The 72089-nt window shown below is 40.5% G+C and overlaps 1 protein-coding gene across 1 annotated transcript; it reads left to right on the top strand.

The window, feature by feature from the left end:
* The first annotated feature begins 32390 nt into the window (after positions 1–32390).
* On the top strand, positions 32391–65111 carry MTAP (methylthioadenosine phosphorylase). The gene is made up of 8 exons (XM_086771239.1): positions 32391–32459; positions 36945–37031; positions 42148–42206; positions 44505–44672; positions 52279–52381; positions 55952–56191; positions 56725–56847; positions 64140–65111. The coding sequence occupies exons 1-8, from the start codon at positions 32439–32441 to the stop codon at positions 64176–64178; spliced, it is 840 nt and encodes a 279-aa protein (XP_086627365.1). The 5' UTR covers positions 32391–32438; the 3' UTR covers positions 64179–65111.
* Positions 65112–72089: the final 6978 nt, after the last annotated feature.

Raw genomic sequence — 72089 nt, 5'->3', positions numbered from 1 at the left:
CTTCTGGCTGGCACCTGAGCACGATGAGTAATCCTCCAGCGGGGGATGCATTCCAGCTGAAGGGAGCCATCTCTTGTTCCTCGGGCCCCAAGCAAAACCCAAAATGAGCAGCTGTTTCCTCAGGAAGAGTTAGGGGCTCACCAGGCACGTGGGGCTCTCAAGATAAGTTCTTCTGGAGGTTTTTGAGGAGCAGTGGTATAACATATGCTTAGGTACGATGGAAGGAATTCTTCTCTGGTGAAAGAGCCAGGACTGCAGATCTTCTGGCCTCTCTTGGCTTGCAATCAACCCCTCTGAGCTGATTTCAAGTCCCAGCTGGGTGTAAAAGGCATGTTCACATTTCTCCTCAGCATCAGGTCAACAACATAGAAGTGTGTAGACAGCTATGCTAAGTCCAAGACAGTCAGAAAACCAGCTTTCCGGTGCTCGCCAGCAATGTCACCCTGGTGGTCCATGGGCGAGGTGGATGGCCAAAGTCAGGGCCAGCAGTGGTGATGGTGCCTGCTTATCACCCACAGCCATGCCCAATGCCTGAGAGGCACGTGGGGCAAACCACTGGGCCGTGGGTGTATCAGGCACAAAAGGCGAGCAGGCAGTTCAGCCATGCCATCACTCATCCTTACGCCTGCAAGCAAAACTCATTTTCCATGTATTCTCTATTCCACTGCCAGTCCTCTGAATCACTGTGTCCTTCCCTGCTTCCCCCTCACTCATATGCACACCTAGCTTGCATCCCGTTTTGTAAAAGATTTTTTTTAAATCAAAGTTTGCTACCTACAGATTTTTTGGGATATTTCTTGTATAACTCTGCCTTTGCCTTCCTCATTGGGCAAGACATACAATACAGTAGAAACAAAAATGCGTGATGTTTTTCTTGATCTTTTTGCTAATAGCTTCATACTAACCAGCAGGAATCATTTCAAAATGCCATAAAAGTAATTAAAGAAAAAAAACCAAACTTGACATGTAATAAATAATTTAACACCTCACCCTAACGCAACCTGCAATGTCTTTCAGTCATATTACGGATGTATACTCATCAGTTTCTGTGGTGTTTTGCATAGATTTCATTAGTAGGAACAGAGTAATATTAAAATACACACATATACACAATTTGCTGGCTTTTCAGTTCATTATGAAATACTTCACCTCTGGGCAGATGACTAATATGCTATTAAACTTCTCTATCTTTGGGTTGTGTCATAGCCAAAAAAGGGGTGCAGTCACTCACGATCTTTATTAAATAAGCTGAATACACCCACTCAGGGAAAATGCTGTTGTATGACTTTAATGTGTCCTACGGCAGCATTAACATGCTTTTGAGTCATTTAGCTCCATGTTGTGGATCTACAATAATGACTCCATAGTGAATACTGGGGGAAATTTCTATTATAATCCTGTGCTGAGCAGTTTCAGAGGCATTACTCAGAAATTTTAAATTTACAATTAGCGGAAGGAGAACTTTGACTGCATGTTGGATTGTGGCAGCTTGTGTTTGGACCTGGAGCTGCCCTACAGTCCAGCACTGATGACAGTTGTTCACTGTCATAAAAATGTAGTTGCTTTTATTCAGTAATAAAAGGCAGGTGTGGACAGTTGTATCCCAATGCTAGCCAAATTTGCGTCATCCCAGTTCAGATCCTCTCTCTGCCAAAGACCTCTCATATAATTTTCCTTATTTTCCTGGGTATTTGGTTTCTTATATGTAAACCAGGATAATTAAACTGCTTTTTTTGCCATTCTGACTTGCAGTGGGTAGCGTGACCCTGATCTGTGGAGGGGATGTGGTGCCCCCTCCAACGTACCGGGACTGTGCATGGAAGTGGGGACTTTGCTACTGAGGTGTTGAGGCACTGCAACACTGCAGCTCATTCCTCTTACATTGCTGCTTAATCGAGGGATAAAACCAGTGCTGAGTGTTTGGTGTCGCAGGTCACTGCTCCAAACTATGGAGTTCGTGTACCAGGGAACACAGTGAGTTGTAGTAAATGATTTGTGTGGGGCAATATAATCCTGAAGAAATTTTTAGTGTCAATTTTTCTGTTACAAAATTGTAATCTTCTTATGGATTAATCTTTAATAGAATAGATACTAAACTTGAATAATTTCCTATTGATTTTATTATTAATTCTGTCTAGAACTAGACATAAACTCCTTTTCTTTTTCTTTTAAACCAAAATATTCATGAAGAGGTGGAAACGTGCAACTGCTGTGGATGGTAAATAGCAAATCCAAATGGCTTATGTAATACACAACATGTCAGGAAACCTTCCGTGAATATAATTTAGACCAGAACCAGCCTATTTTCAAGGGAGAATAGAAGACACTTTTCACCTTTCCACCCGTTAAAATATCTCTGTAAAATACTAGATTAATAAATCTAATAATTTCAACAGAAAGCAATTTTCTCTGGTAACATGGCTTTAACAAATTGTTTCTTTGTCACCGTAACTTCTTTGTCTACCCTTAAAGCTGCCCCTATTAAACGTTGCATGAGAGTGATTCAAAGCCATTTAAAAGAACACAACTCTAATTACTCATACAGGACCAAACTTGACAGAAAATTTGGTATATTGTTCTGGCAGTAGCTAACAGTGACGACACTGTAAATAAACTCATCTTATGAACAAAGTCATTCAGTGTGTTGTTATGAATGAAGAATCATCTGATTTGCTTGTGTATAGGACATATTTTTGTTTGGAAAATAATTTTTAAATTAAAGAAGTGATATTCAGGAAGTTTTTTCTAATATTCATAGCTTTTTTCCAAGCTTGCGCTCCTTGAAACAAACTTGGAATACTGTAGGCTTTTTATTTTGTAAATGAAGAGGTTCCTTGTCCACTCACTGGAACATATTGTAGTGATAATGCTGTAAATTCTAAGAATTCTAGTAAATCTTAGTTACTTCAGTAACACTAACAACACAATGGTGTAAATTCTAGTAATTTTAAGAAATGTCTGTTGCAGTAAGGGACCAATACGGAAGCTAAATTTAAAATCTTTCTAGGAGAGAAAAAGCAAAACCCATTTATTTCTCTGAAGAACTTAATCAGTAAGAACTCTTTCCTTTACTCTTACTTATTTTATATATTGCATTACCATGGAAGTACCTAAATTGAAAGCAGTTTGATAAACTGTTACTCAGCATGAATAAAGGAAAAACTATCAGAATGATAAAGAATCAAGGGCCTTTAAAAAATTGCTTTTCAATGCACATATTTACGGTGAATGCCTCAGCTTTAGGAATCTAATGCCTAGCCTTATAGTGCTATGCGGTAGCTTCTGAAATTTCTGTGTGGCAACATTTCTCATTTAATTTCTGATAAATAAATTGCCTAATGTTGATCTTTAAAGAACTTTTAAAGTTTCTAAACTCTTAATGGAAAAAATGAAGTAATATGACTGAGATCAGAATTACACTAAGACAAAGGTGCTTAGATTGCCATGGCTACTCTGCTAATGAAAGGCAATACTCAACTTTATCTCATTATGATTGTCACCACATAAAGGTTCTTACTGTGTAACTATTTAAATTGTTTTTCCGTTTTTCTATAACTCCCAGCTTTAATCAAAACAGACACAATCAGAAAAAAAAAAAACCACCATGTGGACTGAAACAAAGAAAATATTTTAAACCCTTTTTTGTGAACCCTTTGTGTCTTAAGGGTTGTTAGTACATCTAAGGGATTGCAAATTAGGGTCCTATATATTAACTGTTATTTCATAAAGTCAGGCTAAAGATAAAGACAACATTAGTGCAGCCATACGATGGTATGATTATTATTAAAATAAAAAAATCAACAACTCACAAGCACGTTAGCAAAAATATGAATAATTTAGACGTCAAGCTGACACATACTGGACTAACTTCCTTCCCCCTTAACATTCATAAGTCTATACAGGTCTTATATTGTGATTCAGATCTCATAATTTAGCGAAACAAACTTAATCAGAGGTGTTCATTAAATAACAATTCCGATACGGAGATAATTTAGAATGACTAATTAAAGACCTACTTTCTTTTCCTCTATGATTCTCTGAAAAGTTCTACAAAGATGTAATTTGCTAATTAAATCACGAGATCCAAATCAATGTTTCAGGCATTTAATTGCTTAGTGTTGTGCTCTTCTCTAAGAAATCATGGAAATTTCCATGAGAATTGAGGATGTACCTTCTTATTACCTTTTAAAACTATCTTTTCATTTAAGATGTTGATAACATCTTTTTCTTTACAGCCTTAGAAAGAAATGGACTAAAACCAAGAAAGGGTTTGAATTTGGAATATATTGAAATTGGGTGTGCTTGAAATTATGCAGTTGAAAGCATTTCTCAGGGGCAAGCTGGTCTTTAGGTAAAGCATATCAAAGCAATTAAGTGCACCCTTATTTCTGTCCCTGTTCACTGGAGGACAGAAGCACATATTCCAATGGAAGAATGTATTTTTGTAATTTTGCACAAGTAATTTTTAATTTGTTTTCCTCTCTTTCCCTCCTTATTTCTAGGTGCAAAATTAATGCTTCAAAAATTTGCGAAAACTCAGTGTAGGCTTTTTCCTTGTTCCTTCCTGGGAATTTCCACAACCCTGTCAAGAAAGAAATATGATTTCATATTTGGTGCTGGTGTGAATGACGGTGCCTACTCCCTATCTTTGAGAAGCTCCATCATCAAAATGTTAGATGATAAGTTGATACATTTTAAAATGCTGAATAGATTAAACATTTTTTCAGTGACAAATACAGAATTTGTCTTTAGAAAATGTTAGATTTTAAATCAGCTTCCAGCACTATCCTGAATTTCCAGGTAGTATACTGATTTCCTTGTGGGAGATAACTGTATGGTAAGAACCAATACCAAAACTCTTTTTAAAGCATTCAAGGCTGCAAATCAGGTTGCGTGCAGCACATACTTCTTAGTAATAAGGAAAAGGATAAACTGGAAATATGCGTTCTTGTGAAGAAAAAAAAACCCACGTAATTCTATTTTTAGAACAGTATTTAAGGGGTTTCCCTCAGGCTTTCTAGTTTACTTAAGAACAGAGCTGGCTTTCTTGCTTAAGCAGTATAAATTTCCTGGATTTAATTCACTCTTCTTCTTTTTGAATGTTGCAAATTTTTTGCAGGTTTCTAGCATTACTGTCATTATAGAAATAAATAATTCTGACAGATCTGACCTGACGTACCTTTTATGACACCAGTGGGGTATTAATGAAAAGAGAAAAAAAAATCAGTGGAGCTCACATTTGAAATAAAATTCAATTTCTACTACAGAAATATTTTTATATGTCCAAATGCAAACCAATTTGCTGTCTGCTTGTTCCTACCATCCTGCTTGGCAGTTAACAAATGGAAAAGCTAAGAATAAGTGGCACAGAGACTATACAGTTTCTGTACTTTCCCAGAAACTTTCACTTTACTTTAGTGCTTTGTCTTCATAATTCCTTCGTCTGATTTGTGATTAACTCCTTGTACACTCTAGGTTTTCAGAAATTGCCTAAGTAGCCATAGTTTGAGTTTAACGCATCCTTAGAAATGTGACTAGCAATTCTGTTGTATTTATTTAGCTTCCAGTTGGTGGCATGCTCCTTGATGAGTCCCTGAACATTGGCTAAGCAGTCTTTATTTTTATAAATACTTATGAAAAAATGTTGGCTTGTTTTTTTATGGGGTATTATGTAATCTGAATTAGCAAACAAACAGGGTCTAGAGGAATTGCTTTAAATGCTCAAGAGCCCATCTTCTCCATGGGGACTTCAGGGAGTTAACTTTTTCCCAGCAGTGGGATTTCAATTCTATGTGAGGGGTGTTCTGGAGATTTTTCAGAGACATTTTTCAGAGGCAATACTGCCATGGGCTGCAGGAGTTGAAGGCTGACAGATCCTCAGCCTTGCAGCTCTTTGAGTGCTATTTTTATTTTCACATCCTGCCCCACAGCTTAAGAGGCATTTAGCACCTACCCATCACAACTATGTTAGGCCACGGCTATCAACCCTATTTCTCTAGTCTAGAAAGAAGTTAAAGTCAGCATTTTCATACCAGTGTTTCTGTGTTGTATTGGGGCTTCTCTTATGTGGCTGCTCTAACACAGTCTCAGGGGCATCGACCACCTGAAGCTTGGGATTAATGGGTTAGCAGTGCCTGGATATGCCTCTCCTTCACGCTTGTTCTCCTGGCAGTCTAAACCTGTGCCAAGCCGAATTAAGCATAGTGCGGGGACATTAGACTAGAAATTCATGAAACTGGGAAATCTTCCAATAGCCATTCTGACAGAACTATGGCTTTGCATTCTCTTTATGCTTCTTAGATAGAGGTAAAGGATGTGGACAAAAATTGGAACACTGACTTCATGCTCAATGTCTCCATTACCTTTACAAGAGAGGTGACAAGAAGACACACTAAGAAGAAGTCGTTAAGATATTGCCATTATGGAAAACCACAAGAACCTTGAATCATGACAGAAAGATGAGTAGACAAGGCTCTGCATAAGATAAACCCCTTCAGCATCCATTCGCAAAATTATCTTGTCTGAAAATGTTTAAGCATGGTACTGTGCCCTTAAAAATCTCTCACAACTATCTCCGGAATTGGTAGGCTTAATAGGAAGATGCAGGATTAACTATATCAAACCATCTCCTCTTTTGAATGAACAGTGATAAACTTCTAAGTACTACTGGAGAACCACCTTTATGAGACATGACCTGACCAGACTCGTTCTTCTATTGTAGCTCAAGATTAAAGCATTTCTTACCACCACATTTTTTAAACTAATCCTCTCTCTGGCTGACTCATAACAGCTGTTAAATAACTAGATATTTAGCTAAAGATGAACCAAACCTATAAATTTAATCATGTGACACAATAACCAACTCCTTTATGCATAGCAAACTGCTTCTGTCATCATTTGAATGCTTTATGCTGACCTCACTGCCTGCATCTGATTGAACTGATCTAATGTTATAGTTTACAAAAGATGATAACAATGGTGATTAGATATTTTTGATGCATTATGGAGGAGGACAGAGACCACATAGGAGTGCGAGGGCATTGCGTAGGGGGAGATGGAAAGGTTGACATAATGCTTTTGAAACATTTGAAAGGTTGGTTGGAGTTTGTTCCTGAGAGTTTCAACAGCAGCATGTGCAAAAGTTCACATGCCTTGTTTTTCTTATTTTCTTTACCACTTTGCCAATTACCTGATATTCTCTCTTTCTGCTCACATGACTGTGCAAAGAAGTCACAGACTTGCTATGGATGTAACAGTACGTTCACCATTTTCCTCTGCCTTCTTAGAGGTTCTGACTTGTCAGAAACTTGGTAACAGTAATACTAACTGGTGCTTCTGCAGCATTTTATTTTCTCTAGACCACAGTGACTTGCAAATATTAAGATTTTCTGGTGGGAGAGGCTGAGACCTAGAGAAGTAAAATGACTTGCCCAAATTCCTGTAGGACAGATTTAGTCTTTTTACTCACAGCTTCCTCCTTCCTTCCATCACATGGAGCCCCCATGCCTTTTTTTTCACAATGAAGACACAACATGGGCATATAAAGGCTTTCATTAAAACAAATCTGTGTAAAAACTCAGCCAGAATAAAAAAAAAAAATCCCTTTTATTCCTCTTGTTGGCAAGAGTAACGTGCTTCTTTTTTACATGTTCTCTTCATTCAATCTGCACCGAAAGTCTCCTTTAAAAAAAAAAACCTTTGTAGTGATGTTTTAAAAGAAATCATCTGTTGTTGGAATTAAGTCTAGGAAATGTGAATTTGTTCCATGTGAACAAGTTTCATATAAACTAAAGTACAGTGGCAATTTTAAAGATTACAGGCACATTCCTGAAACTTTTTAAAAACAGACTCAGCTTTAAGCTTGTGAAAAGTGCCTTAGGACTTAAGGTTAATGATGTGAGTAATGTGTCGTCTCAGCACACATCTGAATTCATAAGATAGTAATTCATACTCAGAAGTGAAAATGCTTGGTTTCGTTCTTCCCGCAGTAAACACAGGAGCACCAGTGATTGTGAGCACCAGTGGCTAAAACTTCAGGACATCAGAGGTCCTTCTCTTCGGAGTTACATTTGTATTGTCAGGGAGCCTAAGAGAGCTGAGTTGCACTGTACTCTGTGCAAACATGGAATGAAATTACAATCTTTTTTATGAGTGGATAAAGCACAACAAGGCTGTTACACAGAAGCAGCTATCATGCTACTAGTGTGAGACAGACGATAGTACATCTCACTGATGTGTTTGGTCGTGTTGATCTCTTCTGAGAGACGACAATCTAAGGGGCAATGAGAGAGAAAGTCTGAAGATGAACCTGAAAATGAAGTGGAGCAAACTCTGGCACTGTGAACTACTCTGCAGTAGCCATCACCTTATCAATACAAAAAGAGAGAGAAAAAGTACACTGGAACACGGAAAACCTTGACAGTGACAAGAAGTCACCTGTACTTGGTGAGAAAGAAGAGTGAAGCAGTGTCATGGTACAAAGAGTGAGGTTGTCTAAGTTGTTCTCTAAGCAAGTGATCTTTTGCAGCAGCAAAAAGGAATGGAAAGGATTGATCTAAGATCCCCCCTGCTTGCCAAAGTCAGGGATGATAATGTTGTGATGAAGATGTGGGATTTGAAGAGTGGAAGAAATTAAATGTCATGTGGAACGGCCATATCTTTGAGAAAGAGAAAACATTGCACAGCACAAGTGCCCAAGGTTTAAAAGATCAGACACTGAGACTGTCAATCCCACACTACAGGCTGAGAGTCTGCGCGGCAGCTAAATGCAAATAAAGGAAAGTGGGGAAAGCCTGCCAAATCAGAGGAATGGTTCAAAACCTTGTTGAACTTAAGCCAACAGCCAGGCTTACAGAAAGAGATGTGAGAAAGACAGGATAAGACTTCATTTTTGAGAACTAAACTGGCCTGGAGTAGTCTGTGGTTGCCTTGTCTCTCTCATGTTATCTTTCGGACGAGAGGAAATTGCCTCAAGTTGCACCAAGGGAGGTTTAGATTTGGCATTAGGAAACATTTCTTTAATGAAAGAGTGGCCAGGCACTGGAACAAGCTTCTCAAGGAAGTGGTGGAGTCACCATCGCTGGAGGTGATCAAAGAACGTGTAGACGTGTCCCTTCAGGACATGGTTTAGTAGGCATGGTGGTGTTAAGTTGATGGTTGGACTTGATCTTAGAGGTCTTTTCCAACCTTAAAAATTCTATGATTCTATGTAGCCTTTTCTTTGTGTAACCTTGAGGATTAAATAGGAAAATATAACACTAAAAAAAATTATTAAATTTACAGACTACTATCAGCTCAAGTGCTCCTGATAAGACATAGCATCTTTTTACTCATTTGAGGACATATGTGTGAATTAACCCAATACAGGAACACAGTGATGAGTGGAAGGTGCTCAGTGATGTTTTGACCTGGGAAAGATTAACCTGAATGCTACCGGAAGCAAAACTGCTTAGCACAAGACGTGGCCAAAGAGGTAGTGGGGACAGAGAAGCGCACCCTCTCCTCCTTCACAAGAGGCCCTGGGGAGGCTCGCAGGAACACTGCAGCTCTCTGACCTCTTTTCGCTCCCCAGCCTCACTTGTTTTAGCTATGCAGGCACTGCTTCTGTATATATAGCCTGGTTTCCCTCAGGAAACAGAGCTGAAGCCACCTTGCTTAACAATAACTGTATTAATTCCTACTTTTGCCCATTCTTTAATAACCTGTTGACTAGGTCTGAGCCAATGCGTGAAGGTTCAGAGATGTGTTCGACAAAGGCAGTGGAGGGAGACTGATGGTGACGTTACAGAGAGAGGATTGCAGACACCAGCCATCACTTGCAGTTGTACAAGTAATGCTCTAGGGTCCTCCTGGCCATGCACTATCCTCTGCCCAGGGAGGGAGTGGGAGTGGGGGTCCCATCAGGAGCTGTGCTGCTCACAGGGCAACAACTCCAAAGCAGCAGTTTTACAGCAAGGGTGAGGATCCGCAGGGAACTTCGGCTCTGCTTCAGGGCTGATATGAATGGTGCAGTGGCCATGTGTGGTGTCTTCAAGTAGCCATCAGGAGAAATAAACAACCCATATAGTATGGTGTCCAAGAGCTTCTGGAAGAAAAGGAACAGAAACATCTTTTGCCCTCTCCCTCTCCACCCCTTCATGTACTGCCAAGTATTCCCTCTTTAAACAGATCCACATCTCTGTCCCAGACTCAAATCCTGTCATCAGCTTCACTTATCTGCAATCATCATGCTATTGAAATCACACTCTCAGAGGCACCTAGTAAAACGTACAAACAAATTCTGTCCAAAATAAGTTTTACAGACATGCATCCAGATGGCTTACAAACACAGGCTTGAAAAGAGGAATTTTTCAGCCCATTAGTGCCTGGTGTTTTTGCTGTACACAGCAGCTGTGCCGAGACCACGGACGCTTGTGGCTTTGGAAGATCTGATGTAGCTAGGTGATTGACATAAGAAACACAGCAGTGACTGCCTCAGAGAGCTGAACCAAGCTCCACAGTCCCTGTTTGCCACTCACCTCGTTCACGATGTGGTGTTCACCTCCAGCTCCTGCTCTCCCCTCCAGCCTTCATTTGGAGAATTCTGTACCCTTCCCATAAAGCCATGGAAAAACAAATACCATTTTTAAATTTTAAACATCATGTTCACACAGAATTCACAGTCTCCGTCCTCAAAGCCAACCCCCTTTGCATACTCACCAAACTGCATTTTGTGGCTGTTTTCTGGCAGACACGCGTTATGCACGATGAGTATACACCGGTGATGAGAGCGCCAGGGAAGCAAACAGAGGCAGGAGCAACCTGAGCACGTGCATGAACTTGTTGTGAAGGTGAAGTGCTGTAATTGTTCTTCAGAATAGAAAATTTAATACTCATCTTCCTGCTCCCTGGAGGACTTTCTCCCAAGACAGCCAGCAAATACCAGCAGGAAGCAAGGCAGGGAGGGAATATGTCAAGGGGCTGAAGAAGCAAGAGGACATTGGTGGCTGTGGAGCTTTCAGTAGGCAACAAACCACAGCATGAGCTGCACCCCTGTAGTGCGTACAGCTCCCAGAATTGTTTCTAGCCCCTTCTCTCTGTTAAGCTAATGTCAAGGAGATCCAGTACCACAGAATAAGAAAAGGAAAGAAATACACTTCAATTCCTGGCTCATGCCCTAGGCTCTGCCGGTGGCTGAGGGAGATGGTTACTGGGGAATGGGTGGTTTAGAGGAAGAAACTAGCTGTGGATGTGCCACATACGACACTGCACACCAATTGGTCATGACACGATTTTTGAACCCATGCATACAAAGATAACCCCTCAGTCACAGATGATTGTTTCAAGGCATTGACACGGACACACATATATGCTGATGTCCATACACATGGCCATCAGGTACGCTCAAGAGGGCTATAGAGCAGACTTCCTAAACAAGCAAAGGTGTATCTTTTGCGCCTTGCTCTGTTACCCACCCTACTTATCCATAGTCATCATGCTATTGGTATCACTCACTCCAAAGTAGCCCAACACTTCCTCTAAACTTGAAATACATGTATCTTCAGGATAAGCAGGATATATAATTTAAATTGATTCTAGTTACTAAATCTAATCCAGCTGATAAATGCAATTGCTGATATACAATGGTGGTGAACTGCTGCATACATAAAGGTCACAGAAATTTAGATGTACATGGAACAAGACAGTTGGCAAATGTGCAGTCATGTATTCAGTTTGATGTGATGAATGTTTTGTAAAGGACGAGGAGACTGTCTACTGCTTTCAATATTCAAGAGGGAAACTTGATATCACCATTTCATAGATCTTCAGCCATTTCTATTTGAAAACATCCTTTTTACAAATAAAAAGCTGCTTTTAAATTCTTTGCCTTAACTTCTCTCTACAGCATGCCCTAGCCATTTTTGCTACCCTGGCAGTGTCAAGCATCCTGAAGTTGATGGTTTGCTGGGAGGAAGAGGATACGGCCACGGTATTGCTGTGGCTGTGCTTGGCTGGGTGACTGGGACATCCCTTGGAAAGACGGATACAGAGTCATGAAGCCACTCTCTGTTTGCAGCTGCTGATTGTAATGCCAAGCCTCCTTTCCCTCACTGCAGCAGACACAGCTTGGATACAGGTGAGGAGCTGGGCCTTTTCTTAAGGGTGCTCGTGTTCATGATAAAGACTAAATGAGCTCTGAGGATGCAAACATATTTGCAAAATGAAACAGTAATTACACCTAAAGTTTTTGTGGCTTGATTCACTTTTTTAATCTATCTGGCAGGAATAGACATAATATCCATCTCCAGATGGCTAAGAATCTTTCTATCTTTTTTTTCCTTCCTTCCTTTTTTTTTTTTCCAGAGCAACAGAGTGCTGTTCTGGTTTATATTTTCTAGACTCCTTGGTATTTGTTTTCAGCTTTCTTTATCTCTGTGTGAGAAATCTTCAGGCGGAAATTTCTACAATTGCAGCATCTGATGCATTTTTGTCTTATTTTTTGTATTGTTTACAAGAAGAGTAAAAGCCATAAGCATGCACAGATTCCTGAATGAATCTTAACTGAGTCCTTCAGTGTGTTCTGAGGAACTGCAGAGACTACTTAACTGTTAATAGGACACCTTATGTATCCAGGAGAAATACAAAGGAACACTGGCTAAGTCAAGGGTTTTCCATGTTTGCCATGAGATAGACTTCTCTCAAGCACTCAAAACTGTCAGGAAATTTTGCTTCCTTCTTTTACTATTTAAGGGAAGAGTGGAGCATCCCCACATGTCAAATTATCTCTTCTCTATGAAAGGCAGAGAATGAGGGGTTACTCCTATTTTTAGACCTCACTACTCCATTATTATGTTGAAGACGGAGCCAAAATTTCATGCCAAATGTCAGAGATTTGGTTGTGGAACAATTCAAATTTTGACATTACTCTATGAAACAGTCTGTGGTTAGATTTACTCATCACTTCCCTTCTGATCTGTGTCAATACTGGAATGAAAATTGTTTCATCCAGATGTCCTCGGGTTTTAATGTCTCTCAGGCAAGTGGAAAACTCAGCAAAAACAATTTTGTTGCTGGAGTCACAAGTGTACATTGGTGTAAAAAAGTCTCAGTCTGCTACTCAGTAAGCTATGCTACAAGGCTAATGTATTAGCCACCAAATAGCTATCCCAGGAAAGAGCTGGGTTACGGATCATTTAGTCAAGCCACTGTTAAAATTTCTATCTGGCACAGAGAAAATTTTCCATATTATTGCAATTTTTTAAGTTATCTTTATGTATCAAGAGGCTACCTTCAGAGATTAGAGCAAATCGCACACCTGTCTAGAGAAGACGCATTTGATTTGATCGCTGTGTTCATGTCAGTATTTGCAACTCCTCCATCAAAACAAGGTTCTATAGTTACTTATAATTAGTTAGCAAATTTAACATGCCATGAAAAAAACCAGTATGTCCATCCCTCGTATTTATAGCGCACCTTCTTTCATTAGACTTTTTGCTTCATAATTTTTTGTTTGTTTGTTTGACAGGTTTACATGTCCCTTTTTAGACCACTTGGGGCATTTTGGAAAGGCAGACCTTGTTTACAAAATATTTGTCTACTCTGGTATGTTGAAATGTCACTGCACATGCTGACATAGTAAAGGGGATATAACATACGTGACTCTAAGGGTGGGTGGAGGAGGCATAGGCAGAAATTTTAACACAGCTTGTCCTGGAAATTTACTGTGTTGTAGGGGTAGCAAGAGGAGCTCTGGAGGCAGTAAGGCAGGAGCATGTGGAGATATTACCCAGCAAGAAGGAAGATTGTGACTATGTCAAGTCTATGTAAAGATGTTTAACAGCATGTGCAGTGTGATAGTTTATACAACTGTAATACATAAATATAATAATGCAAGCACAACAGTAGTGGTTACAGTTATGGTTTAGCAGTATTCAACTGCAAGATAACTATGAGATGACTGTGATGACGTCAGTGGATAGCTACAGCAAGCTTAGCAGCATGCAGTCATGGAAGAGTTAGCAGTACACTGCTATTGTTATGATGGCTGCTCCCAAAATCCTGGAGTCTCCAGGTCCTACAAGGTCTGCAAGACCCTGCTTTTGTCCCTGAACATTCACATTAATGGCATGGGGCCTCAGGGTGTCACATGTGGTAGGTGTGACCTGGAAAAGAGGACGGCCACCACAGCAGCTGATGCTTATGACCCTGTGTCATCAATGATGGCTCTCTTCTGCTGACCCCACCCCTGTCATCTTTGGGTTGTCCGTTCAGCTGCTTAGGACACCACGACCTATGGCCCTCTGGGCTTCATTTCCTCAGTTTTCTGGAAAGATTCTTCATTACTGAGTCACTTGCTGAGCTGACCCAAAAATGACCAGTCACAGCATCCTCCAATTATCGTTGTCTTCATCCTGCAGCTCTTCCCCAGGGCAATCCATTCCCCAAAAACAGCTCAGAGGTGTTTTCCTCATTGCCCTAGGTATCCTACCCATGCAGTTATTTCACTTTTTGTCCTAAGTTCTACAAACCATGTGAAATGAGCAGGATGCTAAATCTCTTCATGACAATGCATGTCAGCAATGTCATTGTGGTCTTACAAAGAGTAGTTGTGCTAGGCCAATGGTACATTAGTATATTAGTCTTTCACCACAGACAATGCTAAACCTATTTGTTATGTTTCTTATGTAATATAAGTGAAGTTATCTCAAGCCTTATCATGGCTTAGTGGTCCCTTCTTCCTTGCTTCGGACTGAGACCCCTACAGCCATTGGGTTTCCCCTTACAAACTCATACAAGAATTGTTCTCTTGGATCTTTTAAAGTGGGTTGAGTTTCTTTTTTCCTAAGTATTGATAATGAATCAAAGATAGATGTGATCCTCCCTAAATGATATCCACAGAATTTTATAGTCCGTACTAGTTTCTTCATCACAATGTGATTTTGTCCCATAAAATGCTGAGATTGTTTTTGAGGTGTGAAGTAAAAAGAGGGCTTGTCTTGTGACTTTTCAGGAAAATACACGTTGAATGAATTTTGTTACAGAGTATTATCCCAGTGATCTGATTTATAAAACACTCAAAACAAAGCTTTGAGAGGTTTTCAAATTGGCCATAATATTTGCATGTGCAAATTCACCAGGTACGATTGGAAGCATGAAGAGATGACTAAGTAGGTTGCCTCTGCCCTAATGTATGCACTATACACATGTCCAAGCCGCTCATTTGTTCCTGTTGTTCTTATGCAGGCAAATTGTGCATTGCCATTGGTTGGGATTTGCTGAGCTGTGGCCCAGCAGGGCAAATGTCTCCACAGTCATGACTCACCAGCTTGGTTTTGTTATGACAGGAGAGGGTTATTATTCAAGGTTGCAGGAAGAAGGGCTCGGGATGCAGGATCCCCATCCCCATCACCCCCTAGGACACAGACTGATTGAATTCACTGGTGTCTATCTTCCCACTCACTCTGCCTGAACCCAGCGAGGCCTGTGGGATTTCAAGCTTGATTTCATCTACTTTTATATGTTGTTTTGTATGCACTACTTATTGATGTTCTTTAACCAAAAAAAAAAAAAAAAGAACTAATCTGAATGGAAAATGCCTCCCAGATGGTGTTACTCGGAGACAACACTTGATCAACTATTTTACTGTACATGATCTTCCAGTATTTCCGTATCACTTTTTTTGTTCTTCCCAGGTCCTAGAAATGAATATCTTTCCAAGTTGTAATTAGTAATGATCCCTGTGTGAAGCTAAATACAATTTCTAGGAGTCTAGCTGCATATTTTCTACCTCTTAAAATATATACAATATTGTATCTAATATATAATTTCCCAGATCTATGTGTGTACACGTTTGGTCTTTTTTTCTCACTAGTATTTTTAATGAAACTGTAAAATAAAGAACCATAAGTTTTCCCCAGAATTAATTGCCTTTTTCCTACCCATTTCTCCAGAAACTGGAAATTGCATGTTTGGTTCGTGCAGAAGCTGTAATTTAGCTGCCCCTCAGCTCCCATCCCCTCTGAGCCATGTTCCCAGGGGGCACTACAGCTTGCATGACTGTCTCCCTCTGTTGCCTAGCTGATTTGTAAGTAAGATTCTCTCTCCTACTCCTTATGAAAAACACTTTTTTCTTCCCCATGGAAGTTGACTCTTTAAAGAAAATTTAGTTAAAAAGAGTCATCCATTAAAAAAAAGAAAATCTGTAGGAAAATGCAAGCCATCTTAACATACAGGAAAGTAGAAAGGTAAGCTTATCCAGAAATATTTTCTTTATTAAATTTTGAGCTGCATACACACTTCAAACATTTGTTGGTTTAAAATGGTGCACTTGATGGAAGTAGCAATTTTTTTACAAAATAAGGAATTTGAGATGTTTTTTTCCCCCAGTTATAAAGTATCACAACATAACTATCTTTTATTTACACATTTCACTTCTCCTGGATAACAGCCTTTTTCTTTTGGTGTCTTAGAGATGAGATTAACATTTTAGTGTGTTGGCTCTTAAATCTGAATTGATTGGGGGTTTTTAAAAAACTCTATCCAGTCATTTACCAGACTCAATAACCTGACCTCCAAGCCGTCAATAAATGGGATAAAATGAACAACATACCATCATTGTACCCCTTTTACAAATTTGTAAATAGGTCTCCACCAATAATTTCAACACTTCAGTCATGGGAGTCCTGCTAACAAATCTCAGTATTAACAACCATGGAGCTGTGTCATATATCAAGACTTCTAGTGCCTCCACATTTTCTTGAGCTTTATGCATTAATACACAGGTAACTTCTATTAATTGCACATTTTGCTTGTATTAGCTTTGCAGTTCAATTATTATTATATTCTTATTTTTCCTCCACAGATCTCAGGCTCCAATGTTACAATTAAACATTTGCTGCCTGGAAAAGCCCTTCCAGATTTGAACACAAAAGTGATCAGAGTACCAATTGGTCCTTATTAGACGAATGTTTTCAGTAATACTTTTCAGATACATAAGATCATACATTAACTGATGTGAAGTGTTAAATAATAGTTCTTTCTCATGGTGGGTAGTTGATCCATGGGTAATAATTCATATTTAAAAGTAATGTGACATGTTTTTTATGTCCATAAAACAATTATGTTCTTCTTGTGTGTAAGCAGGATTTCAAGAGGTGATCCTGCATAATAATTGCTGGTTTTTTTCTGCACATGCCTGTATGATACAATACTCGTTCTTTAGGGCTGTTGAAAGAATGTGAGTATATTCTGTAAAAAAATCAAAAAGGTATGGGTCAGACTACCTTGAGGAAAAGTCAGGGTAGGGCAGCAAATGAGGCCATACTATACCACCAGCACTATACTAGTTCCTTGAAGACATTTTTCAATTGTAAAGCACACTGCCAGTTACCAGTTCCCCGCCAGTGTACAACAGTAGCAACTACATGTGCAGTACATGTCAAACTTCCTGCTCTGCATCAGCCAAACCCATTTAATCAGGACTTTCCCAGTGAAATCCTAAGAAAGAATCTGTAATTTATGCACTCAATAGTATTTTTTTCTAATCAGCCTGAAAGGAGAGAAAACAAGCACATGCTGTTAGACCTGAGCAGTTGGCATTTTTCAGCATGTGCTTTGGTAATCAAAGAGCAATAAAAGATCATGTAACGGATGAGTACTACCAAGCTCTATCATTCCCTATTCAGAAGAATGTTTTCAAGCTATTTAGGAAGTTAATTATTTCAAAGCACAAGAACAGTTATAACTGACTCATTTAGCAGATTTTATTTTAGAGAATTTTTTTTTTCCCCCATGAATAGCAGCTCATCAATGGGCCTAAGACATCTAAAGTCCTATTAACATACATGCCAAGCCTAACAGAGTCAGCAGCCTACTGCTATGGCAATATATTATGATTTGAAAGAGCATATACTGGGATGAAAAATTATTGACCTCATTGCTAGAAGACGCAGTTGACAAAGGAGAGGTGACTTTGCAGTGGGTTCTCTGTCTGCTTGACAACGAACCACCAAATGCCAAACCATTTTATGTGTGCATCACCATATTTTTCCACTAGCCCAGCAGGAGTCAAACTACCAACAGAAAGAGGTGAAAGGGTCTTTATGCCACTTTCTCAAGTACTGTATATCAGTAAGGAACACCCTTACTTTTGTGAAGTGAGAAAGGATTTTTCAAATGTCTTCATCCTTGACCCACTTCTGCCTCCATGGGTATCAGCCTAATACAAAAAGAAGCTGATTTCATGGCAAAGAAGCTAAAGGAACAGGAGTAGGAACCTCCCCGTTTCCTGAGGCAGACACAGTCAAAGTTTGGCCGCGCATGGCCACCCATGGTGCCTCCCTCCCATTCATTTTGTTTGCTATCACACTTCAGTGTGGATACCAAATTCTTAATCTGCTTGACAAAAGGGCATTGAATGCTTGGTTCTCAAATAGCTGTGAATGGTATTCATCAAAGACACCAGAGTTTATTTTAAGTTCAAGCATTTTATATTGTTTGGAGGAGTGGAGGTGCTGGTTATATAGGGTTTTTTTTTTCCAATTTTGCATGAATATATATTGCTTGAATGGGGGCTGCTTGATTCAGCCCACAATGTCAAGTGCTGAAGCTAACACAACTACTTCCATGCTTAAAGATAAATGTGGATTTAATACTCATGCTGACTCAGTCATATAAAACAATCATCTGGATAAGCAAGCAAAAAATACTTTGATTCCCATGCTTGTTACCAGTCTTATTTCAAAATCCTTGACAAGTGCCAAATATTTCAGAAAAAAATCTAACAACATCTAATCTGAATCTTGTAGGCGTTCATGATTTCAGAGATTTCATTAAAAAAATTATTTTGCAGTGACTAGGCTTGAAGAAAAGTAATGTAAGGCATATTTGTGCTGTTTAAGCTGCACAGGAGGTCAATGAATAAATGATTCAGCTTCTAATTTGAAGTAATAACATTTTCATCCACTGCTTGTGATATGAAATAAAAGGAACTCACAAATAGTGCTGATTGCTTTCAGTAATACAGCATTACAAAATTAATATTACTAACGGATGCTTAGCAATGTGATGGTTTGAGCTCAGTGCCAAAAGATTGGGAAGGTGAAATATTTGGGGATTTTTCTTTTTCTTTTTCTTTTTCTTTTTTTTTTTTTTTTTTTTTTTGTGGAATAAAATTTAAGGCTACTCTGTCTTTGTTTTCTGCTTTGAATGTGGCAGATTCTTTGGACCTAAGTACTACCAGTTTACATAAAACATTGAGATTTGAAGCAGATCCTGAATGATTTTGCTAATTTCTTCTTGTAGTAAGTTTTTCTTGAATGTTAGATATCTTCAGTTCAAAGGCAAAAGAGCGTGGTTCTTCTTTACAGCAGCTTTCCCTTCTACAAGCAGTTGATGGACTGTGTTCAAAAAGCTTCACATAATATTGTTGCTCTTTGCACAAACAAGTCTAGTCTGTTAATAAAAATGTCCTCGCTATCTCCATTAAATGTGCATAAGACCAGATCATGTCCTAAAGAAATAGCTTAAAGCCTCCTTGCCACAACTCTTTACCATGGCATTTGTACTGTATTTATGTGGACAGAAGCCTGCTTTAATTTCTTTACACCACCTGTTTCCTTAACACATCATTTGATTCTTTGCATATGTGAATGGAGCTGCAGATGCTAACAATCTACTTATGCTTCAGAAATGAATGGCAGTTTTTTGTTTGAATACATGACAAATTATTTATATTTATTGTGAAGGTGTCCTGGTTTCAGCAGGGATGGAGTTAATTTTCCTCTCTTCAGATTTCGTATTTGAAGAATGCTGATAAACACCCTGATGATAGGAGTTGTTGCTAATGAGACCGAGGACACTGTCCAGCTTCCCAGGTTTTGCTAATCTGTAGTGCAGGAAGCTGGGAGAAAGACAGACAGAAGAATTGACCCAAACTGGCCAAAGAGAGTACTCCATGCCATAAAACGTCACACTCAGTATATAAGTGGGGGCTGCCCGCAAGGAGGGCATCGCTAACTGGCATCGTTCCTCCACCTTGCCGGCTCCCTTTTCGCTCCCTTGCTTGTTGCTCGGTTTCGTTTCCATGATCGCTGCTCAGGACAGGCTGTATCGGTCATTGGGACATTGGGTGGTGAGAAAACGTATGTTGTTCATTTTGGATATTTTAGTATCCTTATATTTTGTTATTATTGTCATTTTCCTTTGCTATTTTAGTAAACTGTCTTGATCTCAACCCAGGAGTTTTCTTTTCTTCCCAATTCTCTCCCCCAACCTGCTGGGAAGGGGAGGGGGAGCAAGACACTGTGTGGTGACCACAGCTAAACCACCACAGAGGGTCTGGGTTTTGTATCTGTTTGATAAACTATCATGCTAGCATAAGGAATACAGTCACATTGGCATTACTAAGCAGTGTTTAAGTCAACTGCGAAATTCATTTAAGGTCTACTAATACTGGATGGTTGTATGTTTTATTTTGCAAAAACCCAAACATGTCCAACTTCCCTACAACTATCCACTAGCTAGATATGAGTGTTAGGCAACCACTTACCTTTAAAAATCTTAGATTTCACCAATGGGTAAGTTGTGAGCTGATAAACTGCTTAGGTTAATATCATTCTATGTTATAACCAGCCATTTTGTCCCACAATTGCCTTCAAACTTGCCTGGAATTTCGTCATCTTCCATGTTTAACATGAGCCCTCCTCCAGAAGAGTTGCTCTAATATAGCAAAATAAAAATGGTTGAGTTTATTGGTCATATAAGAATAAGAAAGGCATTTGACACTTTTTAAACTAACTCTATAACAAACATCTTGACCAGAGAAAGCCTCATTTTTAACTGTCAAGCAAAGACCTTATCCCTTGGACTTCTTTTTCCTTTTAAAAATTCTGAGAAGTGTTTTCCTGGGTCTTGGGTGAAAGAAAAATATACAAGCAAATTTATTTTTAAGGAACAGTTTTCCTTAAAAAAGTTTTTCTTAAAAAGTTTTCCTTAAGAAGAGTTTTTCTATTCATGCACAAAGTAACATGTTGTTATACACATGTATGAATAATATTCTTAAGTTTTACAAAATTCTACCTGCAAATACTGATTAATCTGCCAAACAGCAGCTACACATTCTGTTTAGCATGATGCTGTGATATTGCAATACAGCTGACAACTGACTGGAGAGATAGACAGTGTATTTAAATGAGATGTCAACTCAATTTCTTCAGCCAGAAAGGTGTTGTGTAACAACAAGAAGCTTTTCCCAGGCTGGAAGGGCCAGTCAAATGATGCCAGGTAAGTTTGCTGAAAGCTTGTCAGACAGTGAGTTGTTCATTTAGACTCAGTATGACCAAATAACAACACAGTGTTAACACAAAACGGCAAAGTTACAGGAAATTGTTCCAGGGAACAATCCATACTAAAAATTATTCCACTACATATTTTCTTTGAGAAAGCTTGTTGCACATTCGGGTTTACCACCTCACTGGGACTAGAGCAAGGTGGCAAAATGACATCAAATAGTTATAAGAAGACTTGTGTTTCTCTGAGTTTCTTGGGCTTTTACTGTCTTTTTTTTTCTTTTTTTTTTCCAGAAACCTCAAAATAAAGGTGGAAGAATTCATCAGGCAAATTGGGAAGACAGAATGAGATGGCAAAACAGAAGCCAAGAAATAAAGGAGAATTAGAAGAATATAAGAACATATGATCTAAGCTTTACAATGAAAGAGAAGGAAAAAAGTACAGAAAGGAATAAAACATGCTATTAAAAAAAAAAAAGTAATGTGGTAAATCTGCACTCTTAGTACCCAAGGATACAATTTTTTTTCTCCAAGTGCCTCTTAGCTTGTGGTTTAAATCAATAAGAAATGCAATTTGCAGACTTTCTGTTTCCTTTCATGTTGTCCAGTCATTACACCCTGCAGAGATGAAAAAGATTACCACGGTTGAGAAAGTACAAAGAGAATTTGGACTGGAAGCATGTCTCTAAAACCTAACTTGACCCAACAGGTCCATCCTCTTAAAGCAGTTATCCCTGTTCTTAATGATGAGCATGCATGTACCGCTGCTGACTTCAGCTTAATGTGTTTTAACTCAGTTGCACACTTATAGGTGAATTTTTAAAATATATCTTGGTACCCAGTTGCTTCTTTGCCCAGAATGTAATTAACTAAAAAATAAAAGTAACCATCTGAATAGCAGAAACGCTGAAGCTTGGTTTCCAGTACATTTCAGAAGAATTTTCTGTTTGACAATGAAAGGATAGGTTTTTAGCCTTTTCCTTTGGAAAAAAAAAAAGAGGTAGGTAAGAGGGGATTATTAACTGGCTCTCCCTCTTCTGCTCAGCCACATATCTTAAAGGAACCAGTATCTTTGAGATGTCTCTCCCTCTTGGATTGGATTAACATTGGACAGTAACGTCAAAAGTTAATTGGAGGGGGTGAGAAAAGAGGATGCAGACACACACTGAGGCAGAATGGTTAAAAATGTCCAATTCTTCCCAGGAAAACCCTCTAAAATAACTCTGTGAAGCTTAAGTGTTACTTAAAATTTTTCCAGCCTCATCTCCCTCCTTGCTCTTCTTTGTAGAGGAATGTAAAGGCCAAAAGCTATTGAATGGCTATATTTGCCTACAAGGATCACAAATTTATTTCTTTTCCCCCTCTGTGCACGATGAAAGATCCTTTTACAGAGAACCAGCATGCACTCTGTTTCCATAAGCCTTGTCATCTTCTGTTGAGGTCCAGGACACCAGAGCACATACAATGCAGTGCATTGACTCATGGCAAGAACACTCTGCTTGCTTTCTTTTCAGTTCTTTACTGGCTTAAAGAGATAACTGAATAGAAATATCCTCTAACAAGAATATCAGCTGAAAAATAGATAAGATAATCAGGCCAAAGTAACTAGATATATTAGCTGTATATTCTAGTTTGTTACTTGGGTTTTTTCCTTCCATAGCTGTCATTTTCTGCGTCTGATACAAAAAGCTATTATCATGAAGCTAACTTCACTCAAAAGTATATGACATGGCTGTTAATAATACCGGAGATAAAGGAGCACTTACTGCTGGCTCTCAGACAGGTTTAAAGTTACTCTGCTCCCACTGAGGCAGTAGCTCTCAGCCAAGCTTTTGAAACCTCCCACTTCTCTCCTGCCATTTTTTCAAACTAGCACCTTTTTCACAACAACAGTAAGCAGCACATTCAGACCATCAGTATGTACACCCACACAGGATAGCGCTGTGTCCTGCCTGCTCACACACCAATTTATGTTTATTTTGTTATTCTGCCAATCTGTCTTTATTCTCCCAGTCACCCTTCCTTTCCGCAATTCAAATGAGTCACGGCATCATGCAATCAGTTGTCGTGTAAGCACTTTTCCTACACGTTTGTTGAAAATTGTTTCCTTAGAGTCCCCCCAAAGGCAGTATCTTTAAGTACTTCCTAAAGAGGGCATTGAGAATTACATCTTTAGATGTCTTTTCATTTACCAGCTGAAGTACCCCGGCTTCATAAAGCACTCTCCAGCAACACTTTCATCTTTTAGCTCCTACCTAATTCCATCAACTGTGGTATATCCTGTTTCAGGACTGCGAAGAGATGCTCTTCAACCATGTGATCTCTCAGACTGCTCTTAATTTTGCACAATTCCCAATCACAGGCCCACTGCAAACATCCCTACAGGGGCCCTCAGTGTGTCTATCCAGAGCATTGTTTCCTCTAGCCCTCTGCTTTTTCTTCACGGCAGGATTATCAACACATGAAGCTTCTTTATGGCTGCAGGGTTTTACACTGCTAACAGCTTTTGACAGTTTGCTAAAGCTTGTTAAACTCAAATTATTTTGATAATGCATTATAGTAACAAGACAAATCAGTTACCCCAGCATAACCCTTACCCTTTCTTCATTCAAAAATTTATATTAATTGCTTAGAAAAAGAAGATGATCTTGTTAAATAAATCTACTCTTATTAAATCAGAAAACATGAAAAAAAAAAAAAGACATTTTTAGAAGCACAGTGGTGATTCCACAGGGCTCACAAACCTGTTAAACAGTTCATTCTACCCATGTGTATTTTCAGGCTCCTAAAACTATTTCCATTTCATTTAATTCAGGCTGATTAACTCTGGAGACAATTATGGTCTTCTGCTGCTTTCGTTCTGCTTTCCACAGCTTCAGAGAATTCTCTGAAGTAATTAAAATTTAGATCTGTTCTTACGCATCATCCCGAGGAAAGTTGGGGAAGCTTTGGCAAAGACCTTTTCTTAAGCAGGGAAGGGTGCGGATGGTTGAGCTGTTAGGAGGTTGGAGGGACAATGAGTGCACAGCAGCATCAGGATGAATTCCTAAAGTAAATAACCTCAAAACTAGGGTCTGGACCACTACAACTTGTCATGGCTTGAGGAAGCTCACTGGCTGAAACTTAGTCTTAGAACAGTGAGCTCTTTGAAGCAGAGACCATCTCAATACACACTGTGCAGCTGCAAAGCACTGCCTTCACAACTAACAGCATTTTCACTTGTCTACCCTAAAGATTTTTCCTCACAAAGGTACATTCATGGCTACAGCAAGGTGCAGCTTCAGAAGAGAGACATTCTGCACAGTAACACTCTTGCTAATCATGTCCTACTTATTACAGCAGCTAAAAACAGCAGCAAAGGATGTTGATCCCACGAACTGGGATTTTTACTTTACAGCTTTACCTTAAATCTTACTCAAAGGCAAATAGTGGAAATTAGATAGACTTTTCTTCATAGACAAAATTTCAGCTTCTGAAAACTCCTTCTGTCGCACGAGCACCTGATGGAGATTTCCTGTCACAATCAAGGAGCTGTTTTCCTTGTGCTTAGGTCTGAGTGAGACTCAGATGCCTGAGCAGTGATGCCTCAGGACGCACCTTTGTGTTTGCTTGAGACTTAGAGAATTCTCCTGGAAAAGGCTTTTTGGGAAACTCTTTCCCTTCTCTTTGCAGACGTGACCATGGAAGAACTAGTCACTGTGATTGCACTGCCTTCCTGTTTGAGTTTGCCAAAAGACTCAGCCTGTAGCAGGAACAACACAGAAGTTACCCAACGAGCTCTGGGGTGATGTTTCTCTTGGCATCTGGGACACTTTGATCTCATTACGAGGTGTGCAGTTCTCCCCATTAACTGATCACCTACGTAGACACCTGAGCACCAGCTGAGGACTTCAGTATTTCAACATCCTGACCTCTTTCTTTATCAAGCCTTTAGCCTGTAATCTGTAAGTAATTTACCCACCTCGTTGGGGTGTTTTTAGGAGAAACAGTTTTTAAATATTGAATGTTTCTCAACTACAATAAGATGAACACCATACATATAATGGATACCAGCAGACAGAAATCTACGTCCCTTTATTAAGCTGGAAAGCAATATGTCCTTGGACTTAGGGGTTTTATTTTACTCCTCTTACTATATTGCGTTAGTCATCCTATAATGAGACTAAAATATTAGGTATAAACTTTTAAATACCTGTTCAGCTTCATCCCAAATATTTTACAATAGTTACTGAATTAAACTCTTTTTTAAGTTGCCACTTTCTTAGCTCAAGCCTCTTTTATTATCTTGGAAGGAGGCAATATAAAGAAGACACATAAAACTCCTCTTTTTCAGGTAATATGCATGGACTTCATTTTTAATTGTCATTTAAAGCTGGATGATGAGCTAGAAGATGACATATACATTAAGGCTTAAACAGTGTTGCCACAAAGGCTACATCAGCAAAAACCCACTCACAAAAGGAAAAGGAGCTATTCCACTGCAGGAGTTGAAGTACATTGCTGGAGGACATGAGCTGTACCTACAATGGCCTTACGTGAAAGACTGACGTGGGTTTTATTTGGCACAGCATAGCCAGATATTGGCTAGAAGCACCAGTAAACCTCAGAACAAAGTGTTAAATGCCCACGTACCTATTCACCTCTACAGAGGATCTGCTGGACCAGAGGTCTAACCGTAGAAAAACAGGACTGCGAGCCCACTTAACGGGAGCAGGCAGAGGCACGAATGAGGTGAAGATCTGGCCCCACTCCCGCTACTCACCATCCACAGCAAGGCTGTGTGGGATGGGCAGGTAATAACTGAAGGATGTATTAGGCCAGCAGTGAGTACTTGCACGCCCGCGGCCAGGAGGAAGCTGGGAGGCAGTCTGCGTCAGACATCTCTGAGTCACCATGCCTCCCAGGCCTGTCCCCCGGGGTGCAGTTTACGATCACCGGGACCAAACTTTTAGTCATCAAAGTCATACAGAAGCCATGCCTGAGCAGAGCCAAAGAAGTCAAGATGCAAAGTGGAGTTACCGGTAAACAAAATCCAGCTGGGGTTTGAATAACTATACCTCAACATAAACCAATTGAAAATTTATGCCAGTCTTTTTCATTCTACCTGTGTTAATATTTGTGTGATAGATGTAGAGCTAAACTGATGCGTATGTTAAAAAAAAAAGTAGAAGCATGCAGTTGATAAGCAAGTTCCAGCAGAGCCATGGGGAGGTAGCTCATACTGTAGCTACCTAGATTAACTTTTTTAACTTCTGTGCACACGTGATATGGATGCACTCACATACTTCATGCACAGAAATTAATTAACTGGTATGGAGGCAGGATTAGGTAGAAGCACACATCTCTAACTCTAGCAGATCAGCGCAGCTATTGATGGAAATAATGCTCATCTGTAATCATTTTCTACATGATCTGGGGCTCCCTTTTCTCTATGGTACCATTGAAGACAACAGGGACTTTGAAGCTGTACACTACAATTGAGAAGAAAACCACGACTGCTTAATTGCAGTATGGATTTTATTTTCTGAAGTAACTTCTGTGAGTAATATCAAATGCCAAGGTTCTGAACCTTACTATCTTATTTTGTAGTAGATTTTACATACCCCATCTCATACAGTGTGGATTTCTCTGCATGGAAGCTTTCCAAAATACTCCATCTGTAAATTACCTGTAAGCTGAAAAATTATCCACTTTTCACTTGCAATTGGCAGAGTTGCTGTGTCTGTGGGCTGTGCAATCTTCACCTCATTAAGGTTATTTAGTGCTCAAGGAGCACAGCTTTGAAGCTAATGAGGTCAGCGTTCTTGATGGTTCCTCCTTGACAAAAAATCATGCTAGGGAAGAGATCCAGTGCTTCTGTGTCGCTAAAATGGTCCCTTGAAGATACTTCCGTTAGCTGCAAATTAGGGAGAAGCCAACTGATCATTTGGCAAATAGATGGACCAACGTGAAGTGTTACAGTCCCACAGCAGAGTCAGTGTAAAGACAGCCATCTTCACTTCAGCTACCGATAAGGACTGCTTGAACTTCCTCGGTTAGCCTTTTGCTGGCATGCTTTTCAGAGTTCACAGACCTTTCTGCTCCACAAGAGAGCTGTAGAAACAATAACCTCTAGGTAATGGATCATTGTAAACAGCTGGAAACTTCAGTTTTCAAATATTCCTGAACGTGATGCTTGGATGCTTCCATACAATAGCCTTTAAGCTTATTAATGCTTAAAAATTATTTGTCCTAACACCACAGACCTTTTTTTCTTTTAAGTCAGTTGAAACCTTAAATTATTACTTCGGGGACAGGGTGCAGCAAATTGTTTCCAGCATACAGGAGAAAACATAAAATCTACAGGGAATGTGCAAGAGACAGCTAGTTTCACAGTAAGAGAATGTGATAAATACGTGCTTCCTCTTCAAGTCCAGTCTTGGCTGATAGAGAAGGACACAGAGGATGCTCTTCTTTTAACATGTGTGCAATACTCCATCACTATTTAAATAGATTTTGTGAATTTTTAGGACAGAAACAATAAAGTCTACAAGCAGTACAGCATCATGGGAACTCTTGACACAGAGATCTGCATGAATGACTGCAGAAGGTAAACTTGACTTGACTGAGCCTTTATTTTCCCCTCTCTTCAATGTGAACATTGTTTCTTTGAAGTAACGTTAGCAAAAGCAATTCAAAGCTCAGCTATGTGTACACAGCACCATTATTTCTTTACAGCAACTTTTGCTATAATAAAAAAAATAATAAGACCTTTTACCTTGATACAGCGCTTTTCATCTTGAAAGCATTTTCACAAATACACTCTAGCTAATCTGAGAACCCCTTTAACGTATTTAAGGTTGATTATCATCATGATTATGACTTTACAGAAGCGACAGAGTTTAAGTTACTTAAACGCACAAAAGTATTTGATGTCAGAAAAGGGATTAAAATTCAAAGGTAACTATGTCCTAATTATCTGCCCACAACATTATAACATTAGACCCTCTTCTCCAAACCTTGGTTTGCTCTGCAGAGAATTATTTTCTTATACATAGACTGTTTTCTGTATTTAAAAAAAAATAACATATTAATTGCGCAATTAGAAGTGCTTCTTACACGAACAAGAATGTTTCAGTTCATTTGGCCAAGATTTCACAACTCTGTCAGGCATACGGCCAAAACTGTTTGACAGTTGTGGGGGACCTTTAATTGCCAGATCTTCCCATCAGTACTTCCAAGAAGGACAAGGTTTTCAGCTCTTTAGTACACAGGGACTTTCACCATGATTCTCTCAAGGCATTAAAAATGGCATTTTATATTTAAGTTCGAAGGGCCTTAATCTTGTGTATAAATTACTTACTTTCATCTAAAGGTTTGGAGTGGCGTAAAGTGTAAATGAGACTTAGTTCTTACACATTATTTTAACTTACGCCAAGGAAACACTGCCCATGAGACACAGCCACCTGAAATACTGAAAAATAAAAGCAAAGAGACTCCAAGTCATTGTGCATTTATTTTACTTTTGAACACGTAAAACGGAACTCCACTAAATGACTCATTTTTATGCATAGAAATGGATTTACATCCCATAATTTAGAATACGAATTACAACATGCCTCCTCTGGGAAAAAAAACAAAGCTATCATTTTATTTCAGGGTTTGCTGTAACGTCATAAATGGAACTGTGAAATGAAATTGCAACCTGCCTAGTACTCCTGTAACTGGTGCCTTTTAAATAGTGTATGTTCATCCTGAACATTCACATTCACGACGTTTTCCTGAATGTCATAGCAGTGGTTTTGGTGGAGTGGTGTTGATTACCTGCTTCCAGGTTCAAATGGCTGCTATAGACAGCTGACTACTCACAATGATAAATGCTGCATTAAGAATTTATAGATTATAGTTTACTGATGAACAGTCACTGAACTGGATTCCATGTCTGGATTCCATCTCAGTCCTATACCAGGATTTCCATTTCAAGCTATTCAAAACTGAGTTACCAAAAGCATATTGTCTACAGAAATGAAAGCACTTTAAAATGTTTCTTTCAGAAAGCACTATTTCTTACCTGTTACTGAACAGTTAAATAATTTTGAAGGCTTAAAGGCATGTATTACTTGACCTAGGTTATAAGCTAGTGTACGTAATGGGAATTTACTAGCTGTCGATATTGAAAACATGCAAAATTTCACATTGATACAGGTTTTCTTTACTAGTTAGCTGCCGAATTGAAATTAGTGTGGTATTAAATTTGAAAAGCTACTTTGTCTGTCTGCAAGAATACAGTATTTCAGCTCCTTTTTCTGATTTTGAATATAAGCTGTCCACCCATTGTCTGGAATGTGCCAAAACAGTGGCTCAGGCTAGACATCTTCGGAAACCTCATCTAATGAAGTTTCTTTTGAGCTTCCAGCTTCAAGTACCTATGTCATTAACAATTCACTATGAGCAGCCTTTTCTGCTTGCTGTTCTGTTCAAGTTTACTCTGGATATATAGAGAGCTTTAAATAGAGTAAAACTCATCCAAAACACACAGAGTACACAGAGTACATAAGCATGAAGCTGGAAAGCTGGTACCTCTCTGGACAGCTACAGTTCCCAAACTTCCATGGGAACAGCCTGTTCAGGAACAGCTAGGACAAGTTTTAAATAAAAGTAAGAAAGGACTCTTCTAAATTATGGTCCCCAAGAATTCAAATAATGAATACTTTCACACTACTTAAACAAAATGAGCTCTCATATTCAAAAAGAAGCAAAAAACAGAACCGGAAAAGCAAACGGATTGCAGATACTTGTGGTTAAATCTTAACACTACTGACACAGCTTTTTATAAGCAATTCAACAGAGGAAAATTGTAGTAGAATTAAACAGAAGGAATTGCCAAAAAAATTATTCAATAGAAGATTCTGTGCACTTAAAGTAGAACGCATACCTTCAACAGAAAGGCCAACCTAGAATGAGAAAAATAGGATAAATTTCAGTCTTAATATGGCATTATGGCTATACTGCACTGCACTGAAAAAGTTAACATGGAACCTCACCCTCATCCTTCCCTCTGCCTTTATTAAACTAAAATTTTCCAGAGTCCATTTCTCCTCAGTATAGTCTCACATTCTAAACTCCAGTAAAAAGTCTTCAGCCCCTGTGACAAACATCCCAGCTGTGTATGAAGATCTCAAACACACGCTAGAGACATGAGGGTAAAGTTTTTAAAGCTGCACAGAGAGCAAATTCCAGCAGCAACACAAGCTCAGCACCAGCTGCTACTGTCTTAGTTATCAGGAATATCCTTTCTCTGGTATACAGTAAGCTGCCTCCCAGATCTCAGCGCATTTCTCAGCGGCAATAAAATGTAGGACATACGTTCAGTGATGAATCTGAGTCTGCATTTACTAGCAGATACGTGACATTTTTTAACAGACAGGTAGCACTGAGTGGCACGTGAGAATGGCATGTCTGAATGCCCGAGGCCTGATAAAGTTGCTTTAAAGAAAACCTATGACAAACACTTTTAAAAATAATTCCTTCCAATTAACAAGACACTGGCTATATTTTTATAGCTCTACATTTGATATTTCTATCTATCTGTATTAATAAAATATAGAAATATATCAAAACTATTGATGGTTCTCAAAATGTAAGACCTTGTTATGGTAAAACGAACGTTCTGCTTAAATGTATGGACTTGTGGCAACAAGGAAAATACCACAAATAGGAAAACTGTAATTACTAACATATAGAGATGTATCACTTAACGCTATATTTAGCTTTGAGAGCTAAATACATGTAAATATATGTACTTTCTATGTATGCATACTTCAGAAAGAAAATAAAACTTTTTTTTTTTCCCAAACATGCACCAGTTTGCATATTGAAAAGACCACTCTTAATTTAAACCTTTAAACAAACTGTTTAATTGAAAACAAATATCTTCCACTTAGTTACAAATACTATAAATTAGGAATTTTCACATAGGTTAGAGCTGGAATTTTGTCTCATTTTGCAATTTCTAGCAATCCAGGACTAATCAGCATTTTTGCTTCATGTCACTGTTTTAAAGGATGCTCCAGGGACTTCACAGTGCTGTTTAGTTTCACCCTCTGTTGACAAACTGAGGAATTTTGGAGAGAAGTCAAATAAACCACAGTGTCTCCAGGAATATGGTAGGTGGTCCGGCTGAAATGTGGACCACCTGAAAATTAGTTTTTAGGGAGACTGAGCCAATGCTTACCATTTTTAGCACATGCTTACACATTTAAGTAGATAAATTATTTCTATTATACCATGACACTTGTGGAATACCGTGTTCTGGAACTGCAGTATAACTTAGACAAGTATTTATATACCACCAGTTGCAGCATGGCTTTGTGTATGTGCAGTCAGGGAAGACTCCTGCAGAGACACATGTAAAACTGCAGAGAAGCATTAAAAAGAAAGCAGAATGGGTACCCTACCTGTGATTCAAGAGGCATTTAAACACAGCAGCAATTCTGACTGACTTAATAAAGTACTTCCAAGACAAAAGCTTTTTAAAAAGTATTCAAACCTTCACTAAGGATACATTTCAAGGACGCAATAAGATTTCAGGGCTTAGAGAGCAGATGATGGCAATGTCTCAAAAGCAGGCTGGAGATGTTCTGATGAGGCCACTGGTGAAGTGTAGGAGCAGTGTATCAACAGAAATACTCAGAAATAATGGGATGGTAATATCCACTTCTGGAGAGGAGATATCCTGGGGGGGAAAAAAAAAAAAAAAAAAAGGAGGGGGTAAAAAAAGCAGTTATGTCATCTGCTGTGACACAAAATCACGACAAACCAGATTTTACTCCACGGAGCTGCTCAGCATCGTATGTTCCTCATCGTTTCCCGGAGAATTCCATCTGTGTGACCAGCACTAGGCAACACAGCCAGCACCGGTCTCACAGGCGGAGGCCGGTCCCTCAGGCCTGGGGAAGGGGCGCCCCTGTCTCTCCCACTCGGGCCTGCCGGGCCTGCCCCGCGTCTCCTGGGGCCGGAGGAGGGGGGCCCTCAGCGCAGGCTGCCGCTGCCACCTAGCGAAGACCGCGCGGCCCAGGCGGCGGCGGCGGCGGCGATCTCCCCCCGCTTCGCGATGCGAGGAGAGCGGGGAGGACCGGGGGGCGGGCCAGAACGCGGGGCAGCACCGCCCCGCCCCACCCCATCCCCGCCGACATGGCCGCCGCGGCCGTGAAGGTAAGCGCCGGTCTGCGTCGACACGGATCGCGGCGCAGGTTTTGGTGGTGGCGGCGGCAGCGGCCACGTCAGGCCACAGCCCTCCTGGCGATGCCTCTCGCCCGCCGTGCCCTTCACTCGTGGCTCCCTTCCCGCCCCCGCTTCGCCCCGCCCGGCGGCCCTCAGCAGTGCCACGCGGGAGCGGAGCCGGCATGGCGCCCGGCGCCCGGCCCGGTGCCGGCCCCCCCCCCGCCCATCCCCTCGGCCGCGGGGCGGGCAGCCCCCCACGGCGCTGCCCCACCGGCGGCCCCTGCCGGCCTCTCCCCGCTGGGGGCCCGCGCCGGCCTCGCCGCCTCTGCCGCGGCCTTCCGGGAAGAGACGCAGCTTTGTTTTATTTACTTGGTTGGTTTTTGGGGGTTTGTTTTTTTTTTTTTTTTTTTTTTTGGTTGACAGCCAGAGGCCCCTGCCTCTCAGAGTTTCCGAGCCGGCTCTGGTGTGTCGGATTTGGCAGTGAGAGGGACCGGGGCCGGCTCGGAACTGCTGCAGGCTGCCGTATCCCCAGGCTGCAGCAGAAGGGAGCGGATGCAAAAGTTTCGCCTAAGACTTTTGCGTCACGTTTTTGGTCTTTTTTTTTTTTTTTTTTTTTTTTAAATAGCTTCCGAAGGTGATGATGTGTGTCGGGGAGGAGCAGGCCCGTTAGGCTGAAACTCTGGGTTTGTGTTTTGACCAAAATATGAATTAGTTTTCTGAGGTGAAGTAACCCAGATGTTGTAGTGCATAGAAATCATTTATAAGCTGTTTTTATCTTCCAGAGACAGCAGGTTTATTTTCTTAACTGTGATTTGTGTGCAGCTTGGTGTTTATCTCCTTTTAAGTAAAAGTCTTTTTAATGCCATCCTCTTCCTCATTATCTCCAGAATAGGAGAGGAATACAGACGTATTCATTGGTTTTTAGTTCTCACAAAGACTCTTAGCTGGTCGTAACAGTGCTTAACATGTACTAGTGTTTAAGACCTTCGGATGGGCAAGCATAGACTGTTACTGCACTGATACCTCTATCTTGTGCTTGAAGGTATTTGAGGAATTTCACCAAACAGCGGGTGAAGAAAGGCATACACTTAAGTATGATCGTTATTTGGACTCCCATGGAGAAATGCTTTTGATTTTGTAGTTACTGGTGTGGTAACTTCTTGTTAGGTTTCACTTTTGTTGCTCTTCATCACAATGTTTGAGATGGGCTATACCGCAGTAAAATAGCTCATGTTTCAATCCATTGCAGTGCCCTTTTACTTTAGATTTAATTGCAGATAACCTTAGCTACAGCCTCCATTAATTTTTACAGGTTCTTCATGTCCCTTTACACGATGCGAAGTCTGGAATAGACCATAAAGTCTTGAGTCTTTCCATTCTTGAGGTCACTCCTGGATGTGACTGTCTCTGCCTTTTGAGGAAAGGTGAGGCTTTTCCCCCTGGGTCAAGTCCTCTCTGCCGTTCCTTGCCTTCAGTGCCTGGGCTGCTGGGTGGAAAAAGACCTCAGCTCTCTTGGCAGGGTTATCTCCCCACTGAGCCTAGAGCAGCTGCGTTCCTTCTGATAATTCACTAGAAGGTCTGTAAAGCAGGATTTAATATAGAATCAGATGTCTGCGTCTTCAGCCCCCAGACACAGCTGATATTCCTGGAGATTACATAAACTGGAGGAAAAATAATTCTCTTGCAGAGAAGTAAAATTAATTTTAGGGCTGGAGCTGCTAGCTCCAAGTTTGCACAAGCATGTATTGATGCCACCGCAGCAGCTGTAGAGAGCCCAAGAGCAAATCTGAAAGCAACCTCACCAGGCCTATGCTGCCGTGAACAGACCAAGCTTTGTGCTGCCACAGATCAGGTACGCTGCTTTCTAGAACAGCAACCGTCTGTTATAGCGCTGGATCTCTGGTTCATAAAAACCTTAAAGCATTGCAGTTCCAAAATAACCTTTATGTCGTGTTGCTGTAGCTGGTATCTCCAGCTACATTGCACTGTCTTCCTTGGTCCCAACAGCTTTCACTTTGCCAGATACAAAAATTCATATTTTATTAATTTTTATGAATTCATAAAAATTTCATATTTTATGAATTTTTATTTTATGAATTGAATGCTTATTCAGATAAGCATTCCCTTTTGAATATTCTCAGTCTTAAAGATATAGGGCACTAATAAAACAAGCATTATACCAAACTAAAACTAGTTAAGTTACTGAAGGAACCTTTTTTTTTCTGGATTAAAAAAAAAAAAAGTCATCATTTTAATCCTGGCTTCTGTTAACGTAGTAATCTTTTGTGTTTACTGAACACGTGCATAAGCAATGTGAAAGGTGGTCTTTCTTTTGTTGATTTTTACTTTTATGATTGCTCATGTTGCGCACTTCTTACACAATTTTTAAGGCAAAGAATTGCTCATCCTTAAATTTATGTAGTTTTCAGGATTTTCATGAGCAATCTAACAATCTGAACATTTGAGATAAATAAGCAACGTGAGGAACATGGGAACAGAACCATCAATACTACTGCAAACAATTATTTAGGTTATCCGTAACGCTTGAGTGTATTCAGGGTTGGAGTTTGTGGATTTTTGGTAGTATTTTCATTTGCACTACTCGTTGTGCTCCACAGGGGGGCAGCAAAAGGAAATAGGAGATCCGTTAAAACTACAGCATATCAGTGTTTACACCGCCTGGTGTGGAAAGCTTTCTCAGAGAAGTATTTGATGCGTAACACAGAGCCTCTGCTTGTTGAAACAAAGTGCTTAATATAGTGGTTGAACAAGTGAGGTCCCTATGAATGTTAAGAAAAAGCTAGAATAAGAGACAGTTGCGTGTGTGTTGTGGAAGGGAGATGTATGTTGAAGTCTGGAGGTTTTACTTGAGAAATTTTCTGTCTTTAAAATAATAAAAAATGGTAGAACCATGCAGTAATAAGTCATGCCAGAATGGTTCAATTTTTTTTTTCTTTTTCCATTATAAGCAACTCAGCTGTTACATGAATTCTTCAACTTAAAAGGAAGAAAAACTTTGCCAAACTGGTCGCATAGGAAGAAAAAAAGAAAAAAGCATTTTCTCTGTGTGTGATAAATGGTGACATTATTTTAAAATACCATTACTAAGCTTGAAGTTGTGAAGAGCCTGACATTACCTTTTCCATCCAAAGAGCTAGAAATGTTCTGAACTCCAGAGAAAACTTGACTTGATTGAAAATGGACTTGTCCCTAGAAAGGCAAAAACAATATACTTTCCAATGATGAACTAGAAACATGAAAATTGACATGTATTTTTCTTTTGCTGGAGTATGAAAACACAGGCGAGTTTAGTGTCAATGAGAATACTTCAAATTACCTTTTTTTTTTCTTTCCCCTTTTTTACAAAAGAACTAGAACAGATGAACAATGAGCAAGAACAAGAAATCAGTGATTACTAAAGCATGACAGATAGGTGGTAATTGTGAGTCACTTCATGCTTCTTCACTACAAGTTGTATCAAAACACAACGTAGGACTTTTAGCCTGATTTCCTAAGGAAATAAAATACATATTTTTAAGTGGCACTTTGCTTTTCCCTGTCTTTTTCCTTTCCATTATGCTTTGACTGTTAGTCAATTTCATAAAAATGTGTGGGAAAAGTATTTGAAAATACTTCATTAAAAAAGTAGGAGGAGCAAGAATCTGTTAAGTTTCAGCTTAGGGAAAGGTTGTGAGTTGAATAAAACCTGATACTCGTGTGCCTACACAGGAGACAATTAGTGACTCAGCTGCAGGCAAGTTGGAATGAGCATTTGCACCTTCTTAGGTACCAGGAGACCTAACTGTACATATGTGAAGAAATGCAGCAGTGCTTACAGCAGGTGAAATTGTCAGCAGATTCTTTTCTTATCACTTGTGAAGATGCTATTGAGCTGTCCCCCTTTTTCAGAAGCTGTACAGAGACTACTTACAGAAATGGCGAAGTTCTTAGATCTTGGCAAGTCAACACAGAAGCCTTCTAATTTTTTAATGAAAGATTGTCATTATTTTGTATGTATAATGCTATATAGTAATGCCTGGTGTTCAGTGCAGCAGTTATGTATAGGACTGTTTTTTCCCATGTAAACAAGAAGCCTTTGTTATAATATGCTTTATACAGGTATTTCTCACTCATTAGAGACATTCCCAAATAACACCCTTCATTTCTGTACTGGGAATAAATTATGAATTGGCACATGTCTGTTCATTTTTCATAGCTTTTCTAATTTGGTATCTTTAAAGAGGAGAATCTCATAGTGTCAGAAATTGGCAAGTTAAATACAGTTGTTTAAAAACAATAATTTGAGATTTCCTTTCTGGGAAACTGTGCTGGGCATATTTTGTTTCATTGATCTGTAGTCTAGCCCCATCTCAAGGAGAAAATAGAATTTTTTTTTAGCTGCCTAGTTAGTTTTTCAGACATGCTGTTAAGTGGAGTGTAATCTCAAGAAGACTAATATGTACTTTTCTTTGTAAGATCGGAATTATTGGTGGAACTGGCCTGGATGATCCAGATATCTTAGAAGGAAGAACAGAAAAATATGTTGATACTCCTTATGGCAAGGTCTGTATAACCTATGCTTTTTTTTTATTACTGATACTTTTTGCTGTTTTTAAAGATGTTTGTATGCTTTAAGAGTTTTGAGACTGTTAAATGAATGCATAAAGGAGGTAGTGTCACGTGACTCTTTCCTTTTAGTTGCTATGTATTATGCGATCCTTAGTTTGCAGAACTAACGTGTTACAAAGATGATGTGCGAAGGAGACTGTGCCTCTTCTTGTTTGTAGATTGGGTGAATTTACAAACTCAAACCTGAATTTGCAGTCAAGAGGGATAAACCCTCTCTTTCAAATTTGTACTGTTGTGTGACCTGTAGTATATGTCAGATCACATCAGAAACCTTTCTGAATTACAGAAAACTGTCCTTTGAGGTTTGTGGGCCACCATTTTCCCTGTAACCACTGAATTATGCTTTACATACCAGTGGTCTCCTTACAGTCATGCCTGTAACTGCCTCATTTGAAACTAATTTGAAAATGAAGCTCTGAAACAGCTTTTGTGACACAGGTATTCTTGACCAACTCACCACTCGCATTGCTTCAGCCCTTCACCTCAGCAAAAGGGAGTGGAAGCTAGGGGTGTAAGGTGGAAGTAAGAGTGTAGAGAGCAAGCTGAGTTTGTGTGAGCACCATTCAAGAACGGGAGAGAGATAAAGATTAAGGTAGGAGAAAGCGTAATTGGAAAAATGGATTTGACTTTTCCATCATCCTTCAAAATCTGTTAACAATCTGCAAGAGAATGAAGGGAACTTGCCTCCATTTTCTGTACCCAAACAGTAGATAGCGTTTGTTTTAGTGTTACTGAGAAAAGTAGGAGTAGCTGCAGGACGGCTTCTGCACAAGGGAATGGACAAAGCTTCCTCAATCCTGCACCTTTGGTGCTTTTAAAATTTCTTCTAGGAAGCAGCTTAGCTACTGTCTTTTTTTTTTTCTGTATTCTTCACAGAATGCAACATGAACAGGGGAAAATACATCTTGGTTGCCTGTTGTGGTTTGTGAGAAACCTTGATCAATGGACCTGCTGTGTCTGAGCTTGTGTATTACGCATTTAGCAATGGCTGCAATGGCTCAGCTTAAAGAAAAAGCTTGTGAATACTCTGTCTCTGTGTAAGGGAGGACACTGGGTGTATAACTTGGATATCATGGTAGGAGCTGAACTGGGACTGTTAAGCTGACCTGAGTGTAAAACTGCAACTTCTTGGGGCCCTGTATTTATGAAAGGGAGCACAGCCAGTGACCTTTTGTCCCAGTTCGGATTTTTCTGCCGTAAAGATGCTTTTTCGTGGAGCTATGACATCAATGAAGAGAGAACCTGTCTAAAATTTTAAGAAGTAAAAAGCTTAATCTAAATAAACTGTTCAGAACTTTGTGGTCTTTTAGGTGCTGAGAGAATTAGAGGTGCAACATCAAGCCTATTTAGTTCGAGCAAAACTAGGAAGAATGAACATGACTGTCTGAATGCCAAAAGGAAAATGCAAGGCATAGTTTAAAAATGTGTGTCCATTTAATTCTTTCCTGTAAAAATGTGAAGCATACAATTCTAATTTCCTTTAGTTTTGGTTTTTAATTCTTAAGTTTGTTGGCAAGGACATAGCCAAAGACTTTTAGCTGAAAACCTTTCTGGTGGTGATGTTCCTTGGCACCTTGGACATTTTACAATAGCAAAACAGGCATTTCTTTTATGCTGTTACTTTACTTTTAAAAGCAGAATAATAGCTTACATTTTGTTCATATAGAGTCCCTGAATTGTCTTCTGTTTTGGCCTTCTCGAATCGTAAGAATCATTTAATAACAAAGCTTACTTTGTTAGGGAATGTCGGGTTATTTTTTTCAGGTGAAAGATGGAAAAGTTTAAAGGAAACCAGTATGAGAATTTTTGCAATTCTCTATACTGGCATTGATCCTCCCATAATATTTCAAGTTACATTAGTAATACTAGTGAAAATGTTGAAAAATTTTAGGTTTCTTTAAAAATAAATATGCTTAAAACTGTTAATATTCCAGCGTTCTTTTCTGCCTTTTCCACTTCCGCCATTTTCGTTGCATCAAAAATTTCTATGGAACGGTATCCTATGGAAGATGCCCTAAAACCTTTCAGCATTCGATCTCCATATATGAAAAATATTGTTCTTTTATAGGATAAGAAAATTTCTTGCAACAGTGTTTATCTTCATCATTGAATTTTGAAGCTACTAATAAAACTTTGTAGTGAATATACTGTCGGTTAAATTATTTTACTTTCTGGTTGACAGAACTTGGTTCTCAATCACCTTTCCCCAGATCAGCAAAATATCCTCGTTTTCTAGAAAATTATTTTAGGGTTAACTGCCCAGGGTTCTTTGCTTCCTTTTCTGTTTTGCAACACTGAGTAATACATATCTGACTTGGATTTTGTGTAAGGGGGAAGTAGTTAAATATGTGTATGAATTATTAATGTTTGAGAACTTTTTATTTGGCCTTTTATTAAATCTTGCTGTAAAAATACTGTATTAGAGCTTTAAATTCAGATTGTTCCATTGGAAGGTTTTATTATTTTATCAGCATTTCAAAGCTCCTGACCACAGCTGAGGTAATAGTAGCGAGGTACAGCACTGGAAAGAACTCGTGGGAGAAGGAGCAGAACGGAAGCATACCCTCGCTGGGTTACATGGTTAACACATAGCTTGAAATTTCTGTATCTTTCACTTCCTTGTAACTTTACACACGCTGATTGCACTTTGTTTCTTCCCTTTGAATGACCGATGATGCAGTATCTGCAAATTCTGTTCTTAAACTGTCATTTCGTAGCACATTCTTTGTTTCCAATCTTATTCACTGACATCTTTCTACCACTCGTGCAAGAAAGGTATTCAGGCAGTCACTTGGAAGATGGCCTGAATGTGTTCTGTGAAAATCTGTGTGAAAATGACAAGCGGTCCTGTTACACAGCCGTGTTGAAGCCCTTTGAAGTGACTAGCATGACAGCAGGTAGAAAAGGAAACCCTGACTGCTGCAATATCAAATAGCAGTTAATTTGTGCCTTTCTACCCTAAATAGTTTGGAAATTCATATCACTTGCAATAAACTGAAATGTGTCACTTGTAAAGCAAAGAGTCCAGTCTTCAACTTGTTGATCTTTACTTTTCATTTTGATAGGAGGCAAGGAATTTTGACTGAAGTCCTTTTTAGTTTTTAAAGAGTATTTTTGTATTCTGCTATGAGCTAAGTTGCATGCTTATTCACACAGTAAATGTGTACTCTCTAAATACAACAAAACAAACCCAAAAAACAAAACCCCAAATGCTAGTTATTGTGAACCTTCATTGTTATGGAATGTTGCGACATCAAAATGCCTTGGCAACTAGACAGCAAGGCTAAATTTTCACACACCCTGTGTGAAATTTCACTCTTTAAAGCCATGTCTGGCTCAGAAGAGTATACATAAAGAAAAGTAAATAGATTAAATGTTTAAATGTCAGTAGGTTAATATTAAATGGAGACATTTAAAAAGAAGTCAGAATACAATGCAGTTCTAAAAAAAATTTTCTGGAACATTCCCTGTATTTAAAAAAAAAAAAAAGCGGTAAATCTGTGTTTGTCAGAACTTAAACCTAGATGATTGAGTAAATTACAGTGCTTTGAAGAGATTTCACATTAAAAATGACCAAAAAGAGCTGTGCAATGGGGAGAAGAAAATGGTGTTTTTGTTAAAAATTAGTATCTCTAAAATGAAACTATGTGGGACTCGCATATTACTGTATTCTAGATCTCTGCAAATTTTCAAGTGTGTGATAGAAGTAACAGCTGTAAAACTACATTATAGTTGAAATCTTGCAGCTAGCATTAAAATACAAATAAAATTATATCAAGTAACAGGCAACAGAACATTTCTAAATGCAAGTGTGTATGTCCTTCCAGACACTTGCAAACTGTGATTGGTTAATAAATCGTAATTTTGTTAATAGCCATTTCAGCTTTAAATCCCAGGGCATAGAAGGAAAAACTGGGACAACGTGGCTTCCAGCTTATTTGTGGTTTCTTCTTCACTGCAGTAAAAAGAGTGAAATGTGTGCCGTTCTGAACGGGGCAAGAGAAGCAGCACATCCAGCTGTACTGCTGTTCAGTATAAATGTATCTAATTAAACAGAGGCATTACATTTTTTAACAAAAGGGAAGCTAGGAGCGTTGTGTACCTCCGATTCCTGATGCATGTAGCCCAGGAGCAGAACACAGCCCACAGAGCAGTTGATTCCATGTAGTGGTGGTTGATGACTTGGAGGCTGCCCCGCATGGGCAGGATGACCATCTCCAAGACAGGGCACGTGTCCCAGCAGGGCAGCTAAAACCAAAATACTCTAGCTTCCTGGTTGGTTGGTTGGTGAGCCAGGAGGAATGCATGTTCTTGTTTTGTAGCTGTGAGTGGAGAGCACGTGCTGTCTCCTGGTCCCTGGGCTGACCGAATACAACACTGCTTCTGCCACTGGTGTACCAAAGTTCTCTGTTGTATCACAGTTCACTTCCCAAAAGCGGGACTCACAGCAGCAGGGAAGAGAGTGTTTATCAGGAAGCTGAAGAGGAGTGAAGACTGGGTTGGAGGAGTATAGAACTCCTCGCACCCTTAGTGTGAGCTAGGGAGCCATAGTAGAAAGGGGATAGAGAAGGAGAATGGAGAGTGCTATGGAAAGGGTCAGATTAAACATGATTTCTGTTGGGAAGGCTTTTAGTAGGGATTGGTGACTGTTGCAAAAAGCAACCAAAGTTTACAGGAGAGAATGAGACGTGCTAACCAATTTAAAGGCAACATGTACACTATTTTTTTTCATGTTTGTGTAGCACTGTTTGAAATAGTGTTCTGAAGTATTACAGTTTTAAACCCTAAAGTAAGGACTTGCAATATTCATGTTAGAATGAACACAGAAAAAATGTGTAATCCTTCGGGTGTCAAGTTTGGTATTCCTGTTCCAGACTGTTTTACTAGTGAATCTACAATATCTAATTACAGACCTGAGCTGAAGAGAATGTGAGAGTACGCTGGTAACCAGTATTTCTTTTTATAACTATCCTGCTTATTTTTAAGTAGCAGTTATGGTTTCTAATGTGATAGTCAGGCTATAACTCATTCTTATTTGCTTGTTTTGCAGCCATCGGATGCTTTGATATTGGGAAAGATAAAAAATGTGGACTGTGTGCTGTTGGCAAGGTAAATGAGCATTTTAAGGGGTTTTATATTATGTGTCTTAGTCTTCTCAAAAGTTTTTTCTTTTTACATTAGGTGAACTGAATTTTTACTCCTCACTTCATGTTATCCTGTGTGGTTGCTAGCGAAGTCCAGCAGAAGTCAGGGTTTTTTCCTGACCAAATTTGATGCTGCAGGGACTGAGAGTATTAAAAACACCATCTAGATTAGGAAAGAGGAATCCAGTGGTGGGTGCTGCCCTAATAAGAACAGCAACCTTGCAAGGCTGCCTGATAACCTCAGTAATCCTCTGCTCCCTGTGTTTGCAAATTTCCTGGGTGAAACTGGAAAATTGCCTTTCTGCTATATCTCTAATGCCCTTGTGGACTTTTACAAATAATTATCTTTGGTTATTGAGTCCTCTGGCTGTTACCTTCATTACTTGGGAGGCTGCATCCCCTGTAGTTCTCCCTCCCTGGGTCATTTTTATTCAGACATCTCTTACTATCCTCAGAAGGGACTCTGGAAGCAGGATCTGCAGAAGAGTGCGTGGAAATTTCACACTCATTTAACTGTAGATGTCTAGGACCAATGTGCTACTACGTTAAACCTAAGAATGCTAAGACAGTTACCAGCTTCTGGATAGTATGGGCAGAGCCAGGTGCTGGTAACAGGGTTCATCAGCAGTCCCAGACTAATCAAGGTGATGAAGCAAGGCCAGCATCCATCCAGGGAGTCCAGACAGGAGTGGCAGATGTGGCCAGAGACAGGATTGGAGACAAGGCTGCAGCACATGTCCAAAGTCTGTCCAGAAAATAAGTCTGGAGACAAACTACAGCATGGCCTGAAGACCATCCAGGAGACAGGGCTGTGGACAGGCATGCCTATGACATAGCTGGGGCTAGGAGTGAAGGCTGGGGCCTGAACTTGGAGGTGGGAGCAACTAGGCTCTCGGGCACCATGTGTTTGGGTGGAGGCCCAGGTTGAAGCTGACCAGGGCAGTTATGACTCAGTGATGCACTCAGGACCTCGATTCTTTTCACACCAGTGTTTTTCTGCTGCTGCTACCACCATTAACTGTTACCATCTCTGCAACTACACTTCTGTCTGTGGTTTTACTTTTCTTACGCTGCATCGACTTTGCTAATGTATTTTATTAAACCTGGACATCATTTTTCTCATTTTCTCAAATGAAATACTAAGCGTTGTATCAAAGTCGTCCTTGGGCTACAGTTGGCTGAATAACTCGGCTGTAGTTTACATCCCCACTGGGATTTATGGCTATTCACATACGACCCTCGTGAGTTTACTTTGGGGTCTAAGGTACCTACAACTTCACTTTGTGTTTTGGGAAAAATAACAAAGTTGCTCATGGATGGTAGATTAAAAAAAAAAAAAAGTCATATATATTCTGGAAGAGGATTGTGACAACAACTGCAGCATTAAACAATAAATCTGCATGCTTAGTAGCTTATCAGAAATGGTAATGACAACATGGGAATCCTGCCTGGCAGTGCTTGGTCGTGTTGTGTGCAACTCCCTGTTCCCAGTTGATCGAGCTGTTAAGACCTTTTGGTCTCTGTGAAAGAATCAGTTGGGAAATTAAGTTCCTCCTGTCCTGTTACATGGTCGAAAATAATTTTGAAATGTGTTTAATCATTATGTGAGCGGTGTACCTCTCTAGCAATGACAGAGATAACACGAAAACTTGTGCTTATAAGACTGTCTTGGTGAAAAAATATACTGCAACAGTACAAAGTCATTCTTCTAATTTATGAAAGCTGTCAGATCATTTTAAGAGCAGAAAAATGGTATGTTTCTATTGTTTTCTTTGGGAAGGTGACAGATTAAAACAGCGTGTTCTTTCAGTTTTTAATTTCCTGTGATGTGCCACTCTTTTCTGGGTGGGAGAATACAAACAGCACTTCTGAGCGGAAAATTTGTAGAGGTGTGTATATAAATCTTACAAATTTGTTGTAGTGTATGGAAGAGTTAATTTGCTACACCTGTGTTTTCAGAATCTGTGGAACTGACTTAGAAAATTTAGAGAAAAATGCTTTTTGTATTCTTAAAGCTACTAAGGTGTGTTTAAATTGTATTTTCAATATCCTTTTCATTAGTCTTGAACTTAAAATTTTATATTTAAAAAGAAAATGATACCACTGCTTCTTAAGTCTAATAGTGAGAGAACCTTAATACAGTTAGGAAAACAAGCTACACTGGAAGTAGCTGAAATTATCAGTTCCACTTCCAATGTTGTTAGGGAAATTACATTTCCTGGAATTCTCTTTATTTTACACTCTTGCACTTGTATCTTTGCAGACATGGAAGGCATCATACAATTATGCCATCGAATGTCAATTACCGTGCCAATATCTGGGCATTAAAAGAAGAAAATTGTTCGCATGTTTTAGTGACTACTGCCTGTGGTTCATTACGAGAGGAAATACAACCTGGTGATCTTGTCATAATTGACCAGTTCATTGACAGGTGAGGAACATTTGTTTTAAATTGTGTTCTTAAGTTTTGAGGTAGAAAAATGGGGACAAGTGGAGTTAAACCATATAATAACATGTTAATGTTAAATTAAGTTTTTGTGGAATTAGGTGATAGCCTCAGTTCTTACAGCAAAAAAAAAAAAGTAAGATTAATACAAGAAGATGTGATAGGAAACAGGAATGAGATCACAAGAAGTTCAGCTCTAACAGACACAGAAGAAATACTAGACTTTGAAGAATGGTCTTAAGTGGATTAAAGCATAGCTCCTTGGGAAGAGTCTTCTGAAGAGATCAAATGTCCTATGCTCAGATGCAGGGGAGGAACATGGATAAAATCACAGGCTGTTCTAAATTTTAAGAAGACTCTGAAATGAGATGGAGAGGTGCAAGAAAGCATACAGAAGCCAGGTAAGAAGATATATGCAGTAATAATGAGGCTCTACAGAAGAGAGATCAAATGGAACACAGTAGGAAGAGAGGAGCTTGTTTTAAAACAAGGCTAGATGCTAACGTTTTTTATTTGCTAAGAATCATAAGGAAGTAAATTTTTTCCAAAGTCTATGTACTCCAGTCAGTCCTCCCCTCCTTGATCATGTGATATTTAGAAAAATTCAATCAAACAAGGCGGGAGAAAAAAGCTACATTTAAAGGTCACCCACTACACTAATTATTTTTAAAATATAGTTGCACATTTTAAGAGGTACATTTATTAGTAGTACTTACAGGTATACTATATCTGAAGGTCTTATTTGGGTATTCCACCCAATTTTAAGTGGTTTCTTTGTACTTCTGTCGGGCTGCTGGCCATATTTCATTGCCAAATGAACATATATACCTAGGTTTGTTCTCTGCGGTGCAGTGCTATTCAGATTTTGATTTACTGAAATTTGTGTGTGTGTGTGTAACTGAAATGCTTTTTCTTGTCAGAGGGTACATTTTAAGCACAGCGTATCTAAATGACTAAGTACCCTGCAGGAGCAAGCCTCATATAACCTGCTTCCTGTTACACTAGACTTGATTTATGGGTGGAGAGCAACTGTTTTGCTGACAATAGTCTTTTTTTCCTTTTTTTTCAAGTCTAAAAGTATTTAAGCTGATCACTTTGTTTATACAGATTAAATCATAATGATCCTTATTCTGCCAGTAGTACTTGGAAATGAGTAATTTTAGTATCGATATTGATTTATGTAGAAAAGAGATTAATTAGACATACTTGGGTACACAAGTTTGGATGATTACCAGTAAAGCACCAGTTATTTTGACAGCATTATCATCTAGCAGACTTCTGGGTAGGTGAGGGGAGCCTAACTGTGCTAAGTTGTGAATTGCATGCGTGGTAAGAAATAGCCTCTGGCCCTGAGAGCCTGCAGTTTTAAACAAGAAACAGTTGGAATCGATGCAGAGTTGTTATCTGCTACGGATGAGGGGTGGAAGTATGGGGGAACTAGCTCTTGCAGAGGTCAGGCAGAAAGACATTAACAGAGCCAGGAAGTGAACCCAGATGAGAAATCTGAGCCCATCCTTCATCCAAAATGTCATTATCAAAATTAATGATTCATTTTGAAGCTACCTAATCTCTTCTCACAGCTTCAAATTTCCTAGCACTTGCCAGTCTGCATCATAACTTCTGAGATAAAAAGGAAATAATCAGCTTGGTTAAGTTTGGGTTTTAACAACGTGTCCTTTTCAAGAATAATTAAAAAAAAAAAAGATTCTAGAATAAATCAAGATATTTATCAGATGTGAAGATGAGTGAAAGGACAGGGATCATTTACATTGCAGCAGAGAAGGCAAATAGTATAATATCTTGGGCTGCACTAGTAGGAGTGTTGCCGGTGCATCAAGGGAGGTGATCCTTCTTCCCCTCTACTCAGCACTGGTGAGGCCACACCTGGAATACTGTCTAGTGCTGCGCTCCCCAGTGCAAGAGGGACATGGACATACTGGAGAGAGTTCAGCAAAGGATCATAAAGATGCTGAAGGAACTGGAGCACCTCTCTTATGAGGACAGGCTGAGAGAGCTGGGACTGTTCAGCCTGGAGAAGAGAGGACTCAAAGGAGATCTCATCAATGTATATAAGTACCTGGACGGAAGCTGCAAAAAGGACGGAGCCAGGCTCTTTCCAGTGGTGCCCAGGGACAGGACAAGAGACAGTGGGCACAAACCGAAACACAGGAGCTCCCTCTGAACACCAGGAAACACTTGTTCACTGTGAGGGTGACCAAGCACTGGCACAGCTTGGCCAGAGACCTGGTGGAATCTCCCTGCTTGGAGATATTCAAAAGCCACTGGGACATAGTCCTGGGCAACCAAAAAGTTCCAGGTGGCCCTGTTTGAGCAGAGGAGTTTGACCAGATGGCCTCCAGAGGTCCCTTCTAACTTCAACTATTCTGTGATTCTGTGATCAGTGTCTTCATTTAGAGTTTATTCAGAAGGTAACCAGTAGTAATGGCATAGCCCATATATGAGCAGTGTTTCAGTCGAGCAAGTAAGTTTTCATTTCAATATAGAAGAGTGGGAACTTGTGGGAACTTTTTTTCATGGCTTCAGAAAACCAAGAAGCTTCTTGGAAAAGCATGTTGCAGTGCGGAAAACAATATGTAATCTGAATTTAAAAATCGTTATTGGCTTGCCCTTTAATTCAGAAAACTGGCAAGTCTGTTTCATTTGACAATTTGATTTCTGTGATAAGTCTTTTTCCTATATTATCTTTGCCTCTGCTGGTTCTTTGGACGTAGGGTCTGCATTTTAACCTTTCACAGAGGTGTATCATCTGTAAAAGTGATTGCATGATGTATCATAAATCATTATGAAAACAACGCTGCTGACAGGAGGATATTTTAATGGGACAAAATAAATTAATCGTGAAAAGATGCCAATTTTCTGGAATACCTTCTAATGAAAGATCAGGGTCCTGCGAACAAACTGTATCAGCAATCTTGGAAAGAAGGTATTGATTAAAGCTGCAAAAACAGTAGGTTATTTTTTCTTGAAAGGTACCCTGGCTTCTATGTAGTGATTAACCCATGCCAGGCACTACGTGGGAAAGAGGCTTTGGTCTAGGTGGGAAGGATTTACTCAGTCTGACATTAAAATCAATGCCTTCGAAGTGTTCGGGTACCTTTCGGTATATGGGCTCTAGTTCTCAATAGGGATCACATCGTTATCTTCCTTCCAGGTATGAGGCAAGAAGAAGGAATAGTGAACGGCAGAAGCGCTGGGTTAAGTAGAAAGCTGTAGGCAGCAATTGCAGTTTGCTTCACTTCAGCTTGGACATTGTGGCATTAACGACAGAATCTCAGGATATGAAGTTGTGTAGGACTTCTGCCTAGTTTAGGACGTAGGTTTAACTTATTGTGGGGAACAATTAATAGATGAGATTAGAACTATATAGCATTTCTGAACTTTTGAGAGCTTAATTCTGCAGATCATTAGCACTCCTAGTAAGTGTTTGATTTTGTATATAAAGTCTCTGCTTTCTTCACACTTGTCTATTAGTGTATATATTTAAACAATAAAAGATACATGTCATTAAATAAGTACCAAAATATTTACATGGTATTCTCCCTACTTCCAAATCTAAAAGTAACCACAGGTACTATTAGGGGCTACATTAGTTGTTCTCCTCTTTGAAACAAGTGCCTAAAAAAAAATCTGGAATAATTTTTTTTAATGCATTTGTCTCCTGTTAATTTATTACAGTGCTGTTAGTCATCTGGCTAGATAGGACTTAAAAGGGGCTTTTTAATACTTTCTGTTTAGTTTGTGCTGATGTTTGCTAGGAAAAGAAGAGCAAGAAAGTAACTACTTAAGTTTAAATGACTCAGTCAGGAAGATGCAGAAAATAGCTTCATAAAATAAATCCTGTAACAGCTGCCAACTTTATTGTTTGAATTCTTTGTGTCACATGCATGACTACATTTATTATAGTATTGTAACACTGTAAATTTTTTTGTTGGAGAATTTTCTTTCAGTGTTAGAGGCAGAGCAAGCTGAGACTGCTTTTCACACAGCAGATACCAGTGTGAATTTTTATTTTGTTCTTTAGCACTACTGGAAGAAAGGGGAGGGTGATGATGCGAGAGATAGAGGACCGTTTGTCACAGATGGAAATGATTGGTTTGTTCACTTAGTTGAGTTGGATTATGCTTCCTAGCATCAGTTGTAGTCAGCATTACCAGAAAATATTGTGTTACTGTGATAAAATGAAGGAGCAAGAGCCACCCTACTGTCTGATTAAAAGTGTAGTTCTTGTTGCAGGGTGGGGAATGCAAACTCTGGGGACACCTTCAAAATTGAGGTACGTGCAAAAGCAGTAAGGGCAAGGCAGGCATGGCAAAACTATGCAGCAGTGCGAAAGTTTGCTTGTGCTATGAGTACTACTGTCTCCTTGAGCTTGATACACAAGCAGTTATGCGTAAAAACATACATGTCCCTTTTCTCCTGTGCTGCCATCCACTGTTTGGCGGAGAGGCAGCATGGGGTTCTGGTAGGGGTCCTCTTTAGAGTCCTACGGAGGTCAGATGGCCAGCAGGAGCTATGCAGCCCTGGCTCTTAGCTGCTTGCCTGTAGTTATTAGTCCAGTGCTTTCAGGTGCTGCTTCTGATCTCCCCTCCGGAAGCATCTTTGTACTTTCCCTTTATGCTATGTCTGATCCTCCTGGATTGTGCGCTTCTACTACGGGTAGTGTGGCTAGTTTCCAGGCAGGCACTTGGTGACTTCTTCCTGTTTTGATGTAAACAATCAGGCAGTTGTAGAACATCCAGCGGAGAGTAAGGCAGGGAGAGCATCTGTGATTCTGTGATCTTCATTCTCTTTACGAGGGATACAGAGAAATGGTATTGCAGCGGTGAAAATTATGTGCTGCTGCTCTGTACCCTGCAGGCAGGCAAGTGTGGCAGATCAGGATGGACAACTTCTGACTTAAGTAGAAGGAGGAGAGGCTAAAATGTCTGGCATGGGCATTCTTCTGTGCCAGCTGCTAGCTCATAGATAGCAAGAATCAGAGGTTGGTTCAGATCTGCCTTTATTCTTACCCTAAGCCTAGCAGCTTAAGGACACATCAGCTGGCCCTGTATAGAATAGCTGTGGCCTTTGCAAGGTTGCAGCCTTCCATGCAGAAGAGAAATTGTTGCACTCGGAGTGCAAACGTGTGGTCCATTTCTCAGTGTAGTCGTTAGTCTTACCATTGTTACTTAATCCCATACAGTTTGTATGTATGGCGCTGAACATAGTGGGATTTATTAGACCATGTAATGATGTGCCCGTTCTCTCCAAATAGAGTATCTGAAAGTCAGAGATTAATATTTGTACATATGTGGTCTTTCCTCAGGGCTTTTCTGAGTGAAAGGGCCTGAAATACTATAATGCAGGAAATGGATTATGACTTTTCCCATTTCCTCCAATTCTAAATAACTCATTAGCAGATGCTGAAAAAAAGTGTGAAAAATCAGATAAATTCTATTTGCAGCTCTTCAGTATCCTGTAAAGGAAAAATTGATATTAGTGTTTCAGCCGATTTTAACAGCTGAATCCCATTTTGCATATGTTTTTAATTTGCTGATCTCTTTTCTTATTTTATAGTCTCATCCTTAAGACTGTTCTGTTGTTTGGTTTTTTTTTTCCCCCAAATCTACTCTAACATGTAACTTGTATTAAAAGCCTTCTTTTGAATATTTGGTGGTGACTTGTGTGGGGATCTGTTATGAGCAGTATTACCTGCAGAAATTTTGTGTTTCAACTGTGGATTGAATTTGGCTGTTCCCTTACTTTTCTTCTGTAAAGTACTGGTCTGGTTTTGTTTGGTGAGGGGGGGCCTAAGGTGGCAGCTTCTGTAGGAAACTGCTAGAAGTCGCTCCCCTTTGTTCAGTGGACTCGGCTGGGCCTAGGGTGGACCCGCTGCTGGCCAGGGCCGAGCCAGTTGGTAGCAGAATGTCCTGTGATAACATATTTAAGAAGGGGAAAACAGGAAAAAAAAAAAAAAAAAAAAAAAGAAGACGTGAAGCAACTGAGTGGGGGCAGAGAGGGGGAGGCGTGAGCCTTGTGGGCCTTGCAGGCCTCAACCTCTGGCCTCCTGCCAGGCAGCCAACTGGGCCCAGCCCAGCTGCAAGAAGTGGAGAGGAGATGAAAAGTGAATGAGATGTAAAAAGGATCCTGAGAGGCGTCTGCCAGCCTGTTGTGAGGAACGGCTGCAGACACCAAGGTCAGTGAAGAAGGAGGGGGAGGAGTAATGCGGCTCCTGGCCAAGATTCCCCTGCAGCCTGTGGTGACAACCATGGTGGAGCAGGTTGTCCCCCTGCAGCCCATGGAGGCCCGCGGAGGAGCAGAGATCCACCTGCAGCCCGTGGAGGACCCCACGCCGGAGCAGGTGGATGCCTGAAGGAGGCTGTGGCCCATGGAGGGCCCACTGGGACAGCTGTTTTGGAGGGACTGCATCCCATGGAAGAGATGACCCAGGCTGGAGCAGTTTCACAAAGGAGTGTCGCCCATGTGAGGGACCCCACAATGAAGCAGGAGAGGAATGAGAGGAGTTCTTCCCCTGACGATGACGCAGCGGTGTAAAACAACGTGTGATGAACTGACCGCAACCCCCATTCCCTCTTCCCCCCTGCACCGGTCGGGGGTGGAAGGTGGTAGAGATAATGTTAAGCCCGGGAAGAGGGAGGGGTGGGGGGAGGTTATCTTGTTCCCTGTCTCATTCTCCTGCTAGTTTTAGAAATAAATGAATACTTTTCCCCAAGTCGAGTCTGTTTTGCCCGTGATGGTAACTTTTAGGATTTCTCCCTGTCCCTGTCTCAAACCTCGAGCCGTTTTTCTTATATCATCTCCCCCTATTCTCTTGGAAGGTGGGGGCAGTGAGAGAGAGACTGCATAGTCTGGTCCCAATTGGGGCTGAACTACGACAAGTACAATGTGTAACACACTGCAGAGAAGAAGGGAATGTCTCAAAGAATTTTGTCCCAGAGGATTTTTACCGTCTAGTTGGCTGAATTATCTTGAGACAGTGCATTTGAGGGTAAAGTGATAGCAGGTAACAGTTCAGTAGTTGTCAGACTGGCGTGCTGGATGGTAATTTCTGCAGCATGTTTGACCATTGCCATGGAATGAAACAATTTCTCAATTGAAAGAATGGAAAGAAGATTCTTCTAGTTGCAAGCTGCCAATGCATGTGTGTAGTCTTTCTGAGAATATTAAGACATCCCGATTCTGGAGTTTTTATGGTTGAATTCACACCTCTCTTGTTCAGGAAGCTGTTCCCATAAATTCCTCTCCTTTCAATGTAGGAATGGAATGATATTAACAAGCTCTATTTTGACTAGCTTTGTGGTAATTCAGACTTGATACCTTCTCTTCCTGAAAGCTTACTGTGCCCTTTTTTTCAGAGGTTACTTGCTTGACTATTAAATTTAGCTGATTTTCTTTAGTTCAGTTCTGAAAGATTTGAACAGAGGCAAAACAGGATTACAGGTGGTCATTAATATGATACAGATATGTTTGTTCCCCTCCAGGAATGGTATGGTTTTGGATTTGTGTCAATTTCTTGCTTACTTTTCTTTTGTCTCCCTATTCTTTTTGAACACGTTTTCTGCTTTTCTAGGACAACTAAAAGACATTGTACTTTTTATGATGGACAGCATTCCAGTCTTTCAGGAGTATGTCATATTCCAATGGCAGAGCCGTTCTGCACCAAGACCAGAGAGGTTAGTGAATTCTCTAATAGTATTTACAAACGTTAGTTTTATGGCACTTACTCATGATATAGTTGTCTAATTATACATTCTTAGAATACAGAGGCAATCTGCACCTCTTTATTCTTGTTTCTCAGATATGTCATGGTTTTAAGGAAAAATGTGACATTTGGAAGGCATAGGAAGTCAAAGATTTTGTGTCTGTAGGAGTTATCTTCCTAAGAGAAGTATGCAGAAGATGTCAGTTGTCAACCTAGATTCCCCCTGGGTCTTAATAACAGGACAAAAGATCTTTATTTATCAGATAACAAGCTAAGAGACCAACAAAGTGGACAAAGCAGGAAGATAGAATTTGGAATTAGTTCCTTTTTGTTCTGAATAAAAATGCACCATATGGTAGAGGCACTCTACATACTTAATACAAAGAGTTAAATAGTACTTTAGCATTCACAGAAATTACAATATTGCATTTGTGATTTTGTTTATTGTAGCAGTGCATTGTGGTGGAGAGTCAAAGCTTATTTAAAGGATGTTAAACGTAGAAGCAAGCCAAATTACAGTAGCCTTTTATTCTTAACTGTGGCTCTTTGTTCTGTCTTTTCAAGATTTTCAAGCTTCAAAACCACTTAGACTAAGCGATGTGAAACACTGCTCAGTTTTTCAACACCTTTCTAAGCTTCTGGGAGGAGTATATCTGTGATTATGTATGCTGCCTTAGTGTATTCTTAGACCTGAGGAGAAGGGAAAGTGAAGCACGTTTTGTGCTGTTGTGGAATGTTCCGATAAGAAGACGCAGGGAGGTACATTCTCCAGGGGCACAGAAGTGTTTACAGAGTCAGTCGCATCCATCTAAGAGATGCACTCTGTGTGGTCAGTTACTACACTGAGCAGGACAAAGCTGGATTTTAAAGCAGGTGGCTCGGTCTGTACCCAGAACACGTATGAATACTTGTACTACTGAGCTATTCTGCTCTTGTTGACAATTAATTTCAGTGTCATTATTGGCTATTTTTGTTAATTGGCCAGACACAGTGTGGTTTCGAGGTTAGGAGAACAATGCTTCAGTAAGCTGCACATCAAGGTGTTTTGCAGTGAAGTAAAGACACTTTAACTCTCATGAAGAAACAAACCACTGTGTATGTATAATTGTGCATGCTTTTGCCCTTCTTCCATTGAGTAGCAAGTTATGCAAAATACTTCGCATTTTTCATGCAACAAGAGCCTAGCCACATGCTCTTAATAATGATTAGTTCTCATATAGTTGCTTACTGACTTTGAGCATGATGACATGTCACAACAGATGTAAGGAATTTGTTAAGAGCTAACTGTACACTTCCTGAAATTGATTAAAAAAAGTGTTATTACTGAAGTTATTGGCAGTACTTCACACTATGTCGTCTCATTTTTTAAGTAGATACACATAAGCCATTTCCTGAGGTTGCAGGGAACATACACCAAGGCTAGTTTTCATTTGATTGTTAAGTAGCTAGAGACAATGCTCTTTAGGTATTACATTTTTTGAGAAGCTCACAGAGAAATGCTCCTTTTCAAACAGAGAAAAAACATTTAGGTACTTCCCAGTCTCACATGTGATCATTATCTCATTAGCCTATGCATTCTAATCAGCCTAACAGATGTTTTAAAGAACATGTGGTTTTGAGCTCTTAGTGAGGCTAAAAAGGGATAGTTTCACTTTGTTTGAAAATACCAGATAAAAGTTACTTAAATTTTTTTCCTGGAACTATCCCTGAAAATTGTTGAAATCACTTCAGCCCAGTTTGTCGTAGTTCAGGGGAATTTCATAGATAAATGCAGTAGTAATAAAGCCAAAACTATTAATGTAATAGACTAAGTAAGGAATTTCACATTAAAACATCTGAAAACTTTGTGTTAAATTGTGTTTATGTGAATATGTGAAAATGCTCTGTTTTATGTGGTTTATGCACTGTAAATTAAATGAGAATCTGAAAGGAGTTTATCTTTCCTCTGACTGCAAACTTTGAATAACATAGGGTGCCTTCGTTATTACTGCTTTCAGAAACTGGGGCTTACTGTAAAATCTTATAGGGAGTAAAGTTGGACCTTTGTGAAGAGTTCCAGGGAAATACTACTCAGGTGTGGTTTAAGTCAAATCACAATTGACGTTGTCTATTGATTTGTTAACAACATGTCATTAACTGGCAATCAGTGGATCTTACATTCAGAATTAATATCAGCAATAAACCAAATATTAGGTGTTATTAATATTGGATTAACTTACCACATGTTAATAAACACCTACAGATTTCTAAGTGTTATTCTGTGGCTAATCCCCAGAAGCTTGCTTTACCTTTACACGCGTATTCACGCAGTTGCATCCACAAATATCGTTCCCCAGCACGTGCAAGCTACATGCACACCCACCCTCTTCTGGGAGTACAGGTTTACCTGTTTACACACATCGTCAGTGGGAAATGTGGGTACTCCAGCTTTATGTGTACTTGTGCTGCTCAACACAGTCCACTGATCCACATGCCAGCGAGGAGGCACCCTGCAAGGTCACATAGCACTCTCAAAAGTATTGCTGCTTGTTGCACCCATGTGTGCCGGGTCAACAAACCAGCTGGAGTGCAGGGTTCTCTCAGCATTTTGCAGGGAGGCTGCTCCACCTGGCCTGTGTGAAGACCATGATGCTAACAAGACAGCTTCTAGTGATGTCAGACTAGGTTTTCACTGCTGCTGTATTATGAAGGTCTCTTCTGTCCTGTCACAATTTTTCATGCTGCTTTTATACTTCTTTTTAAGATTTTCTTTTCTGTTGATGGTCATTTTAAACAGGTGTCATCATAGTTGTCCCTGCTCCTTGCAGGGGAGTTGGACTAGATGACCTTAAAGGTCCCTTCCAACCCTAACCATTCTATGATAGTTACTTTCCCCTTCCTACTCAGGACAGTTACGTGTTTCCTAGTCCCATTTACATATGCTGATACACTATTACTGCTACTGTATCAACTAGTGTTAGCCAGGCCATTTACCAAGAGAGAAAGTCGAGATGATGCTATATACAAGGTCCTAGTTGGAACTGTAAATAATGTGAAGTACATGGTGTATGTAATGTGTACAGCTCAGTCACAGGGAAATGCGGTGATAATTTTTCTACAGGGTGTATATACATATATATACCCTTCAAAGTACATGCTTGTAAAGTTTTACTTTCAAAAAGTAAATTTCCTGTTACTGGTCAGCTCCACCGTGTGGCAATGTAGCGCTCAATGGAGTGTTGTCACCATTCTGTTCTCAATGTAAGCGCCACCTAAATATCATGCTAAATTTTCTGTTTTCTGGTCTTCTTAGTCTGCACTGAAAGCAGTAATCCTACTGATACTAAGAAAATCAGATGAGTTCAAGATCGTTCCTGTTAGTGGGACTATTAATTTCTCCTGCTGGGTAGGGAAACTGAAACTGATCCGTGGTCTTGGGCAGCGGTAGCCATATGAAGCTTGACTGCTTTGTAAAAGCTAACTTCTGTTGTATTTTGGTGGGATGCAAAAGCGGTGCACGTAGGGAGCTATTTCCTTTTGCTGATATTGGCATGTTTTGCAGGTTCTTATTGAGACTGTCAAGAAGCTTGGGCTTCAGTGTCATTCCAAGGGGACAATGATCACAATTGAAGGCCCGCGTTTCAGTTCCCAAGCAGAAAGCTTGATGTTTCGCAGCTGGGGAGCTGATACTATCAACATGACCACAGTGCCTGAAGTGATTCTTGCAAAAGAAGCTGGAATGAGTTATGCTAGTATTGCCATGGCAACAGATTACGACTCCTGGAAGGAACATGAAGAAGCAGTGAGTGAAACTTTTCTTCCTCTGGGTCTCATCCTGAGGAATCTGAATGAGAACCTCTAGGTTTTGATAAAGAGATTGTGTGCTGAACTAAATCTGTTCTTTCTTACATCGGTATCACTGAGTTAATTCTGAACGATTGTGAAAGTAAGAACAGAATCAGTTGTTGCTACCTCATTCATTTTCATAAACTTGCTTCACTACTAGCCAACCTTTTGTCTCCTCTTGTCTGAATCAGGAGGTCTGTGTGTATGAAGCTTGTGAGCTCTGTGTATGAGCTTGTCTTGTAGTTGGTCTGCTGTTTTTTTCTTTTGCAGCTCTGCGCAGAATGATGTATCTGCTTTAGTTCTCCTATTTGTGTAAAATACAATCATGCACCCACAGAGGAAAGAAGTTTTTACCAGCTAAAGCAATTGTGGCATTTTAAGGCTTCAGCTTTTCACTTACAGATGTAGGAGTTAAATGAGTTTATCTGAGTATATAAAATGTGTGCCATCGAAATTGGGAGACACCACTCACTTTTGTTGTATTTCTAGGTTTCAGTGGATAAAGTTTTAAAGACGCTGAAAGGAAATGCAAATAAGGCTACTAGCATACTCCTTTCAGCTATACCTCAGATAGGTTCCATGGAATGGACCGACACCCTGCACACCCTGAAAGTGAGTATACATGTAAGGCTGATGAGTACTGGGGACAGTATATGCATATATACATGTATTACAGGTCTATTTTCGAAGATGTTTCTGCTTAAGTCACAACTTCTTAGAGTAGATGCTTCAACAAACCAAATTGATTCAAGATGGGAAAGAAAAAAAATCATTAAGACACTTAGAAGCTTTATTGCAAAGATCTAGCTTCAATTTTACAAGAAGTGTTACAAAAGGTAAAAAAAATTAAGGACATCTGTATATGGTTGATTAACTGTTATCCTTCATAGCACAGGTGAAATACAAATCTGAGTATCCAGTTGAAAAACCTGTACCTCTACTCAGCTTCAGCTTAGATCTTAGAACAGTGGAGCGCCAAGCAGAGAAGACTGAACCAAACTAAAAATATTGTGTCCTTTAATATTTAGAAGGAGAGGGATCTATTACAAGATATAGGTAATAACCAGTCTTGAGATTATTAGAACTGTGTTCTCCCACAGGTTTCAGATCCACAATGCATGGAAAAAAAGAATGAAAGAAAAACACTTCAAAATAGATTGGTGAGGGAATTTTTAGACAGAATTTTTCTTACACAAGAGTTCATTTGCATGTTTTACATCATCTCTTTCAGAAACATGCTTGAGATTTGTTTCTGGTTATAGCAGAGAACAAAAAAAAACCAGAGTAGTCTGGATGTCTATCCTACTCCTCAACAAGATTTCTGTGACAAATAGCCACTTCCAAGAACACAAGGGTGTGAAGCATGAGAATAACTGAGGATTACATTGAGATGGTGTGGGAAACAGGGAGAGAGAATTGGAATGTGAAAGACAGAGAGCAGACAGAAGTGAACCACAAGGATCTCTGTTAGTGGGAGCAGCAGCAGTCAGAGAAGGAGGAAACCTGTTGAGGAAGCTTTTGAGAGAGTCCAGTCTCTCAGAACGCTCTCTTCTCTTAGGTTGTTTCTTTCTCTTTTCTGAAAGTCACGATGTTGACTGAAATTTGAATGGGTAAGACAGATGAACACAGACATAAGTCGTCTTCATAAACTGAAAGTGTGTCTCTGAAATTCAACTATCAACAGAACTGTATGTGCTGTAAAAATCTTCTGTGTCTTCTAATTGGCACCAAATTTTCAGTTTTATTTCCAATATAGTTCTCTTGTCAGTGACTCTCATCTCTAGTTTAGTCGGTATCCTAAAGGAAAGCCGTATTAAACAAAGGTCACCCCAGACACTTTTAAGTATACTTGAGCAGGTTGGGTTCGTGGAGGTCCAGCTGAAATCCCTGAGATGAGTCTTTTGCTGACTCTTCACTGGAAAACCTATTTTCTGTTAGGATGCCTTGGATTATGTTTATGACTCTTCCTCACCCAGTTGTCTGAAGCAGCTATTTTAATGTTCCCTCTATATATTTGTGAGAGGTAACTGACTTTTCCCTTTCCCCTTTTCAGTCTTTAGGAAGTTGTGTCATGGATGGAAAAGGGAGACAGCAGGATCAGTATTCCTTCTCCCCTGTAGTCCACAGAAAATATTTTCAGAGGACTGGTGCACACTTATTGTTTAATACCGATGCCTGGCTATACAAAAAAAAACCCTCGGAATTTGAACAAGTAATCTAAAAAATGTGCTAGATATTCCTCAGCTACTTTGGTCATGCTGGCATGCGAGGAAGTTTGCCAAGTATGTAATGCTGCTTAGGTACTGGGGGATCTGTCTCCAGTTCTGGCAGGTGTACTGCCGTAAGCACTGTCCTGTTGCTTTCCCTTGCATGATGGTCTTGACTCTTCATCAGGAGTGAAAGAGCAGGTGACTGGAAAGAGCTGGCACTGAGTTTGCAAGGTTCACCTTTAATGAATGCTAACCCTTCTTTCTGTTAATTATCAGCTATTTAAAACACTGATTCAGGTTCTCCCTCCAGCTCAGTCCCTGAACTACTGTTTGCTGAAGGAAGAAAATATGATGCACCAAAGGAAGGGTCACTCCATTCTAATGTAGCTTCTTGTACTCTTTCTCTTAAGCATCTGCTACTGCCAGCTGTCAGTGATGAAATTGAGATAGTTTTGCTTTGGCTTGGCAATTCTTATGTGCTTATGCTCTTTGCTGATAGCGTCTTGGTTTGAGTGGTAATATTCTGAGAAAGGGCATTGATCTGAAGACATTAGAAGAACTGGAAACAGGAACTAGGTATTGGCAGTGGGGCTTGGGATTTTGTGTCAGGAGAGTAGGAGTCACAATTGTTTCTTGTTTAACACAACCAAGTATTCTGGAAACGTGACAGGCAAGTCTGAGGCTTTGGAGGCTGCTTCTGATATTCCTTCAGAAGGACAGGAAAAGCTGAAAATCTTTTTGTTTGAGGCATTAAATGGTAGTGAAGTAGATGAAGGATTGGTCCAAGGCTTCTGTACTAGGGAATAAGGAGAGAGGCAATTATGACAGCAAGCTGTGTGGTGGGGTTGACATGCTGAAGGGAAGGGATGCCATCCAGAAGGACCTGGACAGGCTGGAAGGGTGGGCCCGTGAGAACCTCATGAAGTTCAATAAGGCCAAGTGCAGGGTCCTGCACATGGGTCGGAGCAATCCCAGGCACAAATCCAGGCTGGGTGGAGAATGGATTGAGAGCAGCCCTGCTGAGAAGGACTTGGGTGTGCTGGTGGACGAAAAGCTTAACATGAGCCTGCAATGTGCACTTGCAGCCCAGAAAGCCAATCACATCCTGGGCTGCATCAAAAGAAGCATAGCCAGCAGGTCGAGGGAGGTTATTCTGCCCCTCTACTCTGTTCTCATGAGATCCACTGGAGTACTGCGTCCAGTTCTGGAGCACCCAAGATCAGAAGGACATGGACCTGTTGGCGCAAGTCCAGAGGAGGCTGCGAAGATGATCAGAGGGCTGGAGCACCTCTTCTATGAGGACAGGCTGAGAGAGTTGGGGCTGTTCACCATGGAGAAGAGGAGGCTCTGGCAAGACCTTCCAGTAGCTAAAAAGGGCTTGTAAGAAAGACAAGGAGAAACTCTTTATCAGGGCATGTTATGATAGGATATGGGGTAATGGTTTTAAAATTGAGGGAGGCAGATTCAGACTGGACATAAGGAAGATGTTTTTTACACTGAGGGTGGTGGAACACTAGCCCAGGTTGCCCAGAGAGGTGGTGGACGCCCCATCCCTGGAAACATCCAAGGCCAGGTTGGACGGGGCTCTCGGCAACCTGATCTGGTTGGAGATGTCCCTGCTCCTTGCCGGAGGGTTGGATGGTCTTTGAAGGTCCCTTCCAACATGAACCATTCTGTGATTCTATGCAATATGGGAAAGAGAGATACGTAAGTATATACCTCTGTATGAGTGTGTAGTTGAATCATAAAGAGTTTTTAAAAACTGTTCTCTTTGTAGATGTGAAGTGTTCTTCTGTATATTCTACTCTGGGAATTTTGAAGGACAAATGATGGGGTTTTTTTAACTAATTTTTTTCGGAGGTACCTTTTCCTAGAGCTCAAAGGCAGCACCTCTTACGTGCCTTATGGTAATGTGATAAGGAATGCAAGTAAGGAGGGAGCTGAGCAAGACTGCAGGTGGTGCTCTGTGGTCAGTGACTATGTAAGGCCATGCCAGCCTACATCCAGGCTGCAGCTGGGCATCTCAAATGGGCATTTGCCAGTGTCTGTTTCTGGTGTTCTATGTCGACACAACTTTTCCCTTCTGAGCTCTGTAATCTGGCTGCTATGACTGGAGGAACTTCACCAGGCAGGATAGAATATGCTGCCAGTCTCTTTGCCCAGCTGCATTTATGTATCTGCTCCCATGGACCTATGCATCCCACCCACCCACACACGTGTGGTGGTGTCACCTCTGAATCTCGCAGTAGTCTTTAGGAAACCCTGAAGTGTTGAAGCAAAAATGTTCAAGGGCTGTTTTTCTGCTAAAGGATAGGCTGCCTGCCATCCGTTCCTTTTCATGTGTCTTTTCATCTGTGATATGCCAGTGAGTTTAAGTGTAGTTTGAAAGTTACTGTTTTTTTAACTGCCAAAGATGTCTTTAGGCCAATATTTCATGGCTCTGTTGGCTGTAAAAAGACATCATTCTCTAGGCTTAGGTTACGTGATCTTGAAAAAAAACATTTGGAGAAAACTTTTCTGCAGACACAGCATCTTCCTACAGCCTGTCATTTTGAGGCATGGCCAGGGTGCAGAGCCTCTGCCCTTTCAGAACAGGGTGTGACCACATTGTGTTTATGTCATGGATCAGGTAACACGGATGATGCTATTGATCACAGTGGTCCACGTGATTTCTGGTAGATGTCAGGGAAATTTCTAGATAGGATGGGTCAACCATGGGTAATGTACAGCTGGATCTTCTGTTCACTGAACAGAGTTGTTTAGTGAGGTGATAAGCACTGGCAGTTGGTGCTGTGGTGCTCATGAAATAGTGACGCTCAGCATCCTTTCAGGAGCGAGGAAGGCAAGTGGCAGAGTACTGCTGCTGGAGTTCAGGTGAGCACGCTTGGGTTTAACCAGTGAACTGGTAGGTATTGTCTCATGAGAGGCAGCTCTGAAGGGGCAAGGAGCTCCAGAAAGCTGGCGGGTCTTTAAGGGCAGCATTCTCCAAGTACAGGAGTGATCCACAGAAAGACCAATCAGGAGATTGACTTGGCTAAATAAGAAACAGAGCTCCTGTGTGAAAATTCAGCATTCAAGTTTTGGAAGCAGGAACAAGCACAAAGAAGGAATCCAGAAGCAAGGGCAGGCACGTAGGGATGGTTTTAGGAAAACCAAAGCTTACCTATAGTTGACGATTGGAAGGGATGTCAAAGGCAACAAGAACTTCAGCTGCTGCATGGGTATCAAAAGCTGATCACGCAAAATGTGGGCTCGTTGCTGGATGAAGTGAATGAATCAGTGACAGGAGACAATTTCAAAAGGGAACCAATACAGTAGATTCTTTTTTATCTTTGTTAGGAAAAGTATTGGTGAGAGACGAAGAATTATCTTGTTGAAAATAATTTTAACTCATAATAAATGGGAATTGAGCTGTGTACCTTTATTACAGTAAGATTCCACCCCATGAGGATCAGGAGAGAGACCATACTGGGATAGTAAAAGAAATGTCATGTTAAAACTGATTTTTCTTACAGCATGGGTGGGTGTAAGAAAATCAGCTTGTTGTAAGGTGTCAGAGCTTCTGTGAATGCTTCTCAGATAATCGTGTGGACTCTGTGAGACCTGCTGATATTACCTGCCTTTTTTGAACTTCTGTACTAGCCTATGTGAAATATTACTTGTCATTATATTTGTCAGACCTTTGATCGAAGGAATAAAGTTGTGCTTTGGTAAGTGAATACTGTGGGATAGTTTAGATTAAGTAAGGTGTCTGTAGTTGTGTTTCAGTACACTTCATCATTGACATGCTTGAACTTTAATATGTTTGGTAGCTAACAAGTTGAAGAGCATAAACTTTAACATGTTTCAGTCTTTTTAATCTGTCACAAACTGAAACTCACATTCATGGCTTATGTATGTAGAGCTCTGATCTTGTAAATATTCTTGAGTAATTTTTTTCCTCAAAAATATCTCAGTGAAGTCAGTAAACATACTGATATGCCTAGAGTGAATTGGCTCAGGTGAATGAAGTGAAGAGGGAAAATTCGTCAAGGCTTCACTTCAGCTGTAGTTGCATTGGTCTACATGTTGTGATCTTTGCAGAGTAGGGATCTCTCAAGAAAGTGTTTCTCTGGTCCTGGCTAACATTAAAGTTGCCCATCCCTGCTTATTATGAGTATTTCATTCACTCCCAGTGAGTGCACCTTCAAAGAAAGGTTTCTGTTCTTGGTAACTGTTCTTCAGAATAGATGAAGAAACATGTAGAAATCACTTTTTAAAGGAACTTCATTTTCAGAACATTCTGAAAATGCTCTGAGCACTATATTTTCGCAGAGCTTTCTGTGAACATGATGCATGTAAGCCAGTATGCTAGGCTTAAAAACAAAAAGCAAACTGCACATTTTTTCATTTGTAGCCTGTAAGCCTAAAGTCCTTAATTTAGTGTTTCAGCAATGTAGTTCTGTGGTGGATTGACCTTGACTAGATGCCAGGTGCCTGCCAAGCTGCTCTATCACTTCCCCTCCTCAGCTGGACAGGGTGAAAAAATAAAACAGAAGGCTCATGCATCAAGAGAAGAACGGGAAGATCATTCACCAGTTACTGTCATGGGCAAAACAGACTTGACCTGGGGAACTTAATTTAATTCATTGCAAATCAAATCAGAGTAGGGTAATAAGAAATAAAAGCAAATCTTAAAACACCTTCCCCCTACCTCTCCCTTCTTCCCAGGCTCAGCTTCACTCCAAATTTTCTCTGCCCTCTCCCCCGAAGTGGCACAGGGGGATGGGGAATGGGGGTTGCTCTCTCCTCCTGCTCCAGCATGGGGTCCCTCTCACGGGAGACAGTCCTCCACGAATTTCTCCAGCATGAGTCCTGCTCACGGGCTGCAGTTCTTCCCAAACTGCTGCAGCATGGGTCCCTTCCACAGAGTGCAGTCCCTCAGGAACAGGCTGCTCCAGCATGGGTCCTGTGCGGGTTCACAAGTCCTGCCAGCAAACCTGTTACAGCATGGGCTCATGCCTGCATGAAGCCACAGGTCCTGACAGGAGCCTGCTCCTGTGCAGGCTTCCCACAAGGCCACAGCTTCCTTTGGGCATCTGCCTGCCCTGGCATGGGCTGCGCCACGGGCTGCAGGGGCATCTCTGCCAGGAGCAGCATTACTGCTCCCCCTCCTGCTTCACTCTTCTTGGCGTCTGCAGCCGTTCCTCTCACATATTCTCACTCCTCTCTCAGGCTGCTGTTGTAAAGCAGGGTTTTTCCCCCTCTTAAATATGTTTTCACAGATGCACTGCTACCGTTGCTGATGGGCTCAGCTTTAGCCAGCAACAGGTCCATCTCGGAGACAGCTGGCATTGGCTCCATCAGACATGAGGGAAGCTTCTAGTACCTTCTCACAGAAGCCACCCCTTTAGTGCCCCTGCTACCAAAACTTTGCCACGCAAACCCTATACGGATTGTTCTCAGTACGAATGAGCCTGTTACATAGGTTTAAAATGTTCTCATGACAAGTCCTTTAACTGCTGTAGAGTATGCCCTCCCTGTCATTCTTTTAACTTTGGTGGTGTTGGAGGAAATTTGAGATGCTGTGCATGTTGCAAGTGTTACACCTCTTTGTAACCAAATGGAAGCTGTATAGTCTGTCTTTATGTTGAAAAGTAGTTCTGCTCTGCTCTGGCAGAGGAAGCACTCATCTGCTTTGACTCTGTATTTCAGACAACAGTACAGTGTTCGGTCATCCTGCCAAAGCAGTAACCACCTGGATGGACCTTGGAAGTTTGGGTGCTCACAAGGAAGAGTGGATCACTTTCGAACTTGCAGAGGTTATAATATCTTAAAAAATTGTTACAAGCATAAAAGAATGGAGTAAACCTTGAGAGACGATAACGTATAAGACAGCTTTTATAATCTTTATGATGCTTCATAATGTGTAAGATAGCTAACGTTAAATTTTGGGTGGGTTTTAAACTTGGAATAACTTTACTGTCAAGCTGGCTTAGACAGTGGCCAAACGAAAAAAAACAGTAGGGGGTTGTCATCCTCTATTCAGTGATACCTTTTAGTTGATGGAAGAAGGGAAAGGCTAGGTAGTACTCCATTGCAGTTTCATAAAATAAGATCTAAGAAAGTAGACTCACATGTACGCTATTTGCTGTTTCTGCCTCACATCTTTTCCTATGACAAGGTGAATGGTTTGAATTCATTTTCAGAAACATACTAGAAAAACTGAACAGACGATTTCAAAATAAAGTTATACTATTTTTGTACATTATCCACATTTTTTATTTCAGTTATTTTTTTTAAAGCTATGGTTTTTGTTTGTGTGCTAGAAGACATGTTTTAATAATTGTGGCTGTTTTTTCACTGCAGCAGTTGTGTAATGAGTGAGTGTTCTCATTAAAAAAAAAAAAATAGCTAATATTTAAGCCAAATTTGTGCCTGAAGATGTGCTTATGTGGCTTACAGAGCAGGACAAAAACTTTGCTACCAGTGTCCTGAACACTGTGCTGGCCTTTTGCTGCTTCATTGATCTGAACAACTCTGGGTTTAGTTTCTGTTTTAAGTTATGAATGTGCACGAGTGCTTTGAATGTATGCATTTCATTTTTTAATACAATTTTACTTCAATAAAATAATCCACTGCTTCTTGTCTAGTAAATAAAACAAATGAAACCTATGCTTCTCCAAACGGTGTGGAAATTGTTTTTTTTTTTATTTACTTCTAGTTGCTAGTGAGTGAATTTTCTTTGTCTGACTGTTATTTGTGTCATTCCTGGAACAGGTTGGTGATATCTTGTAAACAGCACTCTTAGAGAGACCATTTTTAGAAAATACTGTGCTGCTTAGTGCTCAAGGTTCTAAGTCTCTGAAACAACAGGGATTGCTGAGACAGAAGTGGATCAGAATACATAAGCTTTTTGCCTTGCTGGTCTTGTTCTGTTAGACACCCAGTTTCCTGCTGTGAAGGCCTTTAGATTTGGACGTATTCTCCCTAGCAAAACCAGTACAGGTGCTTTTCAGATACTGGGGGAAGTAGCTTAACCATCTTTCCGTATTTCCTGGTGGTTTGGGGTTTTTTTTGAGAACTTAGGTTGGAGGAGCCAGAGCTTGAAGCTCAACAGGAAGAAGGCTACAGATGTAACATGCCTTTTACTGCCTTTAATATCTAGCCAAATCAGATGGGTGGCCTTAAAAATGGTTTTCACTGTTGTTGACCTTGCCCCCTAGACAGTTTTAGTGAAATGAGTTGGAGCCATAAAATTCATATTTGGATGTTCAAACACAAAGTTGCTTCTGGGTTTCCATTTTCAATCCCCCTTGGGTTTTGTGGTTGTTTTTTTTTTACATTCCATAGTGATGTGAAGATAATTGTTATGTTAATTTTCTTATTTTATATACTGAGTACTTACAGCATCACAGATCAGTATGACACAGAGCAGGTCCATAGTAAGTGTTTTTTTCTTACACATTTCTGTTACAAATTCTTCATATGCAAGGCTAGATGTTAATGCTAGGTAAGGATAGGCAATTGGCTGAATGGCTGTGTCCAAAGAGTTACAGTCAATAGCTTAATGTCCAAGTGGAAACCAGTAACAAATGGTGTCCCTCAAGGGTCTGTACTGGGACCAACAGTTTGTAGTTGACACACCTGAGGGGCGGGATGCCATCCAGAGGGACCTGGACAAGCTCGAGGAGCGGGCCCATGTGAAACTCGTGAGGTTCAACAAGGCCAAGTGCAAGGTCCTGCACATGGGTCGGAGCAATCCCAACCACAAATACAGGCTGGGTGGAAAATGGATCAAGACTAGCCCTGAGGAGAAGCACTTGGGGGACTGGTGGATGAAAAATTGGATATAAGCAGACAGTGTGTGCTTGCAGCCCAGAAAGCCAATCTCATCCTGGGCTGCATCAAAAGAAGCATGGCCAGCAGGTCAAGGGAGGTGATTCTGCCCCTCTATTCTGCTCTGGTGAGACCTCACCTGGAGTACTGTGTCCAGCTCTGGAGCCTCCAACATAAGGGCATGGACTTGTTGGAGCAAGTCCAGAGGAGGCCACAAAGATGATCAGAGGGCTGGAGCACCTCTTCTGTGAGCACAGGCTGAGTTTGGGCTGTTCAGCCTGGAGAGGAAAAAAGCTCCAGGGAGACCTTATAGTGGCCTTCCAGTACCTAAAGAGGGCCTACAGGAAAGATGGGGAGAAACTCTTCAGCAGGGCCTGTTGTGATAGGACAAGGGGTAATGGTTTTAAAGTAGAGGGAGGTAGATTCAGACTGGACATAAGGAAAAACATTTTTACGCTGAGGTGGTGGAACACTGGCACAGGTTGCCCAGAGAGGTGGTGGGTGCCCCATCCCTGGTAACACTCAAGGCCAGGTTGGACGGGGCTCTGAGCAACCTGATCTGGTTGGAGATGTCCCTGATCCTTGCAGGGGGGTTGGGCTAGATGACCTTTGAAGGTCCCTTCCAACACAAACCATTCTGTGATTCTATGATTTTGTGTCTTCTGTGTGTTAAACATAACCTATTATACACTTAGTGCTACAGTTTCACACTGAGATCTCTTATACCAAATATTGTCTCTTTCAAAAATTAAGAAAGCTTTCAGCAGGACCTTGCAGGACCTCCCTGATTTCCATGTATATGTTTCCTGAACTGTTAAGTTTTAAAGCCCAATTTAAACAGGGGGGACTACTTCAACACAGGTACCTAAGCAGTGAGCCCTGAAGGAAATGAAGCAGCTTCTCTGTGAGTAAGTTGCGTATCTCATGCAAGGTGACTTAGAACCCTGGAAAGTATTAGCTAAAAGAAGTATTAGCTAAAGAAATTCAACCTTATGTTTTTCAAGCCTGCTTCTCACTCTGTGGTGGAATTGTCCTAAACTAACTCATTGATTTGGATGGCCTGCATGCTTTCAAGGCTTTTGGGGGAAAAAGATCACCCCTAGACCTAGCAGGACCTGCTGAAGAATGGGTCAGTCTCTTATGCTCCTGTGCAGGATTTGCCTTGAGGGAGCAGAGGAGTGCAGCTAGGAAACAGAGGGTATATTAGAAATAAACACTGAAAGCCTAATTTTCTTTCCCACGTATATGGAGGGCAGACTGGATGGAAGTGAGTGATTGTAGGTAGCATGGATGCACAAACCAGGAGGCACGCTGTTATTAGCCAAGCACTAGGCAATACAGAATTGGTAGCCAACTGATTCCTTACAAAATTTTCCACTGGGCTCCAAAGGAAATGCCTGAGCTTGGAATGACATGAAATGTCCAGGTCGACCCAGACTGCAAGCAGAAGTGTCACTGTAGCCCAAGTTCAACATGCAAATAATGAATGCAAGAGGAAGACATCCACCCACTCACAGGAGCTTTTGGCTGACTGTCCCTCCTCCAGTGGCGTTGGTCAGGAGTTCCGCTTCGTCTTGACGCACGTGTCACAGGCGACAGATCTCCTTCCTCTTTGACTGGAGAGACTTCTGGATCCGGATTCGGTAGCATTCGGACCCAAACAGCTCTTGTCTCTATTCCAAGCGAGCGCCCCACACTTACTTGTATCATGAGCATTTGTTTCCTCTCTGACTGTGGAGTTGCTCTCCTGTCCCACTCTGCTTCTCACTGATTGCATTTTTCTTACCTCTTCTGTCTAAGGCATTAAAGTCCTTTTTTCTTGGAGGACATCTCCATTTATTTTGCTCAGAGCATCCTCCAGTGTGTGTGTGTGAACAGTGTAATGTACTGCTGCCAGTGCAATATTACAGGCTTAAATACGGCACAAACCAGACCGCGGGGCAGACCATTAGATCTGCCCTTTTCTTCCCTTTTCTAATTCCTCTAAATCATTCCGTGCAGCCTAACATTGATGTATCTTCCTAATGTGAGATTGCCCACTCATATCTCATTTTCACTTAGCTAACACTTCACATTGTTTCATACTAACAACATACAAAGCATCTCTCAGCATCGGCACAGGTGGCATGTGACATCAGAATTTAGTTTTTATATTAGTATTCAAAACAGACCTAAAAGCAGTTGAGGTTCCCAGAATTGTAACCAACACAAGAGTATTTTGTTTACTGAAACCAGCTGAGTGTCAGTAAGGGGAGAAGTTAATTCGGGAGGTGCTCAGCACTGGGCGGGATCAGCCCTCTAAGGCGGAAACTCTGGCTTAACTGTTTTAACGACTGCTTCCTCTCCCCACTGTCATTGCAGCACTGACTGAAGCAGGACAGTGCAAGATAATTCAAATTAACATTTAATCACTTTTTTTACAAAAGTTTTCAATTGTTTATATAGATAATTGTCAAGTTCTCCTCCACCTTTGCCGTGCATTGTCTCAGGCAGTCTGTGGTGCAAAGCCATGTATGACGAGGCATATTTGGAAAGAGGTGTTCTGTCTGAACATCAGAGATTCGTAGAGGAGGCCCAGCTGCGAGAATTTAGGAGATTACAAAGATTCCCTTCTAGAATTATTCACACATATTGGTGGGATTTTTCGGCTCCCTACAGAGCTCCTTGTGTACTGATGGGGCTGCTGTTCCCCATCTCTCCTACTCCTTCCTTCTGCTTATTTTTTTTCTGGCTGTGATGCACATCAGACTCCTCTTTGGATTTCATTAGTTCACAGAATGAGAAGAAAAAAAAAAAAAAAGTAGTCTTTTCCCCAAAATGGAACAGCTTCCACCATATTAGTAAGTCAAAGCAGGTCATGAAAGGGTGAAATGTGGCATTAGGACAATGGGGCTGCATGGCCAAGTGGCAGGAGGAAAAGGCTTTTTCTTACAGTGCCTGTGGAAAATTAAGTGTGCCAGCTGCCCCAGAACTGCACTCCAAAAGAAAAGCAATTTAGTTTTCAGCAATCTTGAACTGATTCTGGAATTTACTGTATTTCTATGGGAAAAAAAAAAAAAACTTTAGGCTGAAAAAAAAAAAATCAAACTTTGGATTGTCCATTTTCTGCTAATTCTTGTAAACGAACAATAAAGTCATTGTTCAATAGCTTAATTCCTAAACAGTGGTTTCTATGTACACACAGAAAAGGGGGGGGGGGGGGGGGGGAAGTTTGGGCATGATGTTCAATCTCCAGATTTAGCAACATGAATAACACCTGTAGTAAGTGAAATGTATCTTGGAGGACACATTAAGTCTGTCCAGTTGTTTGGTTTCCTGCAGTGTGGGTCTTCAAGCACAAGGAGGAAGACATTTGATCTCATGGAAATCTCTTCATTTGACCTTAGAATCTGTGTTTTATTAATTAGTGCTTTACAGGAAGCAGCGTTTGTATGAGCTTTTCTCCACTGTGTGAGAAAGTTCTGAAATAAGTTTTATTTGTTTTCGTACTATGGTGAAACATTTCAAATCATTCTTTTGCATCTGCCTGAAAATAAGCCAGCAATGTAAATCAGTAGAAGGAAGATGATGGTAGGAGTTTTGGGTGCCTGTGAGGAGGATAGTAGATTCAGATCTGCCCTTGGACCTGATCCATATTTGATGCAAACTCGCCACTCTGTGGTGTTATTAATACCTTGGCTTGACTCTCAATTCCTTCTCTGCCCCTTAGGCTCCTCAAGGCCTAAGGTGAAACCAGAGGTAAAAAAAGTAAAGCTAGTAGTGTTCAAATGCTTCATCCCTGAAGGCACGGAATGCCCTCTCTCCCATGATTTCCACCAAACAAGATCCACTGTCTAATCTTAAGTGCCACTGCTCACCAGCCATGTGCATTGGATGACTACAGGAATGAGCTTTGTTTTAGGAGCCACACAAAACCATTGACCCAGCTTGGCACAGGGTGGGGTGGAGGTAAATGTCCATTGTGCATCCTTCCAGGCTGAGGCAGACTCTACCATGTTTGTCTCCCCTTTCTCTTCCCCGAGCTGGACCTGTCTCTTTTCCCCCAGTTCTGGACATCCTGTGCCTCTGCCCCATCCCCCCAGCTGTCAACACACTTACTTGCTTACCTTTTGTGTCAGTCCACTTTGTCAAACATCAGCAGCATGTAGAGAAAAATATGCTCTTCTTGGGACTTTCCCCACCTAGGAGATCAAACTCTGATGTTGTAGATAACCCCTCTCACCTCCTCAAGTAGCAATAATGTCTTTGTTCAGAAATCACACGTAGGAGACTGCTTGCTGAGATGGGCAACTAGATCGATAGCAGCACAAACTACCCAGTTTGGTGGTAGGAAGTTGGGTATTTCTAATACCATGACCTCTGCCAACAATGGGAGCTGAACTCTGAGTTCTGAGCTTATGCTCGCTACCAAGAACAACGCTGCATCTGGTAGCAAACACCTGCATACACTTTGAGGCAACCTGAAGCCCCTGGTTGCAAGGTTCTTGGTTTTTGCCTCCTAAGGACAACCTCTCATTTCACTTCCCCTTCTTGGGCCTTCTTCAGCACAGAAACACTTTCTTAGCAAACATGTCTGCCAAAGACATGTGTGTATTTATGAGTACATGGTAACAAAGAGAGATAAATGTGGATAAATTTGTCCTCTAGTCTGTTTTCCCCAGAGAAAAAGTGTTCTGTTTTAATTTCTGTTCATACAGTATATTAAAGTGTTCCTAACCCTTTTTCCTCTAAATTTGGCAAAGGGGAAAAAAAAAAAAAGAAAGAAAGAAATTACTACTTCAGTGAGTGTCAGATTACATTGATTGAGACCTAATTAAAAAAAAAATCTAGAACCACTAGGTAGATCATCCCTTATCTCTACTGCTGGGAGTGATTGCCCCACCAGAGTTCTTGTGAGATAGGAATGTATTGAGATGTCCAGTAGATCCTGTGATTTACCTGTCCCATCTTCGATTTCTTCCCTTTCTTCTATGAGGGCTCTGAGCATTTCCATTTTCCTCCTGAGACTTACACTGCTTGAGGCTTATTTTCTGTGTAAGCAGATGGTAAGGCTAATGCATTTCCACAGCTTTGGCCCAGGCAGGGTCAGGTGATGACCTTCTTACCTAAAAAGTGTTTTATTTTTCACTTCTATGAAGCTGTGAAAGACTGTGAACACAAGATGTGAAGCCTGTCGACCCTTAGACGCAATAAACTTTGGTAAATGTGGGTGAGTTTAAATGGGAGGGTGCCTGTTGTAAAGCTTGGGAGTCATGTTCTCAAAGAGTAAATTTCCAGAATGTGTAATAGAAAATACTTTGTTTTTCTAAGTGCCGCTACATCTGAAGCTATTTTTATTAAAAAAAAAAAAAAAGAAAAGCTTTACAGAAAACATGGCAATGGAAATAGCTAGTCAAACCTATCCACATGCAATTAAAGTGTGCTTTGTAACACATAGCCCTGCTGGCTCCTTGTCCGAAGAGACAGGAGAGAAAGGAAAGGAAAGCAGTGTAAAGCTGGTACCTCAATGTAACGAATCTATCATTTTAAAGACTTTTTATGGAGACAAAAGAAGCTGAGAATATTTTTTTCACAGAGGTTGGGCTGGACAGTTGGAGGGAAAACCTTTTTTTACAGTTTCCTAAGCAGTGCGAATTCTTCCTTTGCTTCCCTGGTCCTGGTGGCAGCAGAGTTGCCCAGCCCGGTGGGCGCCGTGTTGATCCGATTCACTCACACCACTTCCAAAATCACCGCGCAGAGCTCGGTCCCAAAAACTCTCCACCCTCCTCTCTTTGGGTGACTTCCAAAAAGTTATTCGTCCCCATCCCCGACCCCCAACCCGCCCCT

Source organism: Chlamydotis macqueenii, chromosome Z, assembly GCF_036417535.1.
Source record: "Chlamydotis macqueenii isolate bChlMac1 chromosome Z, bChlMac1.mat, whole genome shotgun sequence".
Lineage (NCBI taxonomy): Eukaryota > Metazoa > Chordata > Aves > Otidiformes > Otididae > Chlamydotis > Chlamydotis macqueenii.
Note: the sequence above shows the minus strand (reverse complement) of the source record. Positions and strands in the feature narration are given on the sequence as shown.

Coding starts and splice junctions, on each gene's coding strand:
- MTAP (XM_086771239.1), top strand. CDS start 32,439: ATGGCCGCCGCGGCCGTGAAG. Junction 37,032..42,147: donor TTGATACTCCTTATGGCAAG/GTCTGTATAACC, acceptor CTTGTTTTGCAG/CCATCGGATGCTTTGATATT. Junction 56,848..64,139: donor ACACCCTGCACACCCTGAAA/GTGAGTATACAT, acceptor TCTGTATTTCAG/ACAACAGTACAGTGTTCGGT.